The 72089-nt window shown below is 40.2% G+C and overlaps 2 protein-coding genes, 2 long non-coding RNA genes and 2 gene segments (V, D, J or C); all 6 read left to right on the forward strand.

The window, feature by feature from the left end:
- The first annotated feature begins 12051 nt into the window (after window positions 1–12051).
- On the forward strand, window positions 12052–15359 carry LOC143134645 (uncharacterized). The gene is made up of 2 exons (XR_012988701.1): window positions 12052–12818; window positions 13799–15359. It is a non-coding gene; the product is annotated as an uncharacterized LOC143134645 (long non-coding RNA).
- Window positions 15360–16908: 1549 nt separating this feature from the next.
- LOC143133536 (uncharacterized) lies at window positions 16909–20149 on the forward strand. The gene is made up of 6 exons (XM_076293294.1): window positions 16909–17005; window positions 17197–17564; window positions 17954–18076; window positions 19081–19207; window positions 19408–19748; window positions 20123–20149. Exons 1-6 carry the CDS (start codon window positions 16912–16914, stop codon window positions 20147–20149), a joined length of 1080 nt encoding a protein of 359 aa, XP_076149409.1. The 5' UTR covers window positions 16909–16911.
- A 2287-nt stretch (window positions 20150–22436) lies between these two features.
- On the forward strand, window positions 22437–23146 carry LOC143135326 (T cell receptor alpha variable 1-1-like). The segment is given in 2 exon segments: window positions 22437–22687; window positions 22791–23146. Coding segments are annotated over 2 exon segments (402 nt in total).
- A 19209-nt stretch (window positions 23147–42355) lies between these two features.
- Window positions 42356–46412, forward strand: LOC143134646 (T cell receptor alpha variable 6-like). The segment is given in 5 exon segments: window positions 42356–42451; window positions 42647–42755; window positions 43733–45015; window positions 45220–45601; window positions 46261–46412. Coding segments are annotated over 3 exon segments (624 nt in total).
- Window positions 46413–58757: 12345 nt separating this feature from the next.
- Window positions 58758–72089, forward strand: part of LOC143134639 (uncharacterized) — a 16396-nt gene continuing 3064 nt past the window's right edge. The window contains exons 1-3 of the mRNA XM_076295195.1: window positions 58758–58834; window positions 58945–59154; window positions 60278–60662. Of these exons, the coding sequence (XP_076151310.1) occupies window positions 58792–58834; window positions 58945–59154; window positions 60278–60662 (638 nt within the window). The 5' untranslated portion in view covers window positions 58758–58791. The remainder of the gene's footprint in view (window positions 58835–58944; window positions 59155–60277; window positions 60663–72089) is intronic.
- On the forward strand, window positions 64492–66498 carry LOC143135327 (uncharacterized). The gene is made up of 3 exons (XR_012988905.1): window positions 64492–64536; window positions 66035–66228; window positions 66413–66498. It is a non-coding gene; the product is annotated as an uncharacterized LOC143135327 (long non-coding RNA).

Here is a 72089-nt window from a genome sequence, read left to right on the forward strand (position 1 = left end):
TGTGTGTATGTTATCTTGGATGATATGACGCTTCCCTAAAAGACACTCCCTATACGACACTTCCCTATACCTCACTGACACTGTCCACAGTGGTTGGCACTCAAGAAGCCTTATCCCACTTCTTCTTCTTAGCACCATAACCACACAAAAAATCCCCTCCAGCATATCTGTACATTGCACATGATGTTACAATTCATTCATTCTAGGGCTGTCAATCGATTAAAAAAATTAATCTAATTAATGACATACTCTGTGATTAATTCATCTTAATTAATCGCATATATAATTTTTGCTGTGAAAGTATTTTAAATATTTAAATTCAAATGAATCATTGAATAATCAGCATTAGTGACATTAAAGTTCAAAAACTCTTTTATTATTATTTTCACTGTTCAAATAATTGCCATAATAATCTATGATATGACCTAATATGCTAAGGAAATAAATTCAAAAGTGCTTCGGGAAGAAGTTTTTTTTCACATACAAGGCAATTCAGGCCACAGATATAACCTAGGGGACACAATGAAAATAAATTAACACTCCCCTCAATGTCAACACTTATTTCTTTGCATTGATGTGCGACTATAGAGTTGATGAACTCCGGTGATATGCAAATTCCTTGCTGCAGACATTGCAGAGGACTTAATTTTCAACACTTTATTTTTATCAACACCATCAGGCCGTTTTTTAAAAGTAAATGTTCCAATCAATGATCCAGGCAGCACGTTTTCTTCTCTCTCCTTCATTTTACAGTCTAATTTTTACTGATTAGAACGGCTCGGGGTCAAAGGTCATACGGAATCGATTAATCTGCACTAATTTTTTTAATCAGTTATTTTTTCTCAAATTAATTAATCGAAATTAATCAGTTATTTTGACAGCCCTAATTCATTCTGATCTTTGTTCTCATCATGCTCTCAGTGATAAGCAGATTAAAAACCTAAGTGGCCTAGAAGGACAGTACGGACTTAAAAGGTCACAGATATACTGCGGTGCAATCTCATTTAGGGCTTTGAAAACAAAAGGCAAAACTTTAAACTGAATTATGTATTTGACAGGTAACCAGTGGAGTTGGGCGAGCACAGGACTTAAGTGCATGTTTCATAATTAATTTAAGGATAGCAAGGGTGGATTGCTTCAGACCAACTACCTAAGTCGCCAGCCCATCTAGCTTCTATTAGTTTTGCATATCTGTTTTCTCTCTCCGACACGATTAAGAGTTTTAAAGGAGCCACACCACTTTTATGACAAGACACTATGCTATTCTGTTGACTCATTTTTTTTGCTATTGTGCATGCAGGACTGGCCAATTATCAGCTCTATCCATTATTGGTGATCCATCATTTTCATGTTACGTCGTGTTAAATTTTCATGTTACATCTCCATGAACTTAGAAAGAATCCCACACACTGACCATTCCGCAAGCAATACCTGATCTGCGACCTTTGGTCATATCCAACACACCTGCCCGACAAAAGAGGTGTGCAAAAAGCCTTCCTATGTTACATCTCTACTAAGGACTAGTGTCCCATTTTCTAAATATTTGAAACCCTATGATGACTGTCTTAAAAGACCCTACAAGCCAACATATATGGGTGCTGAATGTCACACCACATAAATAGTATAATTAGGTTTTCAATTATGCAGAACTTGTTATATAGCAATATTAATTATTTAGTTAATGATGTCAACAAGAACATTGGTACTATTGACAACAAAAATGATAATAACTAGATGTACCGCAGAGCAGTAGACACCTCGGGTGCATATACAATTCGTGCAGACACTGCATCAAGTTCAACAATCGGAAGAGACGGTAATGTTAAGACAAGTCACAAAAAAGGACGTATCCCTCTGGTGCCGAAAACAGAACGAAGAAAATGACAGAGGAGGAGAAAAACGAGCAAGATACAGGTATGTTTTGCATGATTATTTACAGTATGTTTTGTGCTTGAGGTAGCTAGCTAGCTGTCATGATCTAATATAAGCCATCACCAGAGCTAAATCTCCGCCATCAACAGAGAAATGTCTCCCATTAATATATATTTATCTAGATGTATTTCAGATGTCAAGGATATTGGGATTGTTTTGGATGTTCAATCAAGCATGTACCCTAGCTCTAGGTGGGCTTATTATGTCGTAAATTAAAGTTAGCTAGCTGACTGAAGTGGATATTAGCACTACAGTAGCTACATGAAAACGTAGCTGAAGGCAAATTTACCACAGAGGGATTGTTTCTGATTTCGCACCTGAAAGTGTTAATAGTTTATTACTGCTCTATAATATGTGACATAGTGGTAAGTCTGATAGCAACAACAGACTAAGCCCAGGCTCCCAGTCCCAACCCAACCCACTGACTAGCGCGACTCTGGGCATCGTAACGTTCCAGCTTCATAGGCAAAGATGGAACAGCAGTGCGCTCTGCTCTAAGATCTTTGGAGAGAGATGGTAGTGTTTGAGAAAATATACCATGTTGGGTGGGGAGACTTCTGTGATGAAAATAGACTTACATTTGATTAAGATAGTGGCGAGTGACGTAGCGGTGCTACCCTAATATTTACGCTGCAGTAGATCACCATGTTAAGCGTTCACCATACTGCAATTAAGTATACTCTTTTGATTATGCCTCATTTGCCAATAGAATATGAATTGTTACATGTGGAATTGCTTGTTATTTGAGTGTAAGTAATGATAGCAAAATAAACTCATTCTGCTCGATCGATCAACTATGCACTTATGCAATATTTTTTTTTTTCAGAGACACTGTTGAAGTCCTTTGGAGCACATCTCTACCTCTACCTAACTCTACCTACCAGAAGGTGAGGTTTTCTTGATGGCAAATGGTTACATAGCCTGTTAATATGACACGACACATTTAACATCGTTTTTTTATTATTTATTTATGTATTTATTTAATCATTGCAGGTTCGTCCACTGCAGAGTTGCAGATGCCTAAAAACCAGGAACAAAGTAGGAATAATTATCTATTTTTTGGGACATTTTATTTTTGATTATTAATGTTTGTCTATTTTGTTTTTATTTTGTAGTTGAAAATTGCTCATTTAATGCACATTTGCGGATTTGTTCAGCAAATCTGTTGAAAAACAAGTCATTAAACTGATGTACTTGTTTACAACAATTGCTGTTGTATTTTGTTATTTGTCAATTCAACTTCAGTAAACCACCCTTAGTGCTTCACTTTGAATATGAATGTTTCAAATAAATCTGTGATTTTAGTACCCTCTAAGATTAAAAGGTGACAGGATTGGTATAAATAACAACTATATTAATACATTGGTTTACCAAGCACATGGGGCCAGAAGTCTAGATTGGAGCCCCAAAACATTTTTGGCAAGTGAGCAAGGATGGATTACTGAATGAGCCTATCGAGCCCAAGAGGTCAAGGGACCCTGAACCCCAAGTAGTTGTGTGAATTCACTACCAATAAGTCAAGAAGCAAAAGGCTATGAATCTGAACAAATTTAGGTACTGCCCTTCTCCAGCTGACCATCCCAAAAATGCACCAGAATACAGGAAATTACATCTAACCCCCCCCCCCCCCCCCACACACACACACCCGTTTGTACCCACATTTGCACAAACAGGGTAGGGGGAGAGGGTCCTTATGCATCTGTGTCCAGGGGGACAGTAGTTCATAATCAGTCGCTGTATTAATACATAACCTCACTGTATTAATTTATAATATGACATTATAGTGTGAAGTTGTCAATTATCGCCAAGCACATGTGACTGCGTTGTGGGAGGGGGCCCCCAAATCAAATTCTGCTCAGGGCCCCCAAAAGGCTTGGGCCGGCACTGCGTATGACACATACTCACACAGTAGACATATGTACGCTTCCATGCACAGGCACATACACAGGCACGCACACACACACACACACACACACACACACACACACTCACACACACACACACCCACACACATAACATAAACATAACACAAACAATCAAGAATTTCTCAGAATTATGAACAGGCAAGATGGAGGTGGGGTTGTATAAAATGAATTTTACATGTGAAATCTATGAACTAATCATGTTTTGGTACTTGTTGTCTAGCAGATACCAGTGAGAATTGAGTGTGGATAATGCAATTTAGTGAGACAGTTAGAATCATATAGGCCTTTCAGCGTGATTTCTTTTTGTGGAAAAAATGTGCTGGACTGGGCGGCGGTCATATTTTGTACCGCTCTGCGGTACATCTAGTTAGTACAATGATTCTCAGATCCTTGTATTGCAAATCCTCAGTCTTGCTCTCCTGAAGTCTGTAGAAGATACATTTAATCTTAGAGAAATATCTAATATAATTTATTTATGAGCGCATATTTCCTTCTGGGCACTGTCAAACCGACTCCATGGTATTTCATGGTATTTGTGCTGATTATTAATATGAGTGTGTGTGTGTGTATGTGTGTAAGTGTGTGGGTGTGTGTGTGTGTGTGTGTGTGTGTGTTTCTCTCTCTCTCTCTCTCTGTGTGTGTGTGTGTGTGTGTGTGTGTTAGTTTATGTGTGTATGTTATCTTGGATGATATGACGCTTCCCTAAAAAACACTCCCTATACGACACTTCCCTATACCTCACTGACACTGTCCACAGTGGTTGGCACTCAAGAAGCCTTATCCCACTTCTTCTTCTTAGCACCATAACCACACAAAAAATCCCCTCCAGCATATCTGTACATTGCACATGATGTTACAATTCATTCATTCTAGGGCTGTCAATCGATTAAAAAAATTAATCTAATTAATGACATACTCTGTGATTAATTCATCTTAATTAATCGCATATATAATTTTTGCTGTGAAAGTATTTTAAATATTTAAATTCAAATTAATCATTGAATAATTAGCATTAGTGACATTAAAGTTCAAAAACTCTTTTATTATTATTTTCACTGTTCAAATAATTGCCATAATAATCTATGATATGACCTAATATGCTAAGGAAATAAATTCAAAAGTGCTTCGGGAAGAAGTTTTTTTTTCACATACAAGGCAATTCAGGCCACAGATATAACCTAGGGGACACAATGAAAATAAATTAACACTCCCCTCAATGTCAACACTTATTTCTTTGCATTGATGTGCAACTATAGAGTTGATGAACTCCGGTGATATGCAAATTCCTTGCTGCAGACATTGCAGAGGACTTAATTTTCAACACTTTATTTTTATCAACACCATCAGGCCGTTTTTTAAAAGTAAATGTTCCAATCAATGATCCAGGCAGCACGTTTTCTTCTCTCTCCTTCATTTTACAGTCTAATTTTTACTGATTAGAACGGCTCGGGGTCAAAGGTCATACGGAATCGATTAATCTGCACTAATTTTTTTAATCAGTTATTTTTTCTCAAATTAATTAATCGAAATTAATCAGTTATTTTGACAGCCCTAATTCATTCTGATCTTTGTTCTCATCATGCTCTCAGTGATAAGCAGATTAAAAACCTAAGTGGCCTAGAAGGACAGTACGGACTTAAAATGTCACAGATATACTGCGGTGCAATCTCATTTAGGGCTTTGAAAACAAAAGGCAAAACTTTAAACTAAATTATGTATTTGACAGGTAACCAGTGGAGTTGGGCGAGCACAGGACTTAAGTGCATGTTTCATAATTAATTTAAGGATAGCAAGGGTGGATTGCTTCAGACCAACTACCTAAGTCGCCAGCCCATCTAGCTTCTATTAGTTTTGCATATCTGTTTTCTCTCTCCGACACGATTAAGAGTTTTAAAGGAGCCACACCACTTTTATGACAAGACACTATGCTATTCTGTTGACTCATTTTTTTTGCTATTGTGCATGCAGGACTGGCCAATTATCAGCTCTATCCATTATTGGTGATCCATCATTTTCATGTTACGTCGTGTTAAATTTTCATGTTACATCTCCATGAACTTAGAAAGAATCCCACACACTGACCATTCCGCAAGCAATACCTGATCTGCGACCTTTGGTCATATCCAACACACCTGCCCGACAAAAGAGGTGTGCAAAAAGCCTTCCTATGTTACATCTCTACTAAGGACTAGTGTCCCATTTTCTAAATATTTGAAACCCTATGATGACTGTCTTAAAAGACCCTACAAGCCAACATATATGGGTGCTGAATGTCACACCACATAAATAGTGTAATTAGGTTTTCAATTATGCAGAACTTGTTATATAGCAATATTAATTATTTAGTTAATGATGTCAACAAGAACATTGGTACTATTGACAACAAAAATGACAATAATTAGATGTACCGCAGAGCGGTACAAAATATGACCGCCGCCCAGTCCAGCACATTTTTTCCACAAAAAGAAATCACGCTGAAAGGCCTATATGATTCTAACTGTCTCACTAAATTGCATTATCCACACTCAATTCTCACTGGTATCTGCTAGACAACAAGTACCAAAACATGATTAGTTCATAGATTTCACATGTAAAATTCATTTTATACAACCCCACCTCCATCTTGCCTGTTCATAATTCTGAGAAATTCTTGATTGTTTGTGTTATGTTTATGTTATGTGTGTGGGTGTGTGTTAGTGTGTGTGTGTGTGTGTGTGTGTGTGTGTGTGTGTGTGTGTGTGCGTGCTTGTGTGTGTGCCTGCGTATGTGCCTGTGCATGGAAGCGTACATATGTCTACTGTGTGAGTATGTGTCATACGTATGATTACTGTGAATGTGTGTGTGTGTGTGTGTATCTGTTTGTGCACATGTGTGCACATGAACTGGGTTAACATGACCCCTGGAGGCAAATATACGGAAAAAATGGTCATCCTAGGCCCTACAGTTCTCAAGATATTCACAGAGAACTGTGTCTGGCCTACCCTCCTTTCGGGGGGTCCAGTCCAGCGGGGGGGCTACAGATCAAAACGAAAAATGACGGTTCCATGCTATCCATGTGGGGGTACATGCCCACCAAGTTTTGTGTACCCCGGTCTTTCAGTGTCCCGGGAATCATTGCTTCGCTGCGCGGCGGTCATAATTATGGTTGCTTCTCTCTTTTTTACACAGTTATTAGGGTTGATCACTGTTACAGCAGCATTACTTCTGTGGTGTCATTCTTAGGTTTACTCAATGCTGCAAATCAAAATGCTGTCTATTCTTATATAAGAGGTTTTATGAAGACACACTACATGAGGAAACAAATAAACATCTAAAAGAAAAGTTGACCGAAATAGCCAAAAGGAAAGCAGCAGAGGGATGTTCCAAATACCTTGAAAAAAATAAAAAATGACCAGTTGATCAGACCCGGAGATAATATTGAAGACACTTGGAGGACAGTCTCTTCACCTGACTTTTATGAGAAAATGACATTGGCAACAGACACTGTGCAGGTAGCTGAAGCTGGAAGTGACTCAAGTGGGGAGACTGATCAAGAAGGGGGCAGCATGTCAGGTGAAAGAGGGGATACAGATCAAGCCGAACGTGGGTCAACAGGTGAAAGAGGGGATACAGGTGCAGTTGGAGGCAGCTCGACAGGGGAAAGAGGGCAGATAGATGAACCTGGAGGCACTTTGGCAAGCAGGGATACAGATCGAGCCAGAGGCGGGTCGACAGGTGAAAGAGGGGAAACCGGTCCAGCTGGAGGCAGCTTTGCAGGTGTACAATGGGAGACAGGTGCAGTTGAAGGCAGCGCAGCAGGTGAAAGAGGGATGATAGATAGAACCAGAGACAGATCAACAGGTGAAACAGGGGAGACTGCTTCAGCTGGAGGCAGCTCGCCAGGTGATAGAGAGCAGATATATGAACCTAGAGTCAGTTTGGCAGGTGGAAAAATGGAGACAGATCAATCAGGAGGCAGCTTGACAGGTGAAAGAGTGGAGACGGATCAAGCTGGAAGCTCGGCAAATGAAAGTGGGGAGACAGATGAATCTGGAGGCAGCTTGGCACTTGAAAGAGGGGAGACAGCTGTCGCTGGCAGCAGTTTAAAAGGGGAACACGATGAAACAGATGAATCTGGAGGCAGCTTGACAGGTGAAACAGTTGTCGTTGGCAGCAGTTTGATTGGTAAAGAAAGTCCATCACAAGCAGATACTGAGGCAAATGAGACAACTCAGCACTGTGATGAAATTAGTTTGACTGTGGAATAGCCCAATGATATACCGTATACACACTGGCAGTGTTGGGAGTAATGCGTTACAAAAGTAATGTAATTACTGTAATATATTGCTGTTTGCGGTAACACGGTAATGTAAGGCATTACAAAAAAAAAATTGGGTAATATTTACTCGGTACAAACTTTAGTAACGCGCGTTACAATGTATTTTAACCCAAAATTAAGCGCTTGTTTTGTTTTGATACGTATTCGCAAACACCACCGCGAGAACAACAGAGGAGAAAAAATCCGTGCAAAATAGTAGAACGTATCTCCTGATACTGGTTGAAGATGACTGTGGCTGCAGCAGACTCAAAGTCGGACTATATTTGCGGGATGGACATAAGCCTACGCTAATTATTTTTAGCTTGTCAGAGACAAGGATATAAAGAACATAATAGTTAGTGCACTTTGTGTGCGAAACCGAAAGATCTCACTATGCCTCGCGAAATAGGACAAGTCATTTAATGAAACATCTAAAGTGGTGCCACGCTAATCTTTTTTATTCTTGATAAAACACAAACTATGTTCTTCTAGTGCATGTCAGCTTTGAGCTGTGAACTTGAATTAAAGAGAATAAAGGGATAGAAATGCAGAAAAAGATTGTGTAGCCTGGCAGTGTACCGCTCCCACCACGCGCATCACACACTTTGCGTTGGGCACCAAAGGACAGAGGGGGCACCCAAATGTAACCAATGAATAGTAGCTTTACTGCAAACTGCGTTTCACTCTTCATCAATAACGTTTACAATGTCAGAATGCACTAACACCATGGTACATGGAAGTTTGATACTTATTGGGTTCTCTCAATCTCCACCACGTAGTACTAGTAGAATCATTGGAATTGGTGGGTCTTCAATAATTCGTTTCCCAAGCATTTAGGCTACATGAAGCACATGATATGCCAAGTCGACAAAAAAATCCATTCAGATAGCTAGGTGGATACCAGGCTCATAATTCACTTTTATTTGCAAAACGAAATGTGAAGCAACATGTCATTGCATACTTTCCAAAGCAATGAAGGCTGCTTAAAACAACTTAACATTGTGCATATTATTGTTAATATTGTGCTATCAATGTAACTCAACAAACAAGGCTTAACAAGAGCTGGCAAAAGGGCATTATGAGAATGTAAAGATCAATGCTCTTAAAGTGACCGTGCACCATTTATAAGAAAACAGCATTTCTTCAGAAATCAGGCCTAGGCCTTAAAGTTACAGTATTTATATCACAATTTACCAGACTTTGACCTTTTGTCGGTTTTTAACAAAATTCTGACTATGATTGTTCCTTGTTTTGCATCATGAGCACTGCGCCTATTGCATTCTTACTGTATGTTGTTAGCCTTAAGCCTAGCTCAGTCATTATGCTATACCACATCTCCCTCCATTGGAAGAGCAATGAGCTGCATTGAGCGTAATAAACTGCATTTAGAATGGCAAATCCATATTTCTAGATATTTTGGTGAAAGTAACTTAAAAGTAATGCAATAGTAGTGTAATGCCTTACAATTCAGAGACAGTAATATTATATAATGTAACAAATTACTTTGAAATGACAGTAATAAGTAATGCATAGTACATTACGATTTTGAAGTAACTTGCCCAACACTGCACACTGATTGTTATCAAGTTTATAATTACATTGTTAAAATGTATATTTTTCCCAATCTATGTGTTCCCAATCATTACTAGGCTAAATGTTAGTACTTGAAAAGAACATCTCATCTGCAACTTTGCAAAAGCTGTTGTATTTTATATGTAATGTCACAGAACAAGTGAAAGTATTTCTCCTTTGTGGTAATCTTCTTAATCTTGATCTTACTCAGTCATAAGCAATCTTTTGTTTTACACATGACTATTGAGAGTATATTAACTTTTGTGTTTGTCTCACTTCTCATGATAAGCAATTTGTCATTTAACGTTTGTATCTGTCATCTTGTACAATATGCATATAAAATTGCTGTATGGCTGGCTTGTTGTTTTAAGTGATCAAGTAAAATATCATGATTCATTGATTTAAAAAAATAAAAATAAAACAATACTATTGTAATCAATCACCAGCTTTGCCTAAACTGCAACAAAAAGTTGTGGATGCACCTGCCCTCACTTAAAAGAAAATAAAAACAATTAAAATATAAAACAATACATAACATGTACAGTAGAAGAATGTTGGAAAACAAAACTAAAATGTATAATTCATCAGTGTGGGTTTTGGGACTTATTCTTTATACTCTATTATACATAATGTTGCACTTTTAACTGAAACTTTTGTCCAGCTGTTAGACCAACACTACCTAAAGAAAATTATAGGCCTTTCCAATACTGTCTTTCTTTTTAGCACTGATGATAATTAAACCTATGATAAATCCATGTGATGCGAGCAAGCGTTATAATAACAAAATCTGTTAAAGTTCATATTGCTCTGCCATATTGAATAAGAAATATGACGCAATAGAAAGGCATTATTAACAGATTCATTATGGACAGAGAGTATTCAATGCTACACGGCAGTCACTCGCTCAGATGCAGTTAGGATACACTGTAATTCATAAATGATGTAATTATGCACTTCTCTTCATAGCCACCAGATGAGAATAGAGTACAATCATGACTCTACTGCAACTGCAGAAACTGCGATTGTTTCTGGTACATTTTCTCTGCCAGCAATGTGTACTTCCCATTAGCGGGTTCCCAGGCTCACTGGGTTAAAAGCCTGTTGTATTGAAATCGCAGCTGTCAGGTCAATCTGTCTATTTTTGAATAATATAGGCAATGCATACAATACATTGACAAATACATTTAAATCCTGTAAATGTAAAACAAGGGACTATTATGATGTAATATTTAAACTGGTAAAATAAAAGTAAAACAAAATGGCAACAGCATATTGCTGCTTTTGGAGGACAAAGGTAGATCACTAACTATACAAGCACTTATAGTGCCTTAAAACAGGTAAAGAATTTACTTGTATGACACACACTTTATGTCTGTAGGTATTTGAATCAATCCCTGTAACAACGCATTATGTAATAACACCGCATTATGTAATAACTCAACAAAATGTAATACATGTTCACGTCATTATGTAATAAACTGCCTGAACACAATGTGTAATACATTTTGCCACATTATGTAATAAGTTATTACATATTGCGGTTGTTATTGCAGAATGCGGGTGTTGCAGGGAAAAAAATGATGAAAATGTAATAATATGGTGCATTATGTAATAACCAACCAAAATTGACATCTTGATAGATAAGAACAGCATATCAATGTGTATTTTAGGCTACTCATAATTCATTGTAATCGGTTGTGAAAGTGTTCAAATTCAGGCCATAGACTATTTCTTTACGCAAAGGCTAACTGCTGCCATGAGCTGTGAATGAATAAATAAAACAATAGTGCTATTGAATAAGAAACATGTTTATTAGTCTTTAGGTCTGCCCTTCTACAGAAAGCACAGTACAAGTTATTTTTAAATCTTCTGTCCTCAACTTTTCCCGCACTCGGCACCATCGGTTTCTCACTCACACAGCCCAAGTTTTTTGATGAAGATCTTGTTTTCACAATAATAGAGAAGAATCAGCCAGTCCTCTTTGTTTCTGTGGCTGTTTATGATCTAATCAGCAACATATCAGAAATACTTAGCAGTATATATATATATATATATATATATATATATATATATATATATATATACAAGCTTTGCTAACAAATGCTTAGTTGATGTGGACTCGTTGATGTGGACTCTAAGGGGTTAGCCTTAGTATGTTCTTAGTATGTGTTGTGATAATATGACTTTATATAGAGACGTTTAAGGAACACAACGACCGGAAGACTGGCAGCCTTAACCCTTAACCATGACCATGACGAAAGCATAAGCACATGATTATTGCCAACAACAGTTTCAGAAGAAGTGAAAAACATAGTCTAACATCAGCACCTCCCAACATCCAATAGACCCACCCAATGTTGTAGGCGTTGGTTATAACTTTTATAGGAAAACAATTACAACAGCACTAAGCCCAGTGCAGATGAGGAGCAACAGAAAGTTTTGGGATTTCAAAGGATCTGCATATAGACCGTTAAGGCATGAAAATACGAGACGGTTTTACTAAAGGAAGACTCCTGCTCATCTATGAGAACCATTTCTTCAAAGGCTTGTCCAGAGGAAACAGAGGATTCCCTGAACCCACTTCACTTTTTGGATTGCTGTTAATTGTGGGTCGCTGTTAATTCAGTACACAAATAAACATGCATCACATTGTGCCTGATGTACCAGAAAGTGTGTACCCCCTGATATCAGGATTATCTTTTGCAAATATTTTTGCCCCCTTTGCTGTTCTCTACTTGGTTAAGTGTCTATTCGAACTGGACTACATGTGTTCGTGTGAGCCACAAATAACCAGGCTTGACGTAGCATTCATGGTTTGTCCAGCCTTAATACTAGGTCTAATCATTTGCCTTGTTCAACGGGAGACTCCAAGACAAACAACAAACGTATTTTACAATTGTCTCATCCACAAAACCAGCATCTTTCTTGCTTCTGCAGTGTTCTGGGTCAGTGCTGTCCTTATAGATGGAGATTGGTGGTTGTGCATTTTTACAAAGCATGAGACTGAACACCGGAACATTTCCTGCAAGGACCCAAAGGACTTCACAGAGGAAGAACAAAAGAGTTCTGTAAAACATAAAAGTGATTCACTTGTAAGTGCTAAGAAATAAAACCTTCAAACTGATTAGACTATTTTGTTATAGTTTAGTGTACCCCTACAGCAATAAATGCAGTTAAGGTTAGTGGTACACTGCAAAAACTGCTTATCTAACAAAATCTCACCAAGTGTTATTAATCTTATATCAAGATAAAAAAAACTAGTTGCTATTGTTTTCAGTATAAAGAGACTTACCTAGCGCTTCCTTGTGAAAACATTTGACTTAATTTTAAAAAAGTTTGACTTATTTTAAGACATCTCATCCTGAAAACAAGCAAATTTGGCTGCCAGTGCGTTAAGCAAATGTGTCCTAAAAACAAGCAAATTTGGCAGCCAGTGCGTTGAGCAAATTTGTCTTGATAAGACTCCTTAAAATAAGTCAAAATCTTCTTAAATTAAGTCAAAATGTTCTTTTGAGAGGGCGCTAGGTAAGTCTTTTCATACTAAAAACAATACCAAATAGATTTTTTAATCTTAATATAAGATTAATAACACTTGGTTAGATTTCATTTTTTGCAGTGTAGTAGTTGATTAACAAAACCTATATTTTGCATCATGTAATGTCTCTACAACAAAGGAAAGTAAAATCAATTCCAATTTGTGGTATTCTTACTTAGTAACAAACAGTCTTTTGTTTAACTCGAGGAGAACACATGACTATTGAGAGAATATGTTAACACTTTGTTTTCCTCACTTCAGTTCAAGCCATTTGTCATTTATTATAGTATCTATCATCTTGTAAAATATATTTATCAAATTGCTGTATGGTTGACTTAATTTCATATAATATATCATTGTAATTTAAAGACTGAATATTTTAAACAATCACAAGCTATGGCCAAATTTACTATGTATTTCTAAACATATGCCTAAAACAAATTAACAACTGAAAATGTTTTACAATAATCATTATTTTAATGAAAAATAGTTTGAATGCAAATTTAAATTATGGTTGCTTCTCTCTTTTTTTTACAGTTATTGGGGTTGCTCATTGTTACAGCAGCATTACTTCTGTGGTGTGTCATTCTTAGGTTTACTCAATGCTGCAAATCAAAATGCTGTCTATTCTTATATAAGAGGTTTTATGAAGACACACTACATGAGGAAACAAATAAACATCTAAAAGAAAAGTTGACCGAAATAGCCAAAAGGAAAGCAGCAGAGGGATGTTCCAAATACCTTGAAAAAATAAAAAATGACCAGTTGATCAGACCCGGAGATAATATTGAAGACACTTGGAGGACAGTCTCTTCACCTGACTTTTATGAGAAAATGACATTGGCAACAGACACTGTGCAGGTAGCTGAAGCTGGAAGTGACTCAAGTGGGGAGACTGATCAAGAAGGGGGCAGCATGTCAGGTGAAAGAGGGGATACAGATCAAGCCGAACATGGGTCAACAGGTGAAAGAGGGGATACAGGTGCAGTTGGAGGCAGCTCGACAGGGGAAAGAGGGCAGATAGATGAACCTGGAGGCACTTTGGCAAGCAGGGATACAGATCGAGCCAGAGGCGGGTCGACAGGTGAAAGAGGGGAAACCGGTCCAGCTGGAGGCAGTTTTGCAGGTGTACAATGGGAGACAGGTGCAGTTGAAGGCAGCGCAGCAGGTGAAAGAGGGATGATAGATGAACCTGGAGACAGCTCGGCAGGCAGGGAGCCAGATAGAACCAGAGGCAGATCAACAGGTGAAACAGGGGAGACTGCTTCAGCTGGAGACAGCTCGCCAGGTGATAGAGAGCAGATATATGAACCTAGAGTCAGTTTGGCAGGTGGAAAAATGGAGACAGATCAATCAGGAGGCAGCTTGACAGGTGAAAGAGTGGAGACGGATCAAGCTGGAAGCTCGGCAAATGAAAGTGGGGAGACAGATGAATCTGGAGGCAGCTTGGCACTTGAAAGAGGGGAGACAGCTGTCGCTGGCAGCAGTTTAAAAGGGGAACACGATGAAACAGATGAATCTGGAGGCAGCTTGACAGGTGAAACAGTTGTTGCTGGCAGCAGCTTGATTGGTAAAGAAAGTCCATCACAAGCAGATACTGAGGCAAATGAGACAACTCAGCACTGTGATGAAATTAGTTTGACTGTGGAATAGCCCAATGATATACCGTATACACACTGATTGTTATCAAGTTTATAATTACATTGTTAAAATTTATATTTTTCCCAATCTATGTGTTCCCAATCATTACTAGGCTAAATGTTAATACTTGAAAAGAACATCTCATCTGCAACTTTGCAAAAGCTGTTGTAATGTCACAGAACAAGTGAAAGTATTTCTCCTTTGTGGTAATCTTCTTAATCTTGATCTTACTCAGTCATAAGCAGTCTTTTGTTTTACACATGACTATTGAGAGTATATTAACTTTTGTGTTTGTCTCACTTTTATGATAAGCAATTCGTCATTTAACATTTGTATCTGTCATCTTGTACAATATGCATATCAAATTGCTGTATGGCTGGCTTGTTGTTTTAAGTGATCAAGTAAAATATCATGATTCATTGATTTAAAAAAATAAAAATAAAACATGATAAATCTATGTGATGCGAGCAAGCGTTATAATAACAAAATCTGTTAAAATTCATATTGCTCTGCCATATTGAATAAGAAATATGACGCAATAGAAAGGCATAATTAACAGATTCATTATGGACAGAGAGTATTCAATGCTACACGGCAGTCACTCGCTCAGATGCAGTTAGGATACACTGTAATTCATAAATGATGTAATTATGCACTTCTCTTCATAGCCACCAGATGAGAATAGAGTACAATCATGACTCTACTGCAACTGCAGAAACTGCGATTGTTTCTGGTACATTTTCTCTGCCAGCAATGTGTACTTCCCATTAGCGGGTTCCCAGGCTCACTGGGTTAAAAGCCTGTTGTATTGAAATCGCAGCTGTCAGGTCAATCTGTCTATTTTTGAATAATATAGGCAATGCATACAATACATTGACAAATACATTTAAATCCTGTAAATGTAAAACAAGGGACTATTATGATGTAATATTTAAACTGGTAAAATAAAAGTAAAACAAAATGGCAACAGCATACTGCTGCTTTTGGAGGACAAAGGTAGATCACTAACTAGATGTACCGCAGAGCGGTACAAAACATGACCGCCGCCCAGTCCAGCAAATTTTTTCCACAAAAATAAATCACGCTGAAAGGCCTATATGATTCTAACTGTCTCACTAAATTGCATTAGCCACACTCAATTCTCACTGGTATCTGCTAGACAACAAGTACCAAAACATGATTAGTTGATAGATTTCACATGTAAAATTCATTTTATACAACCCCACCCCCTTCTTGCCTGTTCATAATTCTGAGAAATTCTTGAATTGTGTGCATGTGTGCGTGTACACGTTTATGTTTATGTGTGTGTGTGTGCTTGCCTGCGTATGTGTGTTTGTGCATGTGCATGCATGCGTACATATGTCTACTGTGTGAGTATGTGTCATACGTATGATTACTGTGAATGTATGTGTGTGCATGTGTATCTGTTTATGCACATGTGTGCACATGGAATGGGTTAACATGACCCCTGGAGGCAAACATACAGAAAAAATTGGTCATCCTAGGCCCTACGGTTCTCAAGATATTCACAGAAAACTGTGTCTGCCCTACCCTCCTTTCGGGGGGTCCAGTCCAGCGGGGGGGCTACAGATCAAAACGAAAAACGATGGTTCCATGCTATCCATGTGGGGTTACATGCCCACCAAGTTTCGTGTACCCCGGTCTTTCAGTGTCCCGGGACTCATTGACAGAAATTTGGGCATGCGAAAAAGAAAAAAAAAAAAGAAAAAAAAAATCTGACTAAACCTATATGACCGCCGCTTCGCTGTGCGGCGGTCATAATAATTATTCCACATGAGAAAAAAGTAATTTTCTTCTCGTAACATGATGTTTTAAATAGTACATATCAGAGTGCAGAGTGATTCATTAAATTATGATCACTGTCAGTATAAGAGCTCTCCAATCAGCATCCTCTGCTGCTGACTCTGCTACTGTATGTGGGCATTGACTGGAGGAGGAGCATAGAAGACACATTTTGTCTCCTCAGTCACCCTGTAGGCCTTGCAAACATGTTTGAAGGGTTCAGTTCAAGCTGTATTTGTTTTCTGGAGATGACGTTAACAATGCTACTCTACAGAGTTCTTTGGCTCAGCATCCTAACAGGTATCATATAAATGGGCAATATTCCAGTAAATATTCCAGTAAATATTGCAGGGTTCTGCATTTTGACACAGTTATATATAATAACATTTCATTATTTATATATAACATAATAACAATTAAAATTATCTGACCAAATAATATTTGAAACTATTTGAAACATTTATGTGTTTTCTTTTTGTTTTTTTTTAAAGGTGTTTGCACAGGACAGAAAATTACTTCAGACAGAACTGAAGTGTTCCCAGAGGAAGGACTGAATGTTACCTTGTCCTGTAGCTACTCCTCTGCAGAGTCTCTCCAGTGGTATGTCCAGTATCCCCGATCAGCTCCACAGTTCCTCCTGCTTGTGCTGCACGCCACTGGGAAAGACCCGAGTCCAGGCAAACATCCTCGCCTGATGGGGAAACTAAACCAAGAGAAAACTCAAGTGTTTCTGCAGATCTCCTCTGTTCAAGTCTCTGACTCTGCACTGTACTACTGTGCTCTGAGGCCCACAGTGACACTAAACCACAGACTGCCATACAAAAACCTGACTGACAGTGAGGGATTTTATCTCTCTGTTGTCTGAAATGCAGGGACAAGGAACTCTAACTAAAAACAATTAATTTCTCCTATAGAATTAAAGAAATCTTCAGGGGCCATACAGTATATCTACAAATGTCTTTCATGCAAACAATAACTCATAACTATATGATCAACAATGCATGTGTGATTACTCGATTAATTTGTTAATTCATCATGTTCATAATAATAATAACATTAAGGTAACAAAAACCCAATAACATTTTAGAGGCATATAACAATTAAATCTGTATGACATACAAAATTAAAATTAAAATTAAAACATGCAGATGAATCAAAATATAAAATGTTCATTAATCTGTTTCCAGACCACTTTATCCATATACCTACTGTACATGCATTTTATATTATGTGAAATAATATCTCTTTTCATCTTCTAGTGTGAAATGTGGGAATGAAAATCAGCTCCTCGGCATGATATCTCATCAGTACTGTGAGGCAAAAACAGACTTCAGCTGTAGATCTTCGTCTGTCTTCAAAGGTGACTACAAGGTAGCAAACTTACCAAACCTTTTTTCTCAGCAAAGTTTCAGTCGATATTTCACATGCCAGAAAACACAGCTGCACTTGGACTGCAATATGACTGGGAAACAGGGTGGGGCGACATTTCAACACTACATGTTGATTAGATGCTGTCAGATTTGGTTCCGAGGACACAAGTTATCTATTGTCAGGGGGGGTCAGTGTTTGTACCGTATCAGTGTTTGCATATTTAACATGTTTCATACACGTGTTTCAACACTGCATTTCAGTCGTTGCTTTTACCTTACCAAAAGCCTACGCATGCCAGTTATGTATCCACCAGAAACTGCAGCCTACTTCCAAAACTCCAAAGCTTCTGTCAGATTTGGTTCCGAGGACACAAGTTGCCTATTGTGTATCAACAACACTCGATAACAGTTTATGTGATGTGTCAATCAATTAAATTCCCAGCAATTTCACAACAGCCAGTTGTAAGGATATATATTAGCTTAACATTAGACCACATTTGTTTGGCTGTAGCCAAATAATAGTTTATATATATTAAGGAGGATAAAATAGACTACAATGCAAAAAGTGCACAGTGCACAGATTAGATGAATTGCGCCGTGATCACCGGTTGGCTTTTAATGGGTTAGAGTTTGTTTGGAGTGTTTTGTACAAAAAATACTGAGTCATCGATCTGAGTTTGTTTAGAAGGCTGAAAGGGACCAAGTGTGAAAACACCCTGAGTCAGAGGAAAGAGTTTGTGTTAGTGCATGACTAGTACCATCTGGCTCATATGGACCACAGTATTGCGTTAAAATTAGCCCATTCATGTTTACACAAATTATAATAGACATCAATTAGCATCTGTGAATGTATCTGCAGTGTTTTTTTTTATACCCAATTATGGTTTCAGTTGAAATATTAGGTATTATTCAATTTAAAAGTAAAACATCAGCCGGTAAAGTCATTAATTAATGTCATTAAACCATTTTTTGGCTGATCCTTTACACAACAATAACCAACTCCAGTGGATGGGGTGGAGTCAGGAAATGTATGTGTGTGTAAAGAAGGTGTCGAGATGCTTGCAGTCACTCTGTCAGTGCAGGCCAGTCATGATGGTACTACGTGCATTCCTGCTCTTGTGTCTCTTAATAGGTAAGATCTTTGAGTATTACCATTTATATTTATCACCATAAGGAAGTAAAATCTAGGCGTAATATAATAATGCATGTAAAGTTAAGTATATACTCTATACTCAAGTTATCTAGTTATCTCAAATCATCTAGACTCACAGAACCATATATCAGAAATATCCATCTTCACATGCTCTTCATCTCTTTGTTCATCATTCACAGGAGAATCTGTTGGGGATACTATAACACCCTCTCATTCCTCAGTGGTCGTCATTGAGGGAGAAACTGTCACTTTCTCCTGTAACTACAGCAGTAGCAGTGTCAGTAACTTGCAGTGGTATCGGCAGTACCCCAACTCCATCCCAGAGTTCCTCTACCTCATATTTGAGCATGGTTCCCCTTCAGGCTCAGTTCCCCGTCTGACTCCGTCCATAAAGAAAGAGGAAAAGCGTGTGTTTCTGGAGCTCTCCTCTGCAGAGGCGTCTGACTCTGCTGTGTACTACTGCGCCCTGAGGCCCACAGTGACAGGAACTCAGACTCTGCTGTACAAAAACCTCTCAGATGTGCAGGACCTTCACAGACATTCATTTATACACTATATAATTCATCAAAATGTTACTGTATTTATATTTATCTGTATTTATCATAAGAATTAAAATAGCATTTCTTTTTACATAGCTTCAAATGAAATATGCACCTATAATACATAAACAAATAAGAAAAAATATATTTACACAATTAAAAAAAATATATATGTATTTTGAAAATTGAGTTAAAGAATGAACTTCAACTCAAAATGTATAAAGACAATTTAATGTGTGTATATATTATTCATGGTTGCCAATCCCTGTAAGCACCAGCACCCCTTTCTCATAACAATACTCTAATGATTACAGTCTAATCTAATGCATGATATGTCATGTCACCATGACACCAGAAGGAGGCGCTCAATGCTGTAGTTTGAGATCAGGAAACCCAGAGGAAGTTACAGCAGATCTACTTCACTTTATGTGTGAGCTGTCAGTCTTTGTCTTGAAGAAACAACTATAGAATGGCTTTCCTCTGTGCTACGATATTATCATACCCGGATAGAAAGATGTACAACAAACTGAAACAAACTGGCAACTAACGACCTTTGTGGGGCTCAGCGGCCGTTATCCCTTACATGTGTGACTTAACTGATTATCTCCACACAACTCTTTTGTCATGACAATTGTCTATAACTATAAACTTTTTTTAATTGTGCTACAAATGCTACAATTCATGAACATAAAAAATACTAAATCTCTCTCTCTGTATCTGTCTCCCAACTGTCATTTTTTAGAATAAACACATTAAATGTCTTCTCTTCTAAGTTTCTTTCTCTATTTTAGTAATCTATCTGTTTCCAAAAGTGATGGGAGCATTTTTAAAATCACTTTGTCATTATCCTGATCCCCTAAGTTCACCAACCCTCTAACAGTCAGAGGAGGAGCTGAACAGACAGCATCTGGTGACATTAGATTTAAGTGAAGGTGAAGAACTGAATCCAAGCATATCTGCATATGTGGTATCTGCATATACCACCCTGCCTCATTAACTACACTATGGTCATTACCATAATGATTCCTGTAGCACTGCTACTGTTTTTAATCTTCTTGGGTAAGAGCAGTTTTATATTTTGCAATATATTTATTATACAGCAGACTTTATTTGCAAAAAAAAGAACGCAAATAAAAACAGCAGCACATTATTATGATATGCACAACTCTCATTCATTAGCCTGGGTTTTCCCATGCTGCCTTGCGCGCGCGATTTAATTCGCGCTGCAAGGCAGCCTGGACACCATGGAGCAAATTTTCAAGGGGACCAATCACAGAGCGGGGAGGGTGCAGCAAGACGATGACGACACACCGAAGCCGTTATGAGCTACATACAGACGCATTTGATAGACATTCGTAGCGCCCAATAACTGGCTCTGGGCATTCGTAAACCATGTTTCAAATACGAGAAAATGAATGCCTAGTTTCCAGACCCCGTCTCATTTGAGATGAGGGTATGACGTTAGCCAGGCTACTCATTCATAGCTATTTACATATTTCAAGTTACATACATTTCTGTTTCTTTTCCTCTGGCAGGGCTCATAAATGCTGATATGATTACTCCAGATAGTACTAAGTTCTCTCCTATGGAGGGATCTGGTTTAACCCTTTCATGCAGCTACTCCTCCTCAAATCTACAGTCTTTACAGTGGTATCACCAGCATCCAAACTCAGCTCCTCAGCATCTTCTCATCATTTACAGTGTTGGGGAGAATCAGACATCAGATGTGGACCCTCGTCTGTCTGGACTAAGGACTAAAGACAAACTCTATCTGCACATCTCATCTGCTGAACTCTCAGACTCTGCTCTCTACTACTGTGCCCTGCAGCCCACAGTGACTGACAAACACGTCCTCATACAAAAACCTGCCTGTCTAAATGTGGCTTTCTTTGTAGAGCTATTACAATTTCTTCATTCATACACAACTATTGCAGCTTCATAATGTTTTCACATATTTGCAATTTGCACCAATGATATGGATGCAAAACACACAAATGCTAATTTTATTTTATTTTGATATTTCACAGAAAAAAGCGAAACGAACAATAGTAATGTTTCTTAACACTTAAAGCTTTCACATTGCCATGGATTTCTTTTCTGTCTGACATATGAACCACAGCTGACCATAGTAACCACAGCTGACCAAAAAGAGAGGGACACTCCATACACTGCATGACCATGCACTTCCTACACACAACCTCATATTAAATGACCCATTATGTGACCTACTGTAACATTAAAACAAGACTTGAGGGGCACACAGAGACACTTTAGACTGAACTGATGATTGATCACAAACTTCAGCCATTTCACTTGAGACTTTTGATTGCTAAGATATCTCATACTGGGGCTTTATTATTTCCCACTTAAATAGATATTTGCTCTTGCCCCAGTGTACACTATGAAAGGAAATTAACAGAAAATATTTCTGCATTCTAGCAGAAAGTATTGGTAGCCAGTATTCAGCGACCCTCACCAGAGAAAGCTGTTGTATGCCATTATGGTGCCATCTAGTGGAATGGTAGTGTAAGGCAGATATTCTTTACTGAACATTCATACTGAAAATTCATTCAATAAGCTTCAATGTTGCTTTTACCCTGTAACACTTTGAGATTGGCTGAGAATGTATAACTGAATGAATCTGCTCTGCAGGTTGGTGTGGAAAAGAGTCTGTTGATGTCTTTGAATATAAGGCTTGTTGCGCTGTACTTTGTGCTGTTCTCATTGTGAACTGCGGGAGGCGCAAATGTAATGTCAAAACCTGCAGAATGAACTGAAGCTCCAATGCACCACATGTGTGTGTCAGAATGTGATATAAGAACTGAAGGAGACAGTCCAAAGTGAGCTGCATTATCACTGGTAGTCAGTTCAACCATGGAATATTGCATCAGGACATTCATTCTAGCTGCTTATTTCAGTGGTAAGAAACATTCTAAAATGCAGTATACTGTAATGTTTCACACAATTTCTCTATTTTTAAAAACATATGTTTGGTATTTTATGTGACTCTATTGTCTTCACAGTGTGCTCTGCAGTGGGGGACTCTGTTTCTCAACCTAAAGATGAGACGGGTCTGGAGGGCAGCATGGTGACACTCAACTGTCAGTATGACACCGCTGCAGCAGCATCTGAACAGTATCTCTTCTGGTACCAGCAGAAATCAAAAGGATTCCCAAAATATATTCTACAGAAACCAGCTTTAGGACAAGACAATGGCCCAGATTTTAAGAGGAGATTCAATGCTACACTCAACACAGACACAAAAACTGTTAATCTGACGATCCAGGATCTACAAGTGTCTGACTCTGCTGTGTACTACTGTGCTCTGAGGCCCACAGTGACAGCTGCAGACTCAGCTCTCATACAAAAACAATCATAGTCAAGAGACACCTGGAAATGGTAATAATACAAATGTGGAAAACATAAGTTAATTGATTTTAGTTAAAAAATATTCAGAGAAAATGCACATAATAGTGTTGTGTTTATAATGTTTTAAAGACAAATATACTTGCCTGATACATTCCCTACTTTCTGATGTGAACACCTACTGTAAAGTGGAGAGGGCAATAAACACTAACCAACCACCAAGATTGTTACATCTGGCACACATAAAAAATATTACTACAAATAATCCTGTGAGTGGCTCAAAGAAATAGCAAACAACAACAATGTATTCGTTCCGTGGAGAAAACTGATGACCTAAATGAGAAATGAATAAATAGAATGTAACTTCTGACAATTCTGAACTATCAATTAAAAATAAGTGACATTTATTTTCGTCTGACTGACCAGCGGCCACCAGTCACTCCATTTTACTCATAGCTCTAGGCCCACATTGCCCCTTATCCACAGGGAGTGTCAGCAGAGATCGTTTGTGAGCATATATGCATCCCATCCCTTTTGGACCATGGCCAGCTACCAAGCCAAACATTTTATTATCATTCCTACCATAAATTATAAAGTAGGTTATAGATGGGTGTCCTTTACACAGATACAAACACAGTGCAATGTGTGTCTAACACAAAGCTCATGGAAAACACTATAGGATATACATATCACACTGGGAAATGGTATTTCAACAGTCATATCAGTACAGTGCTGTGCAGATTGATCCTAGCACACTATGATGGCAAGACCTGCTGATGCATGTGTAACTAGATGTACCACAGAGCGGTACAAAATATGACCGCCGCCCAGTCCAGCACATTTTTTCCACAAAAATAAATCACGCTGAAAGGCCTATATGATTCTAACTGTCTCACTAAATTGCATTATCCACACTCAATTCTCACTGATAGCTGCTAGACAACAAGTACCAAAACATGATTAGTTCATAGATTTCACATGTAAAATTAATTTTATACAACCCCACCTCCATCTTGCCTGTTCATAATTCTGAGAAATTCTTGAATTGTGTGCATGTGTGCATGTACATGTACATGTTTATGTTATGTGTGTGTGTGTGTGTGTGTGTGTGTGTGTGTGTGTGTGTGTGCGTGCTTGTGTGTGTGCCTGCGTATGTGCCTGTGCATGCAAGCGTACATATGTCTACTGTGTGAGTATGTGTCATACGTATGATTACTGTGAATGTATGTGTGTGTGTGTGTGTATCTGTTTGTGCACATGTGTGCACATCAACTGGGTTAACATGACCCCTGGAGGCAAACATACAGAAAAAAATGGTCATCCTAGTCCCTACAGTTCTCAAGATATTCACAGAGAACTGTGTCTGCCCTACCCTCCTTTCGGGGGGTCCAGTCCAGCGGATCAAATCAAAACGAAAAACGACAGTTCCATGCTATCCATGTGGGGTTACATGCCCACCAAGTTTTGTGTACCCCGGTCTTTCAGTGTCCCGGGAATCCTTGTTGGTGTACGTCACTAAATGTACACATACATTTAGAAAAGTACACGAAACGAACGAAAGTACACAAAACTTGGCATGCATTCGGAGGGTATCATAATGATCCTACACTTTTAATTTCGTGCAGTTTTGACCTTGTCAGCCAGAGATATTGTGATGAAAACACCTCATTTTTTGCTTTTTAATTTTTAACTAGGTGGCGCTATACATGAAATAAGTGGTAATGGGATGGGTTGACATGCCCCCTTAAGACCAACATACATAAAAAAGATGGACCTCCTAGGCCCTACGGTTCTCGAGATATTCACAGAAAACTGTCTCCGGCCACCTACAGGCCAGTTGGTGTATAGTAACATAAATTAATTTATTGTGTGGCCCCCCATGAACGGATTTCCACGAATCTTGGCGTGCATACAGAGGGTGTCATAATGATCCTACACTTCCAATTTCGTGCAGTTTTGACTATGTTAGGTCACAGATACCTGCGATTACAACACCTCATTTTTACTTTTTTGTGTTTAACTAGGTGGCGCTATACATGAAATGAGTGGTTATGGAATGGGTTGACATGGCCCCTTGAGATCAACATACAAAAAAAAAATGGTCCTCCTAAACCCTAGGGTTCTCGAGATATTCACAGAAAACTGTGTCTGCCCTACCCTTCTTTCGGGGATCCAGTCCAGCGGGGGGGCTACAGATCAAAACGATGTTTCCATGCTATCCATGTGGGTTACATGCCCACCATGTTTCGTGTACCCCGGTCTTTCAGTGTAAGGTGAAGGCGGGGCTAACCTGAAGGCAGCATCTTAGTGTCAACCAGTCAGTATTGGGTTCACTTTCTTGATGCAGCTTTCACCATGTTACTGTTTGCACACAAACACACAAAGACACGTAAAGTAAACACACACACACACACACTACACATGCACCCATACATACATGCACACACACAACATGCACAAACACGCATACGCACACAAACACATGAACACACATATACACACACACACACCCTCACACACATGCACCCACACATACAAACACACCTACATACACAAACACACACACACACACACACACACACACACACACAAACCTGCTGTGTGACATGAGAGTGTAACTTCCTGATGTATTTCCTTTCTCTTTTAAAAGGTACCGATACACTTTCAGTCATTCACAGAGCAGCACATCAGACAACAAATTACACACACAAATACCAAGAACAACTGATCTGTTAAAGTTACATGACGCCATCCAGCCCCTTTTGCCTAATTGTAATGTTTTAAATGTAGTATTGAAACTTATCTCAAGACGGCAATGATTCAACACCAATTTTTAAAAACACCTATGAAAAAAACAGGTGTTTTAAAAACCCTCACTAAACGTACAACATGTTCAGTCATGACCCACTAAATGAAGAGAAATCGTTAATGAGTGTAATAATGCTGTTGTGCTGTGTGACATGAGAGTGTAACTTCCTGATGTATTTCCTAAAAGGTAGCTACAGACACACTTTCAGTCATCCACGGAGCAGCACATCAGACAACAAATTACACACACACACACACACATACCAAGAACAACTGATCTGGAAGGGACATGGGCAAACCACTACTTCTGATTCTCATTATCATCACTGGTAAACTGACTTTTTTCTCTTTTTTTCTCATGTTTTTTAAGATGCAAATTTTGATGCAGAAATTTTGTTTGCAGAAATAATAGCTGACAGCATTGATCCTGATCAGGACCGTGTAAGTCACCCAGAAGGAATGAAAACAGTGACCCTGAAATGTTCATATGAGACAAGCAGCCGTAATGTTCACCTTTACTGGTACAGACAGTATCCTCATCAGGCACCACAATGGCTTCTATACAAAGGTGCTCGATCATACAGTAGTGATAAGAGCTCAGACCCACGATTTACCTCTAATACTGGTGAAACATTTACTGAACTCATCATTAAAGATCTGACTCTGGCAGACACAGCTCTCTACTACTGTGCTCTGTGGGTAGCCCAGTGATACAAAGACTCAGAGAAGCTGTACAAAAACTAAATAAATAGGATGCTTTTTATTCAGAGATCAAAGTAATTTCCTCTCAGTGCTCTGATATCAGTTTAACACCATCAGAGGTTTTCCGGTGAATAGCATCTGTGGTCACACCTGTTGCATCATTGAAATGCATGCTGTTGTAATAAACTGTTACACAAAATACAAATTACCTGATATATTTGACTGCATTTGTCAAACTGTTGACTTTGGTGTGTCATTTTCCTTTCAAATACATTAATTTGTTGTCCAATATTCAATGGTATAACATAGTGCTTTTATTATTGTTGTTTATTTGACACTGGTACATATCCTGATCAGGCACCTCAATGGCTTCTATATAAAGATGTCCTAAAGGTGTCCCTTACCACTGGTTCAGTACTCTTTGTACTTGTCAACATTACCCACCTCTAACATGCGTTTATTGAAGATTTGGCTCTGGCAGAAACAGCTCTCTATCACTCTTCTACTCCTCTCTTGCTCTTGTAGAGAAAAGATACAGAGTCACTCTTAAACAACTGCAGCTTATTTTCCAGAGTCTTCTAGGCAGAACCGGCTTTATGGGGTCCTATGGGACCCAAAGCATACTTTGATTTGGGAACCCCCCACCACCTTAGCACCACCAATAATATTGAATATGATCTATGCTTGATCAATTACACCAGTGGCGATCCTTAGACGTTATCGAATTATGACTTCAGTGGGCTATAATGAGGTCATCATGTCATTACCGGGCTAGATTCAACCTGCACTGTTCTCATCTAGCATGAAACAGCAAGTTAAACTCGTTTCCTCATTATCTTCCCTAAGGAACAGGCGGAGTGTCGTATTTGGATGAATTTAATGAAGAAAAGGTAAATCTGCAATAAATACAAATTACACAGGTAAGTAGCCTGGTAAACCAGACCCTGGAATCTTTCAGATTAAGGGTCTGGCCACGAGTAATGAAAATGGCCCAATTCGAGGGGCGGCCAGGGCCGTTTCAAGGAATTTGGGGGCCCCAAGCAAAATGGACATGGAGGCCCCCCCCCCACAGCACGCAAAGCCTACAGGAACCACCGCATAGCCATACAGTTTAAGTTCACCGACAGTTTATATAAACACAAAATTTTGACAGTGCAATACTGCAGTTGCATATATATATATACTGTGCATTAGTTTTGAACATTCGAACATTTGCACCACCATACCATAAAATCCAATATAAATGTAAAAAAGTGCACAATAACTAAATCCAACATACTTAAACACACACACACACACTCACATTAACATTTTTCAGTTCTCACAAAGTGAGAAAATAAAACACTGCCATCTTATGCAGAAAAAGGATGCATTGTTCAAACTATAAAGAGTGCAGTTTGTATAGCAATTTAAAAATCCAACATCCAAAGTACACACACACACACACACACATAAGATTAACCTTTCAGGCCATCTTCATCAGTGGAGGTATCCTTAGGAAGAGCCTGAGGGCTGAGAAATTTAAGCAAAGCACCTTGAGGGAGAAAGAAAAGATATGTTAGCATTTCCATATTTTGATATTTAGAAGGGATGCAGCTGCTTTCCCAACTACCAATGCTTACTGCAAAAACATCCCAAGCTAATGTTATACATTGACCTAGGCCTACTTGTAGCTTAACATAGCATTTAAGCATTCTGCTGTTTGAGAATTAGACAGACGCACCTGATGCTTTAAAGACAGTAAACAGCTGGCGTGCATGAATACTACTAGACATGAATGTTCCAGTCTGCTTTGATGCACGGAATTTATCGTGTGGTTTTCCTAACCCCCATTTGGTAAATAGATTATCACGGTCGAATAGTTAGTATAGCAGAGAAGCTATGCCACTTTCATCAAAACCTATTACAAAGCTATAGCAATGTTATATCATACGATAAACAGTGATTCTGGAACAGATCTGCGTCTTCCTTATCCTGTTAATAAACATATTACAGTATGTAACCATATTCCGTCCGTTCGGGAAAAAAAGTTGCGCTAACTGTTCTAGTTTGTTACAAGCAGCATGGGCCGTCAGGCAGGTAGTTAACGTAAACATTTTTTGCTAGGCTAGCCTTCCTGCTGCGACATTACACCATTTGTACAAGACAAGTAAAGCTATTTTATCCAGTGTAATTTATCACTTACCACTATCTTGTTTTTTCTTGTCATCCTCTTCCTTTCTCTTCTGGCTTCCGGACGCATAACTCCGCTTCATCATGAGTGCCTGTTTTATATTTTCGCGGCAGCAGAGATCACAAACCTGGCTGGCTGGCTGGCTGCTGTCAGCGACTACTGAGAGGGGCCCCCTTGAGGGGGATCCCGGTATTGCCGGTAACAGTGTCGTTGCACTTTACTGCATTGACTATCAAAGGGGCGCTCACAGTTTGTCGTTGCATTTTATTTTTAACCAGTCGTTGTCTTGGGGCCCCTGGCCAGCTCGGGGCCCCAAGCAATTGCTTGGTTTGCTTGCCTTCTAGCGACGGGCCTGGGGGCGGCACCAAGCATGCATTTGAAACTCTCACTGCACGCAGTTGGATAACGCTACGACCAATCACAACAATTCACGGTGTGACGTATCCAGTGCGACTAGCTACCAGCGAAGCTAGCGAAGCTATGATAAATTAAACTCTTGCCATACCCGGTCGGCAAAACTGCAAAAACGTCCTTCTTGCAAAGGAACGATTTGAGGACGATTTTCTGCTCCTCTTTTAGTTGAAAAGCCAAATCTAAATCCTTTATTGTAGCGGCCAAAGCCGTTTCAAACAACTGGTGTTCATCGGTAGCCATCTTGCAATGTTTTCTAGATGATTCCGGACGTCGCAGCACTGTCGTCATCAGTGTAGCTCGCCTTTGTCCCGCCTACACCGATTTGATTGGTCCCTCTCATAGATATATACACTAGATGTCGCCTTGACTACTGCTGTTCATTGGAACGAATGCGTCAATCGAGACGCCATCTTGCTTCAGTGATCCACTCCTCTATAATGCATTAGCGTCAATCTGGGCAAAGATCTAGCGAAAATAAAATCACCATAAATCGTCAAAATCTCAAGCAATTATCTAGTTTTTTGGGTTGTTCCAACTGACAGGCATGTATTTATGGTTGAGTCTAGAGAAAACTAAGCTTAAGACGATAATAAAGATACATTTTACCCGTCTAGCCCCATAGACTCCCATTCATTCTGCACTAGCTAGCGGTGGCCCCTAGAGGAACAATGAGTAAACTGCAACCAGGTTCGATACAATGAAAGTAAACAGGCTCTTCGTAGACAGGCTCTGGTTGAGGCCACATACCCTCGTCTCGTTTACACGTGTAAGTTGTAATCTCACCAGAAGTTGCTGTAGATCTGTAAAACATTTACCTCTGCTACTACATAGGCTACGCCAGTCGTTACTTTTATAATCATGGGTCAGTGCAATGGGCAAACGAGATGTAGCTGAATTCATAAATGACAAAGCCATGAGAAAGGTGATTTTCTTACGTTTCAACAGCAAAGAAGCCGATTTGCCATCATTGTGAGAAGTTCCCAAATTTGTCGCTAATCGCTAAAAAGGTTTTCTATCGCTGGGGATGGCCAAACGTCGCTAAATAGGTAACGCTGACAATACAGGAGAACTAGTTTAGCGCTTCAGATCCCTGTACCATGATGGCGGCGGTGTTGACGCATGCTGAGAAGCAGAAGGCGACATCTAGTGTATATATCTATGGGTCCCTCTCGCTCGAGAGAAAGAAGAAATTTGGATCATTGCTTGTGGCCAGAGTATCTTGCGGGCACAATTCAAATTGTGCTCTCGCGAGAACTCTGGATTTCCAGGGTAACAGGTAAGTGCTACAAATTATAATTTTTCTTTTACAGGTTATGGTAATCGTTTAGCCCAGGGGCGATTCTAGATCTAGAGCTTTGCTGGGGCACAGGCCCCCAACTCCCAATACATAAAAAAAAAAAAAAAAAAAAAAAATGTGGCGCAATATGAAATAAATGGCTAGCCTACGGGTAGGCTACAAGCTTCAAAATCATTATTGTCACTGTCATACTGTAGGACCAGCACTCTCTCCCTAAATTGTTGTAAGAACCACTATCCAGCAACATCCAAACACATAGGCATAAGTAGGCCTATACTCACTGCATGAATTTAATAGGCTTTCCTACTAACACAAGGGAAAGCTTATTTTTTAGTCAAAATTGAGATATACTTCCCTCCCAGGCAAGGGTCCTATAGTCATCCTGGCAATACTGCAGTTCTTTGTAGCTTAAATAGCCTACGAAAGCCTTCATATTGACTTTTGGTGATAATTTCCAAATGTAGCCTATAATCTACAGAGTCTGTGTAGATTATTATAGTCTACATTTGCAAATGGAGCAAACTTATTTAAGTTTGCCATTAAACCATTGATCAAATCACAGCACTGGCACTTTAACATAAATATTAATGTTACCGTTAATGTGGGCAATTATCATACCTCCCTCATCCTCCTCATCTCTCCTCACTGTTCCTCTCCTTCTGCCTCTGTTCAGGAAGAATTTTCTGATGTCCATCTCTGAATAGTTTATCAGAAGGCTATGTTTAGTTTTACAGTAGGACAGCTTCACAAACAGTATAGGCTACTTTTACTGCACTCTCTCTACACTATACGTAAATCATTATTAATTGTCTGCATGTGTGCATGCAGCCTACCCATGGTGTGAGTGTGTGTGTCAGGGAGAGAGCACAAGCTGGTAAACTGTTGCTAAATTTAGGCTACAAATTTGACGCTAAGCATTGAAAAACAGATGCTAATTATGTGGGCAACATTCTCTAACATCGATCAACTTGTCATATTTTCTGTCAAACAAGTTGTGAATTTGTTGTAACATTAAGGGAACGACTTACTCTGCGCTCAAAGTGGTGTGATGAGCTCCAGCGGTTTCCACTGTACAACGAAACAGTCGGAAGAATCATGTGAACGATTTTCATTGGTTGTTGCGTTCAATCTTACCCAGCTACAGAGGTGCTATTTCCTGATTGGCTATTATGGCCCCTTTCTTTTTTTCCTTGTTTTTTTTTTTATTGGCTGGTAAGTGACAGGCTCGAGCCATGATTAAAGCAGGCACGGAGATGCGCTCATGAATGCCGTTTCCAGTGAGAGCAGCGCTAGAATTTTACTGGGGCACTGGAGACTTTTACTAAGACACGTGCCCCAGTGAATAAGGTCTAGTGACACCCCTGGTTTAGCCTTTCAGGTAAGTATGTTTCTAATTAACCAAATCACATAATCACATAGTGTAAAATATCTAAGTTTTCCTTACAGGTTCATTAGCAAATGGGTAATGACGGTTAAAAGTGATTAGGGGAGAGGCGAGAGACACGTATGGAGCACAGCTGAAGACGCACTGTCACAAGATATAAGCAACTCCTCTGCAGGATAAATGTTTTTTATTCAGTCATTTGAGCAATATTAGGGTAAGTGTTGCTTTTTCCAGCCTATGTTTTTGATGGTAACCCATTGTCAGTCAATAATGAAAGTTACTGCATATAACTGTCTTGTCGTTGACTGACACCATGGTGAAGTTAGTTTCACTTTGCCAATGAGTTCAAATAATAGAGGAGTGCAAATGTGTGAAGGCTATGCTAGGTTTTAGTAAAGCATGGTTTAGTGCAGTGGTTCTTAAACGTTTTGTCTGGCGGCCCCCCAAAAAATGAGGGGGTCTCGTGACCCCCTTCTCTCTAACCGACATAATTTGGTTTTGAAATGTTGTGAGATGGGGATTGGAAGCAGAGGCAGAAAATGTCTTCTCTCATACTGTAGGTATAGGTCAACATCAAAGGCATTATGTCAATGGGAGCCTTTGACTTTACAAAAAATCAAATGCAAATAATTTCGCAACCACTCCAATATTTTTGACGACCCCCAGTTTGAGAACCACTGGTTTAGTGGGATGACTATTCCATACAGTCTTGTAAGCAGCCTCCTTCAAATGCGCCATTGAATGTCAAAATACCGATGAATTTATTTGATATCGCGCTTTGCGCCGTTAAAGGGAATGACAGATGTCATTCTCATTGGTTTAAATGATGTTACGCCCAAAACACACCCATGACTGATTAAAAAAAACTGAGGAACACCTTGTTGCGCCATGCGCTCGGCGTTTGATAACGAAAACCCTCCCAATGTGTACTGCACATCCTACTAAATTTGAATAAGCTTTTGACGAGTGACGATGACTGTCATGATAGGGCCCTTATATTAACATGTCATCAGGAGAAGAACCTGGCGAATGGGTGAGCTTAACCTGGTCTGCCCCGCAGCTTGTTTCTTGTACTGTCTGACTAAAGGAACTCACAAAAAGCAGATCCATCAATCCATGGGTCGTCTGTTAAAGTTAACAGTAAGAAGAAACAGCTGTTTCTGGAGATCTCATTCGCTGAAGTTTTAGACTCTGCTGTCTACTACTGCGCCCTGCAGCCCACAGTGTCAGGAACCTAACAACACTGTACAAAAACTAAAATTACACACACAGTTGTGTCTAACAGGAGGCCACATATGACACATCTTTTGTCATGACAATTGTCTAAACTACAGTATAAACTGTTTTTGATTGTGCTACAAATGGTACAATTCATGAACATACAAATACTAAATCTCTCTCTCTCTCTCTCAACTGTCATTTTTCAGAATAAACACATTACATGTATTATAGTTTTTTTTCTCTATTTTAGTAATCCATCTGACTCAAATCAGAGGTCAGAGTTTATGTTAGTGTTCTAGTGTACCATCTGACTCAGACAGTTTATTGTTACTGTTTTAGAGTGTTTAAGTATGCTGATTTGAATATTTCAGAACGCTGGAGAGTCGGTTAGAACCCTTAATATGAATGCACATGAATCTGTGATCTTCCAAAGTGAATATCCTTTATTCTTGAGGCATGATTTACAACTGAGATTGCCTTTGGGCTTGATGAAAGGACTGTATCTTGTGTGTGTGTGTGGTCTACAAGAAACAAATATACAATAAAGTATAATGAGTACTTGAAATACAAACGAATTACCTCAACTACATAAACTACATGTAGCCTACAACTTAGCGATTTCACTCGGCAGATAATTATCTAGGCATACGTTACTAAATCAAACAAACGGTAACGTCTCACTCAACTGACACCTGACATTTAAACTTACATTCAGCATTAATTACCGTCTAAATATTAACATCAACATACAAGACATGACAGCATTACTCACTGTTTTAGGAACGCACACTTCTTGAATCAAACAGCAATCTAAATGGCTAAAACATGTCAACTAAACTTCAACTTAAATCTTAACGGACAACTCCGAGCTGCGCTGATATTCTCTCTGGCACTGCAAGCTCGCGCTGCCAACGTTCTGCCAAAGGCTGGGAAGACTTGGACGACCTTCCCTACTGGCTAGAGAGCTCGGGGCAGTTGGTTGTCAGCAATCATGACGACTTCGCCAACCTGTAGCTCTGCTGCCTCGGTCCGCCACTTCTGGCGAGCCTGGAGACCTGGAAGGTAGTGGGTCAGGAAGTGCTTCCAGAAGTGGTCTGCTAATACTTGGCTATGCCTCCATCTTCTTCGTCCCAAAGTCTCTGGGCCCTCGTAGACGACCTGAGGCAGGGAAGTGTCCCGCCGGCCCATCAAGAAACAGCTGGGGGTGACTGGGTCAGGGTCAGCTATATCCGAGGAGGTGTACCCCAGGGGTTTGGAATTCAGGATTCCCTCGATTTCGACAAGGACGGTGCGTAGCACCTCTTCAGATACAGGCTGATCCCCTATGGTGACACGAAGTGCAGCTTTGAGAGAACGGATCTCTCTCTCCCAGCAACCTCAAAAGTGAGGAGCTGCTGGTGGGTTGAAGACGAATCTGATCTGCTGGCTGGCTAACTGAGCTTGGAGCTCAGGGTGGAGAGCGTTGAAGGCCTGCTGGAGCTCCCTCTCTCCTCCTTTGAAGTTCGTGCCCTGGTCGTATAGGAGCTCATAGGGCTTCCCCCGCCGTGCTATAAAGCGCCTCAGCGCCATTAGGAAGGCGTCGCTGTCCATGTTGCTGAGTAGATCGAGATGGACAGCCCGGGTGGTCATGTATTTAAAGATGACTCCCCACCTCTTCTCATTCCTACGGCCAATCTTGACAACGAGGGGCCCGAAACAATCTACTCCAGCCGAGTAGAAAGGGGGTTTGAAGATGCGTTGCCTCGACGGTGGAAGGTCAGCCATCTTCGGTGGGTCTGGACGTGCTCTCCACTGTTGGCACTTGACACAGCTCTTCTGGTGTCGACGCACTGCCTCACGCCCCTGAAACACCCAGTATCGCCTCCTGATTTCTGTGAATACCCTCTCAGGCCCAGGATGACACAGCTTCTCATCATAGTCTTGGATGATCAACCTGGTTAGCGGGTGCTTAGATTCAAGGACGATAGGGTGAGCTTCTTCTGAGGCCAGGTCAGTGCAGCGGCGAAGGTAGTCTCATCGAGCTCTGGGGCGAGTGACAGGAGACGACTTGACTTTGCCACTGGCTTACCGGCTTTGAGTTGGGCAACTTTATCAGGGAACGAGTCCCTCTGGGCCTGTTGCAGAACTGCTACCTCAGCAGACTTGTAGGCATCTGCGGTGAGGGAGACGTCGGCGTCAGCTTGCAGGTATCTGCCGAGGGTCTCATGTTGCTCCGGATCTGGCAACGGTGAGGTCGCGGATGCCAGGATGCTTGTCATGGTCATTGTCGCCTTCTTTAACTCGCACTCAGGCACCTGGACTACGAAGGTTGGTTGGTCAGGCCACTGAGCGGAGGGTGACTTCAGGAATTTGGGGCCATATGCCCATCGACTGTCATCGCGCATAGCTCTTAGAGGCAGTCCTCTGGTGATATCGTCGGCTGGATTGTCCCCAGTAGGGACATAACGCCAGGAGGCAGATTCTGTCAACTCTTGACTCTCCGCAACGCGTGTGCCCACGAAGACCTTGTAGCGACAGGAATCCGACAGCAGCCAGGTAAGTACAGTCAGCGAGTCAGACCAGAGTGTGCTGGAGTTGATCTTGAGGGTCAGCTCTGTGGATATGACTTTGAGGAGCTGTGCTCCCGTCAGAGCCGCGCACAGCTCTAGTCTGGGAATCGACTGCTGCTTACGGGGTGCCACACGGGACCGTGCAGCAAGGAAGGAGACCTCCACTTCGCCGTCTGGATCCTCGGTCCTGAGATACGCAACAGAACCGTAAGCTTGTTCTGAGGCATCGCAGAACACATGGACGTCTCGAATGCTGCTTGGATGGTCCATTCTGGGAGTAGAGTAGCACCTGGGCAGTGTTATCTCAGGTTGGTGTTCCAACTCTGCTTCCCACGAATGCCATGAATCCAGCAGGTCTTCAGGTAGTTGCGGATCGTCCCAGTCGCGCTTCTTATCCCATAAACGCTGCACCAGGACTTTCGCTCTGGTCGTGTATGGGACTAAGTATCCGAGGGGATCGTATTGGCTGGCAAGAACCTTGTAAATGTTCCTCATTGTGACGGCAGAATACTCCACCCTGCAGACCTTGTACAAGAGCGTGTCTGACTTGCAGTTCCAGTGTAGGCCAAGGGCAGACTCCTGGACATCCGACTGGCCATGGCTGAGCCACAGCTCACAGCTAGTGGACTTCACATCAGAGGGAAGGTGGCTTATGATGGACGGGTCATTACTGGCCCACTGCCTCAGATCGAATCCTCCCTCAGCTAGGAGATGTTGGAGTCTGTCTATGAGGGCTTTGGCCGCTTCCCGTAAGGTAAGGCTATGCAGACAGTTGTCCACGTAGAACGCTTGGTCAATGATAGCTTGAACTTCCTCCTCTGGCTGGGTGTTGTCGTGGACGTGCCTCTGTAATGCATATGTAGCACAACAAGGGCTACAAGTTGTGCCAAAGGGGAGTACCTGCCACTCGTAAACATCTGGGGCTCTGTCCCGATTCATGTCTCTCCAGAGAAACCGCAGCAGTGGTCGATCAGAGGGTAGCAGCCGTACCTGGTGTAACATGGCACGTACATCACTGCTGAAGGCGACTGCGTGTTGTCGGAAACGTAGCAGCACGGCCAAGAGAGAGGAGCCTAGGGCAGGGCCAGGGAGTAGGAAGTCATTCAGGTTAAGGCCTTGGTACTGGAAGGAACAGTTATAGACTACCCGGTTCTTTCCATTGTGCTGGACTATGTGGTGTGGTATATACCATGCTTCCTCTGTGCCGTCAATCTGATGTGGCTCCAACTTCACGGCGTATCCTGCTTCCTTAAGCTTGTGAATCTCGGCTTGGTATGCTGCGGCTTGCTCCGGCAACTTTGTCAATCGTCGCTCGATACCCCTCAGGTGCGGTAGCACTGCTTCTGGTGAGGCGTGTAGCCGGGGCATGTTCTTAACTCTGAGGAGGGGTGTGGCGTAACGTTTGACACCACCGATGTCTACTCTCACTGTCTGCTCTTGGAGCAGGGTCATGGCTTCCCGGTCTTGACGTGACCTGACGACCACCTTCTCATTGTGATACGGAATCACGTCAAGCTGCCACAGTTTCTCAACACATGACATCAGGTCAGATGTGGGAGCTGTCGATGTGAAGAGGCACTGTGATGAGCTATGGCCGAAGCTGATGTCTTGTGCTGGTCCTTGCAGCGTCCATCCCAAGACTGTCCTCACGGCAGCAGGTCCACCTAGAGGACCCAGTCGAACTGGCTCTATCGGCATGATGAGGTGGGTGTAGTCAGAGCCGATCAATAGCATGGGGTGGACTCGGTTCAAGGTCTGGAGAGGTAGCCCAGCCAGGTGCTTGTATGGAGTGCACTCACAGGATGGGTGTGTTCAGCTAGCCCCAGCTGCTCAGCAGAGAACGCATTCTGTATCTCAAAGCTCTTCTTAGGCTCTGAAGCCGGGGATATAGTGAACGAGATGGCCGCCCCATGAAGGACCTGTAACTCCTGTCTGACTGTGCGGAGGATAAGCTTCTCTGGTTTGCCTACAAGGCCTAATTCTTGCACTGCAGAATGGAGGAGAATTGTCCGCTCCGAACCGTCATCAAGTACAGCGTAGGCCTCCATGGATCGGTTCCCGTTCCTGATGATGACTTTACTGATCTTCAGGAGCACTTTACAGTTGTAAGTGGGACGGTCGACATACAGAACATGGCTGACTGTATTTGTGAGACAGCTCTCTGCACGGGCTTCTGCTGGGGGTTGCGCCTCATCCTCTCTCTCATTAACCTCATGCAGGACAAGCAGATGTCTCCTGTTACATGTCTTGCAAGGTGCCTTCAGCGTGCATTTAGCAGCTTGGTGACCACGGCCGCAGCGCCAACACCGGTTATTGCCCTTAAAGGACTTTACTGTACATCACCAGTACGGACACTTGGGCCATCCATCACTTCCGATATCCGCTGTAAGGCCAGTTTGTGTGGTTGCCCATACATCTTGGTGAGGGCCAGCATTGTATCGGTGTATGGGTGTCTGGAGTTAACATATGAATCTGCCACGAGAAGGGCTTCCTCACACTTGAGATGGTCAGTGAGGATTTGTTACTTGTATCTCTCTGTGGCATCTTCAGGCAGAATGTTCTCAAGTGCTGTCTTCATCCTGGAGAACTGTCTTGGGTCAGGTGAAGTCATACATGGGATGGTTGCCTTGGGCCCTCTGTATACAGTTTCACGTGTAGGAGACATATCCATATGACAGGAACGATAGGGGGTGTACCCGGGGTCTGCATTGAGCGTGCTATCGCATCTTAAGCCATACGGGAGATGTGAAGAATGAGCTTGCTTTCTCTGGCCATACTGGTCTACACCGGTGAAGCTGGGATGGGGACTGGCGTAAGCGTAGTTTGCTCTCGGCTGCTGCAAGGGCTGGGAAGGGCCGTCAAGTGTCTGTGTCAGGCAGGATGATGGGTGGCTGTACACGTCAATCTTTGGTGGCAGTAAGTGTTGTGACGACACTGGGGCAGCATAATGGGGTGGGGCTCTGAACTCAGCCATTAGGCTCTGTAACTGATGCTGGAGGGTGACATTCTGTTGCCTCACTTCTTGAACGACAGCTACTAACTCAGAGATGTTGATGTCTAAGCTCCGATTGCTTAGAGGATGGTTCTGGCTTGTGTCACTTGGATCTCACTGCACCAGTTGTATCTTTTCAGGGACAGTGGGCCGTGTTGCTAGCTCAATTTGACTTATTGGTGATACAGATCTGGAGCTGGCCACTTCATCCCCTTCATGCTGTTGTTCGACCACTTGCTGCAACGCCGGTGCAAGGCCCCTGATTGCTGATCCTGGTCCACTCAGGTCATAATCCAGAAGGTGCTTTGGAACATTTTCCTGTCTTCTTATTCTGGTGACCGTGTGCTGTAACTCAGGGGCATTCATCTTCACACAGCTATCTGCTTTATCCCGGCTCGTAGGACCAAATTGTTTTAGAGTGTTTAAGTATGCTGATTTGAATATTTCAGAACGCTGTGGAGAGTCGGTTAGAACCCTTAATATGAATGCACATGAATCCGTGATCTTCCAAAGTGAATATCCTTTATTCTTGAGGCATGATTTACAACTGAGATTGCCTTTGGGCTCGATGAAAGGACTGTATCTTGTGTGTTTGTGTGGTCTACAAGAAACAAATATACAATAAAGTATAATGAGTACTTGAAATACAAACGAATTACCTCAACTACATAAACTACATGTAGCCTACAACTTAGCGATTTCACTCAGCAGATAATTATCTAGGCATACGTTACTAAATCAAACATTCAAACGGTAACGTCTCACTCAACTGACACCCGACATTTAAACTTACATTTAGCATGAAATTACCGTCTAAATATTAACATCAACATACAAGACATGAAAGCATTACTCACTGTTTTAGGAACGCACACTTCTTGAATCAAACAGCAATCTAAATGGCTAAAACATGTCAACTAAACTTCAACTTAAATCTTAACGGACAACTCCGAGCTGCGCTGATATTCTCTCTGGCACTGCAAGCTCGCGCTGCCAACGTTCTCAATTAGAACGCACTTTCCGCTCAGTCCATAGCTGTCTTGAAGGGCCAGCCGCCCTTTTTAACAGTTACCATAACTCAAAACATAGTGGGCATATTATCATGTGGATGTCTCCAAAAGTGATGGGAACAGTTTTTTTTCAGTTTTATCATTATCCTTATCACCAACGATATTATGAAGTTCACCAACCCTCTACCAGTCAGATGAGGAGCTGAACAGACAGCATCATGGTGACATCAGATTTAAGTGAAGGTGAAGAACTGAATCCAAGCAGATCTGCATACCACCCTGCCTCATGAACTACACTATGGACAGTACCATGATGATTCATGTAGCACTGCTACTGTTTTTAGCCTTCTTAGGTAAGAGCAGTTCTAAATTTGCAACAGTATTACACAGCAAAATTATTATTATTATTTTTTAAAGAATGGGAATGAAAACAGCAGCACATACAGTATTATGCATACTGATATATGCACAACTCTCATTCATAGCTGTTATATTTACATATTTCAGGTTACATACATTTCTGTTTCTTTTCCTCTGGCAGGGCTCATAAATGCGGACACGATTACTCCATATAGTACTGAGTTCTCTCATATGGAGGGATCTGGTTTAACCCTTTCATGCAGCTACTCCTCCTCAAATCACAGTCTTGACAGTGGTATCACCAGCATCCAAACTCAGCTCCTCAGCATCTTCTCAGCATGTTCTCTCCTGGGCCAAATCAGACGTCAGATGTAGACCCTCGTCTGTCATTTTCCACAACACTCAACATAACTTCAAAAACAGTTCCTTTGACCATCCAGAATCTGCAAGTGTTGAACTCTGTTGTCTACGCTGTATTTCTGTTCCCTGAGCTCCACAGTGTCACTCAACCCTCCGACAAAAACTCTCTACTCATACTTACACCTTAAATGCAAATACTGGCATGCAGTCTGCAAGAGCCTCAAATGCCAATACATTTAAAGGACACCAGGCCACATACGTTTGCAACAATCTCTAGCATTTCGTTAGCCTGCCTCTGTGCTGTAAACTGATCCTGCTTCGGTCGGCGCGTTCGATACACTGAACTTGCAAGCGGGATATTCTTCCTAGAGGCAGTAGGGGCAGGCGAGAGAGTCTTCATTCGCGCTGTAATGAGTCATTTAACCATATACCGACTTACGAAGATGAGTAATTAACACGAAAACGTTGCCTGGTGTCCCTTTAAATGGCATCAAAGTCATGGTCCACACTTTCAAGAACATTTTGAAGAGTCTTTTAATCAGCATTAATCATAGTCAAGGAGTTCACATGGTGCCATTTCTCAGTTGTTATTGGTGATTGACATTATTAAAACAAGCTAAGATATTCATAATCATAACTATATCCGTTTGTATTAATTAGTTATGTATCTATCTGTTTGTTTATTCAATCAACATTGTGGGGGCTCATTGTTGTTAACAAATCAATTGATTTGAAGTAATTCACAAAAAAGGATTACTGAGCACAAGTGTGAGTAATATATACATCAAACATTCTTTTCACAAATACACAGGCAAATGAGAAGTCTTCCAAATGGTCAACATGTAAATCACTTTGGATAAAAGTGTCTGCTAAATTAATACATGTGTAGGATATGTTGACATGCTCTTGTTCCCATTTAAGCCACTAGGAGGTGTCATGGTGCCAGTGGCATGTCAAACTAAAGTGTGTTCCCTGCAGGTCTCATATTGTCTGCTTCATCACACTGATGCTGGCAGTGTTTCAACACAGGATGCCTCTCTCAGGCTGCTGGATGAGGATCTTTGTCATTGTAGTGGCAAATTGCATCGGTACAGTAGATCTTCACTTGCAGAGCGATAAATGTGTAGAAATAGAAATGTGTAAGACAGAAATAATGTGATACATGCCAATGAGCATTTCCCTGTTTTCCAGTTGCAGTGTGCAGAGGAGATTCTGTTCATCAAACGGAATCCAATGTGATCAGTACTGAAGGGGAGATGGTGACTCTCGCCTGTGCATATGAGACGGCAGGCAATCCTTATCTTCTCTGGTATAAACAGTAACCAAACAGTGTGCCCACTTACTTACTAGGCAGGGGCAAGTTTGGATCTGGCCATAACGGCACTGAGTTCAGTGAGAGATTCCACTGCACCTTCTCCTCCAGCTCTGTTCCTCTGACAATCAGGAATCTGCAAGTGTCTGACTCTGCTGTCTACTACTGTGCCCTGCAGCCCACAGTGAGAACAACACCGTACACACCCACACAACAACCTGTCTGACCAAACCTATCTCACAGTGCCCTCAGCATAGCTCTACTACAAATTAATGAATAAATTGTGCTATAAACTTCAATCAGCAGTTACTGTAGATATTCAATGTTTTTATACACAGTAAAGCTGAATATTGTAGGTGTTAGGGAATAGTTAGGTAATTCATCCAACTATACTGTGAGAAAGATACTGATTAGAAATAATTATTCCACATGAGAAAAAAGTAATTTTCTTCTCGTAACATGACGTTTTAAACAGTATATCAGAGTGCAGAGTGATTCGTTCAATTATGATCACTGTCAGTGTAAGAGTTCTCCAATCAGCATCCTCTGCTGCTGACTCTGCTACTGTATGAGGGCATTGACTGTAGGAGGAGCATAGAAGACACATTTTGTCTCCTCAGTCACCCTGTAGGCCTTGCAAACATGTTTGAAGGGTTCAGTTCAAGCTGTATTTATTTTCTGGAGATGACGTTAACAACGCTACTCTACAGAGTTCTTTGGCTCAGCATCCTAACAGGTATCATATAAATGGGCAGTATTCCAGTAAATATTCCAGTAAATATTGCAGGGTTCTGCATTTTGACACAGTTATATATAATAACATTACATTATTTATATATAACATAATAACAATTAAAATTATCTGACCAAATAATATTTGAAACTATTTGAAACATTTCAAATATGTGTTTTCTTTTTGTTTTTTTTAAAGGTGTTTGCACAGGACAGAAAATTACTTCAGACAGAACTGAAGTGTTCCCAGAGGAAGGAGTGAATGTTAACTTGTCCTGTAGCTACTCCTCTGCAGATTATCTCCAGTGGTATGTCCAGTATCCCCGATCAGCTCCACAGTTCCTCCTGCTTGTAATGCACGCCACTGGGAAAGACCCGAGCCCAGGCAAACATCCTCGCCTGATGGGGAAACTAAACCAAGAGAAAACTCAAGTGTTTCTGCAGATCTCCTCTGTTCAAGTCTCTGACTCTGCACTGTACTACTGTGCTCTGAGGCCCACAGTGACACGAAACCACAGACTGCTGTACAAAAACCTGACTGTGGAAATGCATGGATTCCAGTTTCTTCCAGTAGCAGCAACTGGAATTCATGCATTTCCACAGAATTATTTTTGGAATCTGATCCCTTATCATTATTTTTGGAATCTGATCCCTTATGTTCATTCTTACTCGTCGCTTGACTTATCGTGACTAAATTCAAGATGGCTGCAAACGCCAAACTTCGTGAAGATACTGTCTGTATAAATCATCTTGTAAGTAAACTACCAGTGCTTTTTCAAAGTTCTCAGTGTCTCGTTTTAAATGGCAGGGCCCTCGGAAGTCTACCAATGAAGTGTGGAGATACATTGAGCCTCGTAAATGGTGTAAAACAGTGATTTATTTGCATGGCTAGCCCGATGCCGAAGCACCACCATTGAAAAAGCTGTTGGTAGCATCGGCTAACTAGCGCCAGATTTTGGAGTTCAGGAGACAAGCCGAGATGGGCAATGAGACATACGTTCACACTCGGTATCATGTTTCAACACACTTTAGGTCAATATCACACCGGAATTCTCCTTTAATTCATCATGTTCATAATAATAATAACACCAAGGTAACAAAAACCCAATAACATTTTAGAGGCATATAACAATTAAATCTGTATGACATACAAAATTAAAATTAAAACATGCAGATGAATCAAAATATAAAATGTTCATTAATCTGTTTCCAGACCACTTTGTCCATATACCTACTGTACATGCATTTTATATTATTTGAAATAATATCTCTTTTCATCTTCTAGTGTGAAATGTGGGAATGAAAATCAGCTCCTCGGCATGATATCTCATCAGTACTGTGAGGCAAAAACAGACTTCAGCTGTAGATCCTTGTCTGTCTTCAAAGGTGACTACAAGGTAGCAAACTTACCAAACCTTTTTTCTCAGCAAAGTTTCAGTCGATATTTCACATGCCAGAAAACACAGCTGCACTTGGACTGCAATATGACTGGGAAACAGGGTGGGGCGACATTTCAACACTACATGTTGATTAGATGCTGTCAGATTTGGTTCCGAGGACACAAGTTATCTATTGTCAGGGGGGGTCAGTGTTTGTACCAGATCAGTGTTTCATATTTAACATGTTTCATACACGTGTTTCAACACTGCATTTCAGTCGTTGCTTTTACATTACCAAAAGCCTACGCATGCCAGTTATGTATCCACCAGAAACTGCAGCCTACTTCCAAAACTCCAAAGCTGCTGTCAGATTTGGTTCCGAGGACACAAGTTGCCTATTGTGTATCAACAACACTCGATAACAGTTTATGTGATGTGTTAATCAATTAAATTCCCAGCAATTTCACAACAGCAAGTTGTAAGGATATATATTAGCTTAACATTAGACCACATTTGTTTGGGTGTAGCCAAATTACAAATGTCTGTATTCTGTTTTGTTATAGTCCCTATGATAATAGTTTATATATATTAAGGAGGATAAAATAGACTACAATGCAAAAAGTGCACAGTGCACAGATTAGATGAATTGCGCCGTGATCACCGTTTGGCTTTTAATGGTTTAGAGTTTGTTTGGAATGTTTTGTACAAAAAATACTGAGTCATCGATCTGAGTTTGTTTAGAAGGCTGAAAGGGACCAAGTGTGAAAACACCCTGAGTCAGAGGAAAGAGTTTGTGTTAGTGCATGACTAGTACCATCTGGCTCGTATGGACCACAGTATTGCGTTAAAATTAGCCCATTCATGTTTACACAAATTATAATAGACATCACTTAGCATCTGTGAATGTATCTGCAGTGTTTTTTTTTTATACCCAATTATGGTTTCAGTTGAAATATTAGGTATTATTCAATTTAAAAGTAAAACATCAGCCGGTAAAGTAATTAATTAATGTCATTAAACCATTTTTTGGCTGATCCTTTACACAACAATAACCAACTCCAGTGGATGGGGTGGAGTCAGGAAATGTATGTGTGTGTAAAGAAGGTGTTGAGATGCTTGCAGTCACTCTGTCAGTGCAGGCCAGTCATGATGGTACTACGTGTATTCCTGCTCTTGTCTCTCTTAATAGGTAAGATCTTTGAGTATTACCATTTATATTTATCACCATAAGGAAGTAAAATCTAGGCGTAATATAATAATGCATGTAAAGTTAAGTATATACTCTATACTCAAGTTATCTAGTTATCTCAAATCATCTAGACTCCATCACAGAAGCATATATCAGAAATATCCATCTTCACATGCTCTTCATCTCTTTCTTCATCATTCACAGGAGAATCTGTTGGGGATACTATAACACCCTCTCATTCCTCACTGGTCGTCATTGAGGGAGAAACTGTCACTTTCTCCTGTAACTACAGCAGTAGCAGTGTCAGTAACTTGCAGTGGTATCGGCAGTATCCCAACTCCATCCCAGAGTTCCTCTACCTCATATTTGAGCATGGTTCCCCTTCAGACCCAGTTCCCCGTCTGACTCCGTCCATAAAGAAAGAGGAAAAGCGTGTGTTTCTGGATATCTCCTCTGCAGAGGCGTCTGACTCTGCTGTGTACTACTGCGCCCTGGTGCCCACAGTGACAGGAACTCAGACTCTGCTGTACAAAAACCTCTCAGATGTGCAGGAGGAGGGAGATTCAACATGTCCCCTTCACAGACAGTACATTCATTTTTACACTCTGATTATTAATCCAGTCTGTTCTGTATTTATCATGTGAATATACTGTGAACGAAATTCATTTCATTTTAAATATCTTTAGATGGAATATGCATACATATAATAAAATGAACATAAATTAGTATCTGTGAATGTATCTGCAGTGCTCGTTTTATACCCAATTATGATTCCAGTTGAAATATATTAGGTAGAATTAATTTTAAATGAGTAAAGCACCAGCCAATAGTCATTAATTTATATCATTAAACCACTTTTAAACAACAATAACCAACTCCAGTGGATGGGGCGGAGTCAGGAAATGTATGTGTGTGTAAAGAAGGTGTTGAGATGCTTGCAGTCACTCTGTCAGTGCAGGCCAGTCATGATGGTACTACGTGCATTCCTGCTCTTGTCTCTCTTAATAGGTAAGATCTTTGTAGATGTCGTAATAGGCGTTTTATCATAATGCATGTATAGTTAAGTATATTAACAAGGTATAGTATAGTATAGTATAGTATAGAAGAATGAAATGTACTGTAAAGTCCATCATAGAGGCATGTTTCAGTGATATCCAGATGAATTTGTGCTTGTCTGAATTTTACCTCCATTTAAAAGGACTGGCAGCTTCACATGCTCTTCATCTCTTTGTTCATCATTCACAGGAGAATCTGTCGGAAATACCATAACATCCTCGCATTCTTCACTGGTCGTCATAGAGGGTGAAACTGTCACTTTCTCCTGTAACTACAGTGGTAGTGTTGAAAACTTACAGTGGTATCGGCAGTTTCCCAACTCCATCCCAGTGTTCCTCTACTACATATATGAGGCTGGTACCACTTCAGGCTCAGTTCCCCGTCTGACTCCCTCCATAAAGAAAGAGGAAAAGCGTGTGTTTCTGGAGCTCTCCTCTGCAGAGGCGTCTGACTCTGCTGTGTACTACTGCGCCCTGGTGCCCACAGTGACAGGAACTCAGACTCTGCTGTACAAAAACCTCTCAGATGTGCAGGAGGAGGGAGATTCAACATGCCCCCTTCACAGACAGTATGTGTATACTCTGACTATTGATTCAATGTGCTGATACATGTTTCAACATTTTACTGATCTGTATTCATGTGAATTACAATATACTGTAATTTAATTTTAATTATTATAATTTTAAATATCTGTAGATGCACTTATAATACATATAATAAAATGAACAAATACACATATAATACATCTAATTGATACACAATTAAGGCATATATATTTTGAAAATTGAGTTAAAGGATGAGCTTAACCCTTGATGTATAAAAAGATTACAAAGTGTGTATATATATATATATATATATAAGAAGAGAAGAAGAAGGATGCTGGGCGACTTGACAGGCTGGTAAGGAAGGCTGGCTCTGTAGTGGGAGCTGAACTGGAGTGCATCACTTCAGTATCTGACAAAAGGACCCTAAACAAACTGATCAACATCTTGGACAATGAATGTCATCCGCTCTACAGCACTATCAACAACCAAAAGAGCTTGATCAGCTGGAGACTTCGCTCACTGCCATGCACAACTGATTGATGGCAGAGTTGCAACGGTTTGGCTTGAATTCCCTGCTACTTGAAAACAAATATCCTATTGCGTCCTATTGCGTGCAGAGGGAATTTGAAAGACAACTGATTATCCCGCCCCTCGGACTGAGCACTGCGAACGGTGAGTGCCCAGACCCTACATTTTAATGTGTGTCTGGCTCGCCAGGCTAATTTAACTGTTCAATACCTCACTAAAGGGAAGAGGAGAGATAGACTTCTCTGCTTAGTCTGTCTGCCTCTCCACCCTCTCCATGTCCATGTTTTTTGAGTACTGACTGCCCACTACTGCTTACTACTGTTTTACTACTGTTTTACTAATGTACACAGCCTAATGTTTTCACTACTGTTTTACTGTTACACTGTTTTTCATGCTATATTAGCACACATGATCAATGGCTGCGGTCAGGCTTCTGATACAATACTGAATGAATGAATGGCTATAACCCTATTACCTCAACCTGTTCTTGCACTGAAATAGTTTTTTATTTTACCTTGTCTACATTATACTTTACTCTCCTATTTGTCTATATTATTTATGCTGGTCTCTAGACCTTACTCTTGCACTGTTGGACTAATGTTGGACTACTTTTTGCACCTTCACCATGACACTCACTCTCTTGAGCACCTTACCAGGCACACATAACTAAGGACTATAGTTGGACTACTGTTTGCACCTTCACCATGACACTCACTCCCTTTAGCACCTCACCAGTCCCGGCCCTGTCACTACAAGCGTCTTATGCTTGCACATTGGACTTACTCAATTTAACTTATATAGTGTATTTAGTTTTTAGTTTTGTTAGTTTTCTTATCTTCTACTGTCTTTATTGTACAGTGGAGTTTAGTTATATGTTTATACTTATGTTTACCATTTCTGCTGTAAGTGCATGTTGTGTGTTATGTCTGTAAGCTACTGAGACCCTTGAATTTCCCCTTGAGGATCAAAAAAGTATGTATTCACATAGATTTATTCTATGTATATATATATATATATATATATATATATATATATATATATATATATGCATTACAATACATAAATGTATTCACTTGTATTTGATTTGCATACTGTAAAGCCAAAAATGTAAATTAATATCGACCTGAGCAGTAATTATGGCTTCCGTATATATTATTTTATCACATGATTTTAAGCACCCCTCTTCTCATAAATACTCTAATCTAATGCATTACATGTTCATGTCACTATGACACCAGAAGGAGGCGCTCTATGCTGTATATTGAGATCATGAAAACCAGATGAGGTTACAGCAGATCTACACCTCATGTTCCACTGTGTGAACTGTCTATCTGTGAAGAGAAACTCTCTTGTCAATGAACTTAACTGAAAGTTGATTATGATCATTATCTACTTGCTTCTAGGTAAATGCTGATGTGTGTTATATATGTTTAACTGACAACCATGAAAACTATGAATATGTATTCATGTATTATATAGTTATTATATTATATTATATTATATTATATTATATTATATTATATTATATTATATGTCATTCCTAGAGCCATGTACCCTCCCAAAACGGGGGGTGGGGTTGAAGGGTTGAGGATTTGCATTTCAATTCAATTCAATTCATACCACACCAAGCTCTCCAATGTGACAGTGTCAGTTATGTTCTGTACACCGTTTCTTTCTGAAAACCAACAAGGAAGTTCTCTGTGTTGTTTGGCCTTTAATATTTTTCACAGGTAATCACACAGGTAATGCTTTACAGTTATTAATGCTTTTAACGATGCATTTTATTCTAAAATTAATATATTGACTATATTTTATATTGCAGGACTGACAGCAGGTCAGCATATAGTGTCACTAGCATCTGAATAGATTTCTAAATAGGGGAATCCCATCATGCTCATATGTAACTACTGTGTAGCTTACAGTTCAGACTCTCTGCTGTGGTATCTCCAGTACACCAGATCAAGGCCAGTGTTCTTATTCCTTCTGACTGAAGGAACTCACACACAAAAAGCAGATCCATCAGTCCATGGGTTGTCTGTTAAACTGAACAGTAAGAAGAGACAGCTGTTTCTGGAGCTCTTATCTGCTGAAGTCTCAGACTCTGCCATCTACTACTTCCCCCTGCATCCCATAGTGACAGGAACCCAACAGGACTGTACAAAAACTTCAATTATATAAGGGACCGTTCGTTATTTATAAACGGGGTCACCGGAGGAAAATAGGGGAGGGTCATGTCTTTTTATTCTTTGTTGAGGGGAGGGTCACCTAACTTTTTTTGTCTAGGAGGGGGGGGGGGGGTCACCCATCTTTTGTATTAATGAAAACAGCAAAAAATCACCAAATCAAAGTGGCTTGTTTGATTGTTGATTTCTGTCGCCATATAACGTTCTCTTTCGTTCCATAGCTCTGTCAATATTGAACAATGAAAATAAGGGAGATTTCCCGGGTTTCTCACGCAAAATACGGAAAATGTCAACATCCGTCCCCATTAACGTTGGAAGGGTTGGAGCAACAAAGTAGCCTACTTCATTCACGCCTAACAGCCTATATCCATTTGGTCAACTTTATCCAGCCCTAAAAAAAGCTAACTTTTACTTGTAGTTTACCGTGTAGCCTAGCCTAACTTTAAACAGTGTGCATGCTTATAAAGCTATGCTTCATTCATCCACACATCCAGCTCCTAACGTTTTGACAAGCATCTCTACCAATTGACCTTGTTCCTGCCCATCTCTAGCTTTGTTGTCTCCATCCTTTCTGTGTTTGTTGTTTGCAAAAAAATATATAGTAGGCCCTATTTATTGGTAACCAGCAACAAGTGCAATTTGTTAATCGCTGTCATTCTCTCTCCTGCCAACAAAAATGTTGTGTTGTACGTTCCAAGTAGCAGTGCGTAATTCTGCTTCATAAAGCAGAATACAGAATACAAATACATTGGTAATATAAATAGCCAGTTTATGGTCTACAGTGTAGGCTAGAGTTGGTAAGTTATGGTAGGCCAACTTGGAGTGAATATACAGGGTGATTTCTTTGGCTCTTAGCCTGGCAGGTGCGCACGTAGACATAGCCTACGGCCGAACACTGCAAGCGCCAATGAATCGTGCTCTCACAACAACCACGTCGTTAACTTAAATAGGCCTACTGTAGGTTAACATCACTCTGAGTTCGCATTCAAGCAAGCAAAACGATGATTTGAATACATCTGTTTCTCTGGAAGGGCAAGGGGTAACAACAGGACAACACAGAGACAGGCCAGAATGCAGGACTAATGTTATGAGAGTATAAAGTAATATGGGATATTCTACGGGAAAATATTAAAACGGCAAGACAGCGGGGAAAAGTTAAAATGATAGGCCTAAACCCGGAAAAAGTTGGCATGTTAGGTATTTTTCGGTCCCTGTGATTATTTGTGAAATTGTGCAAACGGTCTTTTCAAGTCATTTGAGAAGGAAGGAGTGTAGCAAGCTCCCAAATTGACGCTCGTCTGAGAAATTGAGTTTTGGATAATGTTCAGCTTCGGCAGCTTTACAATGACTGAGGAAGCCTAGAGATGAGTCCATAGCAACACGTTTATGTGTTGAATTTGTTATTACCCAGTGTGCTTTGTTGAATGGTCTCAATGTTTTATTTCATGTGAATACTTACTAGAGGAGTAAATTATTTCAAGTAGGCTAATGCAGTTGCAGGAAGTGTGCATTTAGTTTCCATGCTTATTGTGTTTCCACAACAATGTTAGTGAGTAAATCTACAGAAATGGCCACCATCTTGGTGAAGTGTGATGTGTAAGATCAGAAAGCAGAGGGTGAGTTTAGAACAATTGCTTAAGTCGATGTGATTTCACCGCGCTTCATAGCGCTAGGAATCGATGAATGGCCCATGTACGGTGTTCATTTTAGGACATCCTCAGACTCAGGTGTCAGACTCAGAAAAACATCGGTCATCTTCAGACAAAACTGCCTCAGCGTTAGAAAAACCTCCGTCATCTTCAGACAAAACTGCATCAGCATCAGAAAAACCTCTGTCATCTTCAGACAAAACTGCCTCAGCGTCAGAAAAACCAGACTCAGGTGTCAGACTCAGAAAAACATCTGTCATCTTCAGACAAAATTGCCTCAGCTTCAGAAAAACCTCTGTCATCTTCAGACAAAACTGCCTCAGCGTAAGAAAAACCTCTGTCATCCTCAGATAAAACTGCTTCAAACCAAACGGCCTCAGAAAAACATCTCTAAGGAGTCAGGTCTCAGAAAAAACGCTATGGATGCTGGAGGGTCGTTGAAAATTTTCTTGCGGGCAGGGGAGGGTCATGCAACTTTTGATTGAAGTACTCAAAATCCCTCTGGTGACCCCGTTTATAAATAACGAACGGTCCCTAAACATAATTGTGTGTACAGAAGCCACAGATGTCATTCATCAAAATAAACAAATGACATATATAATAGTTTCTTTCTCTATGTTAGTAGGCTACTCCATCGGACTCAGATAATGTCAGAGGTAAGAGTTTATGTTAGTGCTGTTCCATGGTCAACTCCTATCCTATTTCTCATGAACATACAAAATACTAAATTTTTATCACTTACAACCCAACTTGTCTTTTTTCAAATTACTGGTAGTTTCTTTCTCTATGTTGGGGCATATTTTGGCATATTTTGGCTGTGCATTTTCTTTGTCTTCCTTTGTATCAGTGGAAAGTCTGTACACTGTATTCTCTTTGTCCATCACTTTGTCCATCACAAGAGAACCTGTTGGAAATGCCACAACACATCTTGTTCTTCAGTGATAATCAGTGAGAGGGATGCCACTTCCTCCTGTGACTACAGTGGTGCTGTCAATACATTACAGTGATATCGGTAGTTTTCCAACTTTATCTCATATGAGACGATAATATAATGTAAATGCAAATGTAAATCAGGTTATTTCTACAATATTGAAAAATGAAAACTGTAAAATGAAAATGTAAATACAGCTTACAGTATATATTCATCATAAACAATTTCATTTTCTCTATAATTATTTCAAAATATAATATCGTATAATATGTACCCCAGCCTGAGCATTGTCAGCTTGTCAAAAATCTATCCAGATTAAAATAATCTACAAAAATCAATTCTAAGACATTTAGTTTACATGTGCTGAATTTGATTTGAAAACACCTCTACTCTACTCAAGACTGCCATCATGTGGGTTATGAGGGGTTGAGCATTTGCACTACATGACAGATTCATACCACACCAGGCTCTCTAAGGTTGCATAAGCTTCAGTTCAGCTCTGCACACCGTTTCTTTCTGAAAGCCAACATGGAAGCTCTCTGTGTTGTTTGGCCTTTAATATTTTTCATAGGTATGAATAATATTTCAAGTAATCTTCTAATAATAACATTATTTTGGAAATAAAGGTTGTTTTATTGTGTAAGAGGTCATGATAAGAGGTCAGAGTTTATGTTAGTGCTCTAGTGTACTGTAGCCTACCATCTGACTCAGATAGTTTATTGTTACCATAACTCAAAACACAGTGGGCATAATTATCTTGTGGATGTCTCCAAAAGTGATGGGAGCATTTTGAAAATCACTTTATCATTATCCAAAGATCTTATGAAGTTCACCAACCCTCTACCAGTCAGAGGAGGAGCTGAACAGACAGCATTATGGTGACATCAGATTGAAGTGTCTAAGGGTGAATAACTGAATCCAAGCAGATCTGCACACCAGCCTTCCTCATGAACTACACTATGGACATTACCATAATGATTCCTGTAGCACTGCTACTGTTTTTAACCTTCTTAGGTAAGAACAATTCTATATTTTGCAATTGTATTATACAGCAGACTTTATTTTCAAAAAAAGAATGAGAATGAAAACAGCAGCACATACAGTATTATGCATACTGATATATGCACAACTCTCATTCATAGCTGTTATATTTACATATTTCAGGTTACATACATTTTTGTTTCTTTTCCTCTGGCAGGGCTCATAAATGCAAATACGATTACTCCAGATAGTACTGAGTTCTCTCATATGGAGGGGTCTGGTTTAACCCTTTCATGCAGCTACTCCTCCTCAAATCTACAGTCTTTACAGTGGTATCACCAGCATCCAAACTCAGCTCCTCAGCATCTTCTCAGCATGTACGGTGTTGAGGAGAATCAGACATCAGATGTGGACTCTCGTCTGTCTGGGAGAATGACTAAAGAGAAACTCTATCTGCACCTCTCCTCTGCTGAACTCTCAGACTCTGCACTCTACTACTGCGCCCTGAGGCCCACAGCGACTGACAAACACACATCCTCATACAAAAACCTGCCTGTCTAAATGTGGCCTTAAGTTTTATTTGTAGAGCTTATTACAATTTCCTTAACCATACACAACTATTGTGGTTTCCTAATGGTATCACATATCTGCAATTTGTATCAATGATATGGATGGCCATGCATGCAAATGCAAAACATACATTCATTTTATTTTATTTTTATTTTTATTTTATTTCACAGAAAAAATCATACTTAATGTTACTTAACACCTAAAGCTGTCTCATTGGAATGGGTTTCTTCAACCTGAATCTTTCTTAATCTCGTTTATAATTAGTTACTCTATTGACAGACTAAAACATTTTTTTATGTCTGACATATGAAAGCATCTTTCATAGTAACCACAGATGACCAAAAAGAGAGGGACACTCCATACTCTATGCACGTCCATGCACTTCCTACAAACAACCTCATATTAAATGACCCATTATGTGACCTAACATTACAAAAGGACTTGAGGGGCACACAGAGACACTTTAGACTGAACTGATGATTGATCACAAACTTCAGCCATGACAATCTGGATGTAGATTTTGAGACTTTTGATTGCTAAGATGTCATACTGGGGCTTTATTATTTTCCCAGTGAAATATATACATTATGAAGGGAAATGAACAGAACATATTTCTGCATTCTGGCAGAAAGTACAGTATTGGTAGACACTCTTCAGTGAACCTCACCAGAGAAAGCTGTTTTATGTCATCATGGTCCCATCTAGTGGAATGGTGGTGTATGGCAGATATTCTTTACTGAATATCTGTCTTTGGCCTTAAACCAAATTATTAGGTCACACACACACACACACACACACACACACACACAGAGAGACACACACACACACACACACACACACATACACACACACACGTGCACACATCACCTTATTCTGCTGAAAGTGTATAAAAACAGCAGTATTTCAACTGTTGAAAAGATTAGAGTCTCAATGGGGGTGTGTACCACTTTACAGACATGTGAGAAGGAGGAGTCTTACAGCTGTGTTTGGGTACTCATGAAGAACAACTGAAGAGTTGTCATCTGTGGACTCTGTTACTGATTCTATTACACACAATTATGACCATGTGCAGCCTTCTCATTCTGCTTTTCACACTGATAGGTTGGTTTTTTTCAGTTTTGAATATAAAAAATATAAGTCAGACAAAACAATTATGAAACACAAGTCTGTATGTTTTAAGTATTTTTAAAAAGATCATTTTTTTTTCTTTTTAGGTGACAGTTTTCAAGCTGACATCACTCCAACCTCTACAGAACTTCTTGTCTCAGAGGGAGAAACAGGTTCTCTCTCCTGCACATACAATGTTACTGTGAAAAATCTGCAGTGGTATCGCCAGAATCCAGGATCTAAACCAGAATTCATCATCATGTTGTTTGAATCCAACAGTGATCCAGTGAAATCAACTCCTCCTCATCCTCGTGCCTCTGGTAAAGTGGACAAAGACTCTAAACAGGTTCTTCTGAATATCTCATCTGCTGAAGTCTCAGACTCTGCTGTCTACTACTGCGCTCTGCAGCCCACAGTGACAGGAAACCCTACAACACTGTACAAAAACTCAATTACATGAACTCTATGTGAGTGTAAGCAAATTGAAGCAGGAATGGACTGCTCACATAATTTCAAATAACAGGAGGCCACACACATTTTGTCACGACAAATACCTAACAATACACTTTATTTCATATGATTGTGCTCAGTCACATCCTATCACTCATGAACTCTTAACCTGTCTTTCTAATTTTTCAAAATAAACATGTCAAAGTTATTATTGTGTCTTTCTGTATGTCAGTATACAGACTACTCCAAGAGTTTATGGTTGTTCAGTGCCCTAGTATACCGTCTGGCTCAGATAGACGACGGTTTGGAATCAGTCTTAATGTGTAATGTGATTTGTGAAAATCTGGGACAAGCAGAGAAATGGGGTTGCAGCAACACATGAGTCTGATCAGGGGCAACACATTTTGTGTCAATTTCAAGACACAAAATTGTGTGTCTGGCCAGGGGAAAAACAGCATTATCACAGTAACCTGGGTGGAGCTCAGCAGCAGATAAGCCCAAGTTGAACTCAGGGGGAACTCAGGGCCAGATGTACTGTACGTACATTTGCGAACGTAGCGTTATCAGCGCCATGGATAAACCGCAGATTGCGAACGCTGTCAGACCCAAGTTTCCGTCGTATTTATCAAACTTTCAATCCCTAGTGTAAACTGCGCCTTTATCTGCCGTTCTCCTCCCATTACCGCAATTTCTGAACGTCCACAACTGAATGGCAGAGCCTACAAGCGCAGTTGAATGAAGTTAACCGATGACAACATTAAAAAGAATCAAACATTTAGCGATCATGAAATAATACCATACATGATAAGATGTCAACAAGCAGGGAGATAATGAAGATCAGTAGTTATACTCAAACTACTTGTGCACATAGGCTATGGAAGATTGGTCAAATCTAGCAAGTAGGAAAGTTTAAGTGAATGACGTGAAAGTGAAAGTAAGACATTCGAAAGGCTAACGAAAGTTAAGGTTGCTTTTGATAGTACAAATACGTATAAAAGTGGTCCTCTAAATAGCGATTCTGTTGTCTTTGAAAGGTTCTCTTATTGATGCATTGAACTGCAATTTGGATTAACACGCTGCTTTTACAAGGCGGAAGCATTGCGCAGAATAGACATGCGCTTTCATGAGCAGTCTTTGTACATACCGCGGAATACATAGGCCTACTGTAATTAGGTGCTATTTACGCTTCCCCTCCCATCTCCTTACTAAACTCCCAATTTCCCCTAGCCTGGAAAATCCAGACCCTGGTAATCTAGAAAGATTAAGGGTCTGGCCACGAACAATGTAATGGCCCAACTCGAGGGGCGGCACCAAGCATGCATTTAAAAACCTCAGTGCACGCAATTGGATAACATTCCATTGTACTCTCGCGAGAACTCTGGATTTCCAGGGTAACTTTCCCCTGGAGCCTCCCATGAAAGCATATGCATGACACGAAAAACTCAATGTGCCATTTTCAGCTCCCGCGACAGGCAGTTTGCGTGCTTTAACATCATTGCGACCTGTTTGTACATACCTCACAATGATTTTACATGCACGTTGCGAGACAAATACGGCTGAAGTGGGCGCAAAAGCGTTAGTACATCTGGCCCACAGTATTTAAACTGAATCACGTGTGCCAGGCAGATGTTTTGTCTGCAGCAGCACAACAGGGAACTTTTAGATGTGACTGTGGTGCCATCAAGTGGAATTATTTGGCAAGACACTGGTACTTCACAATCTGATTCTAATTCAGATACTTTGACTTTGGACTAAGATGTTAGGTCAGTGAATCACTTTTATGTGTTACTGAATTTTGAAAGATAGAAACAGAGTATTTGAGTATTTGACATTAATTGTCTTGCTGAAAGAATTAGAGGGCCCTATCATGACATTCTAAAGTGCATCGTCACTCGTCAAAAGTCTATTCAAATTTAGTAGGATGTCCAGTTCACATTGGGAGGGTTTTCGTCCTCAAAAGTGGAGCGCATGGCGTAACAAGGTGTTCCTAGGTCTTTTAATCAGTCATATGGGTGTGTTTGGGGCGTAACATCATTTTAAACCAATGAGAATGACATCTGTCATTCCCTTTAACGGCGCAACGCGTGATATGTCAAATAAATGCATCGGTATTTTGGCATTCAACGGCGCATTTGAAGGAGGCTGCTTGCGAGACCGTATGGAATAGTCATTCTTAAACCATGCTTTACTAAAACCTAGCATAGCCTTCACGCATTTGCACTCGTCTATTATTTGAACTCATTGGCAAAGTGAAACTAACTTCACCAAGGAGTCAGTCAACGACAAGGCAGTTATATGCAGTTACTTTCACTATTGACTGACAATGGGTTACCATCGAAAACATAGGCTGGAAAAAGCAACACTTACCCTAATGTTTCTCAAATGACTGAATAAAACAACATTTATCCTGCAGAGGAGTTGCTTATATACGTGTCTCTCGCCTCTCCCCTAATCACTTTTAACCGTCATTACCAATTTGCAAATGATGGTGAATAACTACTCATCATGAGATGTACAGTATTTCGTAATATGTTTATTCTAATTATGTTTACCATTGTAATCGTGCAATTTGTAATGCTTTGCATGGACGTGCGCTGGTGTGCGTTCATGAATGATAGAAGGATGGTGCGTGCACCTGCCAATATGACTGTTGACATGCGCTCTTAAAATAGCATATGAACAACTCGCCATTGACTTCTGACCAGGTTTAGGTGGTGTATGATAGCGATTTTTAGACAATGCGCCAGGTCCCTCCCTAGGTTGTTAATTGCCACACCCCTGGGCGCAATGCTTAAAAAATAATTGTGCAAAATAACGAATTCAACTTCGCGCCGGTGAATAACGAACTTTACGCCATGCGCTGGTGACCCAAAATACAGCCCTATGGAATAGTCTTAAACCATGCTTTACTAAAACTTAGCATAGCCTTCACGCATTTGCACTCGTCTATTATTTGAACTCATTGGCAAAGTGAAACTAACTTCACCAAGGAGTCAGTCAACGACAAGACAGTTATATGCAGTTACTTTCACTATTGACTGACAATGGGTTACCATCGAAAACATAGGCTGGAAAAAGCAACACTTACCCTAATGTTGCTCAAATGACTGAATAAAACAACATTTATCCTGCAGAGGAGTTGCTTATATTTCGTGACAGTGCGTCTTCAACTGTGCTCCATACGTGTCTCTCGCCTCTCCCCTAATCACTTTTAACCGTCATTACCAATTTGCAAATGATGGTGAATAACTACTCATCATGAGATGTACAGTATTTCGTAATATCTTTATTCTAATTATGTTTGCATTGTAATCGTGCAATTTGTAATGCTTTGCATGGACGTGCGCTGGTGTGCGTTCATGAATGATAGAAGGATGGTGCGTGCACCTGCCAATATGACTGTTGACATGCGCTCTTAAAATAGCATATGAACAACTCGCCATTGACTTCTGACCAGGTTTAGGTGGTGTATGATAGCGATTTTTAGACAATGCGCCAGGGCCCGCCCTAGGTTGTTAATTGCCACACCCCTGGGCGCAAGCTTAAAAAATAAAGGTGCAAAATACCGAATTCAACTTTGCGCGACTGAAAAACGAACTGTACGCCATGCGCTGGTGCCCCAAAATATAGCCCAGAGTCTCCTTAGAGAACCACTGCAGAAAGACGTGAGAAGGAGGAGTCTTACAGTGGTGTTTGGGTACTCATGAAGAACAACTAAATAGTTGTCATGTGTGGACTCATTCACAGCTAAGAATTTGATTCTGTTTCACCCAGTTATGGCATGGTGCAGCCTTTTCTTTCTGCTTTTAACACTAATAGGTTGGTGTTGTTTCAGTTTGAATAATAAAACAAATACAAGAAGGAAAACACAAAAAGTATGAGTTGCATGTTTTAAGTATTTTTAAAAGCATTTTTTTTTTCTTTTTCAGGTAACAGTTTACAAGATGACATCACTCCAGCCTTTACAGAACTCCTTGTCTCAGAGAGTGAAACAGCTTCTCTCTCCTGCAAATACAATGCTGCTGTACGAAATCTGCAGTGGTATCGTCAGAATCCAGGATCTAAACCAGAATTCATCATCATGTTGTTTGAATCCGGTGATCCAGTGAAATCAATTCCTCCTCATCCTCGTGCCTCTGGTAAAGTGGATAAAGTCAATAAACAGGTTCATCTGAATATCTCATCTGCTGAAGTCTCAGACTCTGCTGTCTACTACTGCGCTCTGCAGCCCACAGTGACAGGAAAGCCAACAACACTGTACAAAAACTCAAATTACATGAACTGTATGAAGTATAGCAAAATTGGACTGGTCACATATCTTTTTGAACATAATTATATATATATATATGTTTAGAAGGGACCAAGTGTGAAAACACACTGAGTCAGAGGAAAGAGTTTATGCGTTAGTGCGCGACTAGTATAACCTGACGAGCCAGACCCACATCAAGATGTGCACGCAATATATAGCACTAACTCATGAGTCCCATGTGTTTTCGCACAAGCGGATCTATTGGCTAGTTGTTCAAACTTTTGCCAACTTAAAAAAGAAAGCTTAACTCGTGTCACGCTGTTCGCCAACAGCAACATCCATCTTCTTTGTTTTCAAGTAGCAGGGAATTCACACCGAACTGTCACAAATCTGCCATCATTATGTTACATTTGCTGCCGCTAGGATGCGTCTAGATTTCTAGGCTACGACTAGTACCATCTGGCTCATTTGGACCACAGTATAGTGTTAATATTAGCCTATTCATGTTTACACAAATTATAATAGACATCAATTAACATGTGTGAATGTATCTGCAGTGCTCTTTCTACATCAAATTATGGTTCCAGTTTAGATATTTTATAGAATTCAGTTAAATGATTAAAACATACGCTGGTAAAGCCATAAATGAATGTTATGAAACACATTTTATTGGCTGATCCTTTAGTTTAGACAACAATAACTAACTCCAGTGGATGGGGCGGAGTCAGGAAATGTATGTGTGTGCAAAGAATGTGTTGAGATGCTTGCAGTCAGTGTCAGTGCAGGCCAGTCATGATGGTAATGGGTGTATTCCTGCTCTTGTCTCTCTTAATAGGTAAGATCTTTGAGTATTACCATTTTTTTTATAACCATAAGGAAGTAGATAATCTAGGTCTAATATAATAATGCATGTACAGTAGGCTATATATCTCAAATAATCTAGACTCAAATAATCTAGATATCAGAAATATCCATCTTCACATGCTCTTCATCTCTTTCTTCATCATTCACAGGAGAATCTGTTGGAAATGGCATAACATCATCTCATTCTTCACTGGTCGTCATTGAGGGAGGGAATGCCACTTTCTCCTGTAACTACAGCAGTAGTACCAGTGGCAATAGTTTACAGTGGTATCGGCAGGACCCCAACTCCATCCCAGAGTTCCTCTACTTCATATATGAGGCTGGTACCACTTCAGAAACAGTCCCCCGTCTGACTCCCTCCATAAAGAAAGAGGAAAAGCGTGTGTTTCTGGAGCTCTCCTCTGCAGAGGCGTCTGACTCAGCTGTGTACTACTGCGCCCTGAGGCCCACAGTGACAGGAACTCAGACTCTGCTGTGCAAAAACCTCTCAGATGTGCAGGAGGAGGGAGATTCAACATGTCCCCTTCACAGACAGTACATTCATGTGTATACTCTGACTATTGATTCAATGTGCTGATACATGTTTCAACATTTTACTGATCTGTATTCATGTGAATTACAATATACTGTAATTTAATTTTAATTATTATAATTTTAAATATCTGTAGATGCACTTATAATACATATAATAAAATGAACAAATACACATACATCTAATTGATATTTACACAATTAAGGCATATATATTTTGAAAATTGAGTTAAAGGATGAGCTTAACCCTTGATGTATAAAAAGATTACAAAGTGTGTATATATATATATATATATATAAGAAGAGAAGAAGAAGGATGCTGGGCGACTTGACAGGCTGGTAAGGAAGGCTGGCTCTGTAGTGGGAGCTGAACTGGAGTGCATCACTTCAGTATCTGACAAAAGGACCCTAAACAAACTGATCAACATCTTGGACAATGAATGTCATCCGCTCTACAGCACTATCAACAACCAAAAGAGCTTGATCAGCTGGAGACTTCGCTCACTGCCATGCACAACTGATTGATGGCAGAGTTGCATCAGTTTGATCAGGGTCCTTTTGTCAGGCATCACTTCAATATCTGACAAAAGGACCCTGAACAAACTGATCAACATCTTGGACAATGAGTGTCACCCACTCCACAGCACTATTGTTAAGCAGAAGAGCCTGATCAGCTGGAGACTTCGCTCACTGCCTTGCACAACAGACAGACTGAGGAAGTCATTTGTCCCCAGGGCCATTGAACTGTTCAATGCTTCACTTAAGGGAAGAGGAGAGATAGACTTCTCTGCATAGTCTGTCTGCCTCTTCACCCCCTCCATGTTTGGATACCTTCTGTCCACTAGCCACTTTTTACCACTGTCTTTCTGCCTCACTGTTTGCGTGCTATATTAGCACATTAGCACATATGTATAACCCCTCCCTCCATGCCACAGCCGAACTGTGGCCACACTTATACCTTTCTTAAAATAGTTATATATATAGATATATAGACTTTATTCTTGCACTGTTGCACTGTTGGACTTACTCATTTGCACTATCACCATGACCACTATCACCATGACACTCACTCAGACAGAACACCTTACCTTACCTTACTACAGAGACGGTTGATAAAGCGAGACGGTTCATAAATTCATAAATTCTGGCACGTTGTGACGTGGGGTTCGAAGCTGTCACGCCCATTTAGGAGTCTAGCGGGAGGTCCAGTGTCTATGTATTTCTATGGGAGAAATGAACATTTTCACGGAATATGACCAATCCCTTATCCCTACATTCAGCGATGTAAGTTTTGAACTCATTTTCTAGAAGCCACATGTCTCCCTAACATTCCGACATTGAAATTGTATTTTCCAACGAAACAAATAAAGACAAAAATAGCTTTGTTCGTGATCTGTCACTGTCTCCTCAAAGTTCTGGTGCACAGCCACCTGTTCTGACAGGCTCTAGACTCAGAGATGGTTGATAAACTAACCTAACATATTTTTTGCTAGAACTAGTAGACTACCACAAAGTTGCTGAACATATGTTATTTCAGGTTTGTTTACAACAATATATAAGTTTAACCAAAGTTAACTATAGAATCTTTGCTTACTATGCACCAAAGATTCTAGAGCGGAGCGCTCTAGAATCTTTGCTATGCACAGAGAATCACAGGCTCAGTCCCTACCTCAGTCATTGCAAGCGCCTCTAGATTGATTGATCACCACTATGTGGATACTGTTTTTAGAATTGATTTAGATTAAGTGTTAGTTAGTATAATTTGTGTTTTAGTATATTTAGTATATTCTTTATCTTCTACTGTCCTTATTGCTTAGTTGTGTTTTTATATTATATACTTTTAATTACTTTTTCTGCTGTTAGTGAATGTGTGTGTGTTGTCTGTATGCTACTGAGACCTTGAATTTCCCCTGGGGATCAATAAAGTATATATCTATCTATCTATCTATCTATCTATCTATCTATCTATCTATCTATTCACTAGTTTGCCCGTCGGTATGATTGCTATGCTGAGTGTATAAGCTAAGCGTACTGTATGTGTGGCATGGTAGCTGGCCGTTGTCCTGGAATGCCTGAAGCGGAGATTGTGATAGAGCGATGGCCGCTTGCACCCCCTTGTGTAAGGAGGATGAGTAACTGGGCTATCACCAGAGCCGGACAGTAACGGAGTACATTTACTTGAGTACAGTACTTGAGTACAATTTTGAGGGATCTGTACTTTACTCGAGTATCATTTTTGGGGAGTACTCATGACTTTACTCAAGTACATTTGAGAGGCAAATATTGTACTCTTTACTCCACTACATTTCTATCCATAACCGTGAGTACCCGTTACTACTTCTAAAAAAAAGGAAAAAAGAAAAATCTCGGAAACCCTCAATTTGTTGTTTCCCTCTCAAACATGATTGGATTGTGCAGGCGCCACTGATTGGGACAGCCTATCAGCAATCACCTTCAGCTTTCCGCCAAAGTCAACTCCATGGTCAGATTTAGATAAGAGATGAACCATGGACGAAACAATGGATGAAGACGCAGCAGGTCCATCCCCGGAATGTGCCAACCCGTGGCCCCACCTCGCCAGACTATTTCAATTTTCTTCAAGTGTTTCAATTACAAAATAGTATTTTGTATTTGAAATACGTATTTTATATACATGTATTAGAAATACTGCCCATCCCTGGCAACATGGTAAAAAGATGAAAATTACTTGATTTTACTTTCAATTCCTTTTACATTCTCCAAGGTATTAACATTAAAAAATGTCATAACTCCATGTAGGACGTTTCTGTACATAAATGTAAGCACTGTAGCAGTAGTAATGCAATATTCAGAAAATGTAGTCTTGTACTCTTGATACTCAAGTACTTTTAAAAACAGTACTTTTACTTAAGTAGACATCTGACTGTTGTACTTTTACTTGTACTTGAGTAAAATTTAGCAAAGGGTATCTGTACTTTTACTCAAGTAATGAAGCTGTGTACTCTGTCCGCCTCTGGCTATCACTGAAATGGAGGAGGAGGGGGAGGAGGAGGAGGGATAATTCACAGCGGGGCGTGTGACATGAATAAAGAGGCTGGCTTAAATATCCTTGCGGCGGAAGACAGGTGAGTTAATTGCTGTCTATCATCCGGGCTCCTGCTGAACTTTGTTTAGAAAAACATAATTTATGGTTTCAATTGAAATATGTTATAGAATTCAGTTAAATGATTAAAACGTACACTAATAAAGCCATAAATGAATGTTATGAAAAGCATTTTATTGTTATTTAGTGTTTTTCAACCTTTTTTGTGCCACGGCACACTTTTGACACTTAAAATGTCCCACGGCACACTAACATCCTGTGTGAAGAAAACATAAACATACCATAGCCTAAAATTTCAAATAATACACAGATATGGCCTTATTATGGCTTCTATGCAAGACCTGCTCAATAAAACAAGCGCCCTCTGTTTCATTTGAAGGTGACTATATCAAATTTAATTGTTGTTATGAACTGGATATGTGATGCTTCTGTGAATACTGGATATGGGGCCCCCGTTGTACAATGCCTGCATACCACAAATAGTGCAATCATACAATCAATGAGAGCATGTGGTTATAAATTCTTTGATGCAACAGTTGCTTTTCTGGACCAGTGAGTGACATTTGGGTAATTTTCTGCGGCACACCTGATGATCTCTCACGGCACACTAGTGTGCCCCGGCACAGTGGTTGAAAAACACTGCTTTAAACAACAATAATCAACTCCAGTGGATGGGGTGGAGTCAGGAAATGTATGTGTGTGTAAAGAAGGTGTCGAGATGCTTGCAGTCACTCTGTCAGTGCAGGCTAATCATGATGCTACTTGGTGCATTACTGCTCTTGTCTCTCTTAATAGGTAAGATCTTGAAGTATCACCATTTGTATTTAAAATCATAATGTTGTATATAATCTAGGTGTAATATATACACACAGGTATAGTTATATAATCAAGTCATAAAACCTAGCATAGCCTTCACGCATTTGCACTCGTCTATTATTTGAACTCATTGGCAAAGTGAAACTAACTTCACCAAGGAGTCAGTCAACGACAAGACAGTTATATGCAGTTACTTTCACTATTGACTGACAATGGGTTACCATCGAAAACATAGGCTGGAAAAAGCAACACTTACCCTAATGTAGCTCAAATGACTGAATAAAACAACATTTATCCTGCAGAGGAGTTGCTTATATCTCGTGACAGTGCGTCTTCAGCTGTGCTCCATATGTGTCTCTCGCCTCTCCCCTAATCACTTTTAACCGTCATTACCAATTTGCAAATGATGGTGAATAACTACTCATCATGAGATGTACAGTATTTCGTAATATCTTTATTCTAATTATGTTTCCCATTGTAATCGTGCAATTTGTAATGCTTTGCATGGACGTGCGCTGGTGTGCGTTCATGAATGATAGAAGGATGATGCGTGCACCTGCCAATATGACTGTTGACATGCGCTCTTAAAATAGCATATGAACAACTCGCCATTGACTTCTGACCAGGTTTAGGTGGTGTATGATAGCGATTTTTAGACAACGCGCCAGGTCCCTCCCTAGGTTGTTAATTGCCACACCCCTGGGCGCAATGCTTAAAAAATAACCAGCTCCTTCAAATGCGCCGTTGAATACCAAAATACCGATGCATATACCGATGCAAATACCGATGCATATCGCGCGTTGCGCCGTTAAAGGGAATGACAGATGTCATTCTCATTGGTTTAAAATGATGTTACGCCCCAAACACACCCATATGACTGATTAAAAGACCTAGGAACACCTTGTTACGCCATGCGCTCCACTTTTGAGAACGAAACCCCTCCCAATGTGAACTGGACATCCTACTAAATTTGAATAGACTTTTGACGAGTGACGATGCACTTTAGAATGTCATGATAGGGCCCTTAGTTTTCATGTGCTGAACTGAAAACACCTCTACTCTACTCAAGACTGCCATCATGTGGGTTATGAGGGGTTGAGCATTTGCACTACATGACAGATTCATACCACACCAGGCTCTCCAAGGTTGCAGGTTCAGTAGGCTCTGCAGTTTCTTTCTGAAAGCCAACATGGAAGCTCTCTGTGTTGTTTGGCCTTTAATATTTTTCATAGGTATAAATAATATTTCAAGTAATCTTCTAATAATAACATTATTTTGGAAATAAAGGTTGTTTTATCTTGTAAGAGGTCATGATAAGAAGTCAGAGTTTATGTTAGTGCTCTAGTGTACTGTAGCCTACCATCTGACTCAGATAGTTTATTGTTACCATAACTCAAAACACAGTGGGCATATTATCATGTGGATGTCTCCAAAAGTGATCGGAGCATTTTGAAAATCACTTTATCATTATCCAAAGATCTGAAGTTCACCAACCCTCTACCAGTCAGAGGAGGAGCTGAACAGTCAGCATCATGGTGACATCAGATTGAAGTGCCTAAGGGTGAAGAGCTGAATCCAAGCAGATCAGCATACCAGCCTCCCTCATGAACTACACAATGGACATTACCATGATGATTCCTGTAGCACTGCTACTGTTTTTAACCTTCTTAGGTAAGAACAATTCTATATTTTGCAATAGTATTATACAGCAGACTTTATTTTCAAAAAAAGAATGAGAATGAAAACAGCAGCACATACAGTATTATGCATACTGATATATGCACAACTCTCATTCATAGCTATTATATTTACATATTTCAGGTTACATACATTTCTGTTTCTTTTCCTCTGGCAGGGCTCATCAATGCTGATATGATTACTCCAGATAGTACTGAGGTCTCTCCTATGGAGGGATCTGGTTTAACCCTTTCATGCAGCTACTCCTCAAATCTACAGTCTTTACAGTGGTATCGCCAGCATCCAAACTCAGCTCCTCAGCATCTTCTCAGCATGTACGGTGTTGGGAATAATCAGACTTCAGATGTGGACCATCGTCTGTCTGGGAGAATGACTAAAGAGAAAGTCTATCTGCACATATCATCTGCTGAACTCTCAGACTCTGCTCTCTACTACTGTGCCCTGAGGCCCACAGTGACTGACAAACACACATCCTCATACAAAAACCTGCCTGTCTAAATGTGACCTTAAGTTTTATTTATAGAGCTTATTACAATTTCCTCAATCATACACAACTATTGTGGTTTCCTAATGGTATCACATATCTGCAATTTGTATCAATGATATGGATGGCCATGCATGTAAATGCAAAACATACAAATGTTCATTTTATTTTATTTTGAGATTTCACAGAAAAAATCATACTTAATGTTACTTAACACCTAAAGCTGTCTCATTGGAATGGGTTTCTTCAACCTGAATCTTTCTTAATCTCGTTTATAATTAGTTACTCTATTGACAGACTAAAACATTTTTTTTCTGTCTGACATATGAAAGCATCTTTCATAGTAACCACAGCTGACCAAAACGAGAGGGACACTCCATACACTCTATGCATGTCCATGCACTTCCTACACACAACCTCATATTAACCTGTTTAATCCCAAATTTTTCCCAGACTTGAATATATCAAAATCATGTGTCTTGAGTAACTTTTTGAAGTAATCAATTGCTATTTTTTCAAATTTTCCTGAAAAAGTGGGTGAAAAGGAGTCTTTTATGCTTGGTCACTATTGTGACCGTTGGGAAAAAACATAGTCCGATTTTAGGGATTTTCACACATTTCATTGTGCAATCATCTAATTTTCAATAAATTCCAGTCAGAGATGATAAGGGGACATTGTCCCAGGTCTGTTCTTTACTTTTAATTTTGTATCACAATACAATACTCAACATTGCCTCTGCAATTCTCTATTATATTATAAGTATGCCGATTTTTACATAGGAAAGGCATTATATCACACTAGTATGACTATAGTGGAAACAACACCACCCTACAATACAACAGCAGCCACAAATGTTACAAAAAGTGATGTTAGTTGTCTGTTTGTTTGTTTGTTTATTATTGAATTATTTAATTTTATGATTCATTATTTAATTAATTAATTAATTACACAACAGATTGTCCTGCAAGTCTACTGCCATGCTTCCAATGCCATTAATTGCCTTTCCATTGGTCTCCTTTGGTCAGTGGTATTATTAAGGTCACTAAATGAAGTGAACCTATGTTACCTGGTCCCTATGCTCCAAAGGCCTTTTATTCATAAGGCCCTATGTTCCCAGTGTCCTATGTATCCTGGAACCTATGCTCATTCGGGTACCTATTATGTGCTTTATAAAGCTGGAGGACCCTGGAAACATACAATGCTTGACCTGGGGAACACAGGACACCTGTCCATGATCCCATCACATATAAACCTGAGGAGCATAGGAGCCTGCTCTGGCCTCAGTTATTGGTCTAATCTAGTGTCAGAGGGGTGTGATATCCACTATATTGCTAAATTTGATTAATTTTACCACTGAATTAAGTAAGGTTCTAAATGCATAATAGGAAACATTCTGTAATTTTGACATAAAATAGTGTGAGAGCAGATTCTTGAGACACTTGATCTTTATTTTTGATCACATGAAGCTTTGCTTCTGGTTCGTCTGACTGGTCCCTGTGGCAGAGGCCCTACATAAGTGGAGGGGTATTGTTGGGAAAAGGGGTGGGGAATAATTTTTCTGGTAAGGTTGTTCATATCTACTGCAAGTCTCTGCATAAATTCAGCCAATATGCCTTTAACAGGCTGACTGGCAAGTTGATTATACCCCTCACCACCTTGTTTATATGTGACATTATACAATAGTCAATAAGTATGATGATTTACTGTTTTTGAGGTGTAAAATCTGGGCAGTCAGTTAGATCTGATACAGTATGTGCAGGAAGTGACTGAAAGTGAAATTAAAATAAAGAACAGCACAGAAAATCAGCTGTTACAATAATTATGTATAATAGTGTGGTATAATGGATTTTCTATGTAAAAATTGGCACACATAGAATATAACAGAGAATTTTAGAGGCCATGTTGAGAAATGCCATGTGATACAAATTTAAAAGTAAAAAACAGACCTGGGACAATGTCCCCATATCATCTTTGAATGGAATTTAGTGGAAATTAGATGACTGAACAATGAAATGTGCGAAAATCCCTAAAATCGGACTATGTTGTTTCCCAACGGTCACAATTGTGACCGTCATCATGTTCACTCATGCTATGAGAACGTTGAACAAAGTTCATATATTTCAATTGCATCCCTCCATACTAGACACCTTAAAGATGATGTGTACCAAAAATCTTTGTCCTATGTTTACATAAACATACTTTTCTAAGCTTTAGTTTGGGAGCTTTTGGGTGGACATTTTCTGGTCAGGGTGCAACCAAAACATAAGCAGCTCTGGCCATGTGAGAAATTACACTACACATTTGGCACTGCACATATTTTTTCCTCACTGATGCACTTATTCTTACTGTACTCTAATGTTTTTTTAAATTGTCCTAATATTGTTGAGAATTGCTCTAAACTTAAACTGTTTACCATGTTGTTAGTCGCTTTGGCTAAAAATGCGTCAGCCAAATGTAATGTAATGTAATGTAATGTAATTTAACTGAGACCCTTTCAGGTTTCTATTTTTGAGGGAAATGTATTGATAATTCATCCAGTAACAGTTTTAAAGGCACAAGAGCCAGATTTTTTTGTACGGTCACTATTGTGACCGTTGGGATTAAACGGGTGACCCATTATGTGACTAACATTAAAAAAGGACTTGAGGGGCACACAGAGACACTTTAGACTGAACTGATGATTGATCACAAACTTCAGCCATGACACTCTGGATGTAGATTTTACTTGAGATTTTACTCTTGCCACAGTATACATTATGAAGGGAAATGAACAGAACATATTTCTGCATTCTGGCAGAAAGTATTGGTAGACACTCTTCAGTGAACCTCACCAGAGAAAGCTGTTTTATGTCATCATGGTGCCATCTAGTGGAATGGTGGTGTATGGCAGATATTCTTTACTGAATATCTGTCTTTGGCCTTAAACCAAATCATTAGGTCTCACACACACATACACACACACACACACACACACACAGGTGCACACATCACCTTATTCTGCTGAAAGTGTACAAAAAAAAGCAGTATTTCAACTGTTGAAAAGATTAGAGTCTCAATGGGGGTGTGTACCACTGTACAGACATGTGAGAAGGAGGAGACTTACAGCTGTGTTTGGGTACTCATGAAGAACAACTGAAGAGTTGTCATGTGTGGACTCTGTTACTGATTCTATTACACACAATTATGACCATGTGCAGCCTTCTCATTCTGCTTTTCACACTGATAGGTTGGTTTATTTCAGTTTTGAATATAAAAAATAAGTCAGACTCAAAAATTATGAAACACAAGTCTGTATGTTTTAAGTATTTTTAAAAAGATCTTTTTTTTTCTTTTTAGGTAACAGTTTTCAAGCTGACATCACTTCAACCTCTACAGAACTTCTTGTCTCAGAGGGTGAAACAGCTTCTCTCTCCTGCACATACAGTGTTGCTGTGGACAATCTGCAATGGTATCGCCAGAATCCAAGATCTAAACCAGAATTCATCATCATGTTGTTTGAATCCATCAGTGATCCAGTGAAATCAACTCCTCCTCATCCTCGTGCCTCTGGTAAAGTGGACAAAGACTCTAAACAGGTTCATCTGAATATCTCATCTGCTGAAGTCTCAGACTCTGCTGTCTACTACTGCGCTCTGAGGCACACAGTGACAGGAAACCCTACAACACTGTACAAAAACTAAATTACATGAATTCTATGTGAGCGTACTGTAAGCAAAGTGTAGCCGGAATGGACTGCTCACATAATTATGACCGCCGCGCAGCGAAGCATGGCCAAATTTCCGTCAAGGATTCCCGGGACACTGAAAGACCGGGGTGCACAAAACTTGGTGGTCATGTAGCCCCACAAGGATAGCATGGAACCATTGTTTTTCGTTTTGATCTGTGTACCCCCGCCCCCACTCCCACCCCCCCCTCGCTGGACTGGACCCCCTGAAAGGAGGGTAGGGCGGACACAGTTTTCTGTGAATATCTCGAGAACCGTAGGGTTTAGGAGGACCAACTTTTTTCTTAAGGGGCCATGTAGCCATTCCATAACCACTCATTTCATGTATAGCTCCACCTAGTTAAAAAACGAAAAAAGGAAAAATTAGGTGTTGTAATCGCAGGTATCTGTGACCTAACATGGTCAAAACTGCATGAAATTGGAAGTGTAGGATCAGTATGATACCCTCTGAATGCACGCCAAGTTTCGTGGAATTCCGTTCATGGGGGGCCATACAATAAATTAATTTATGTTACTGTACACCAACTGGCCTGTAGGTGGCCGGACACAGTTTTCTGTGAATATCTCGAGAACCGTAGAGCCTAGGAGGACCTTAAGGGCCATTTCAACCCATCCCATTACCACTCAATTCATGTATAGCGCCACCTAGTTAAAAATGAAAAATAAAAAAATTAGGTGTTGTAATCACAATATCTCTGGCTGACATGGTCAAAACTGCACAAAATTGAAAGTGTAGGATCATTATGACACCCTCTGAATGCATGCCAAGTTTCGTGGATTTTCGTTCATGGGGGGCCATACAATAAATTTATTTAGTTTTCTGTGAATATCTTGAGAACCGTAGGGGCTAGGATGACCAATTTTTTGCATATGTTTGCCTCCAGGGGTCATGTTAACCCATTCCATATCCACATATGTGCATAAACACATTCACACACACACATACATTCACAGTAATCATACGTATGACACATACACACACAGTAGACATATGTACGCATGCATGCACATGCACACACACAGGCACACCCACAAGCACAAGCACAAGCACATGCACACATGCACGCACACACACACACACAGACACACACACACACACACACACATGTATAAAATCTATTTTACATGTGAAATCTATGAACTAATCATGTTTTGGTTAGTACTTGGATAAGAAACCTCCTTGGAAGAGTAGGTTCCTGCTGGAAGTAGAACATCAATCCCAATGTACTATTGCAGTGACAAGGACACTGTACTGCAGATGTTTTCCTTTGCATGAATGTTAAATTGAGGTCCTGACTCACCATGGTTGTTAAAGATCCCATGGCACTTACTTAAAGAGTAGGTGGTTCCCTGATTTGCTTTATTTATGTACACATACATAAAGACACACACACATGAAAACGCACACACACACAAAGACACGTTAACACACACACACTACACATGCACACACACACATACATGCACACACACGACACGCACAAACACGCACACAAACACATAAACACACATACACACACACGACACGCACAAACACGCACACAAACACATAAACACACATACACACACACACACACATGCACCCATACAAACACACCTACATACACAAACATACAGTAAGCACA

This window comes from Alosa pseudoharengus, unplaced genomic scaffold (genome assembly GCF_046254945.1).
Source record: "Alosa pseudoharengus isolate Yale_2024_CS ecotype anadromous, Long Island Sound unplaced genomic scaffold, YU_APseudo_1.1 YU_APseudo_1.1_scf_2, whole genome shotgun sequence".
Classification (NCBI taxonomy): Eukaryota; Metazoa; Chordata; class Actinopteri; order Clupeiformes; family Clupeidae; genus Alosa; species Alosa pseudoharengus.

Coding starts and splice junctions, on each gene's coding strand:
- LOC143133536 (XM_076293294.1), top strand. CDS start 16,912: ATGTTTGAAGGGTTCAGTTCAAGCTGTATTTGTTTTCTGGAGATGACG. Junction 17,006..17,196: donor TTGGCTCAGCATCCTAACAG/GTATCATATAAA, acceptor TTTTTTTTAAAG/GTGTTTGCACAGGACAGAAA. Junction 19,208..19,407: donor GCTCTTGTGTCTCTTAATAG/GTAAGATCTTTG, acceptor CATCATTCACAG/GAGAATCTGTTGGGGATACT.